The 60948-nt window shown below is 37.4% G+C and overlaps 1 protein-coding gene and 1 pseudogene across 1 annotated transcript; both read left to right on the top strand.

The window, feature by feature from the left end:
• Positions 1-1727: 1727 nt before the first annotated feature.
• Positions 1728-38748, top strand: LOC125271057 (NACHT, LRR and PYD domains-containing protein 12-like). The gene is given in 16 exon segments (XM_048194996.1): positions 1728-1849; positions 9554-9652; positions 9746-9915; positions 13393-13506; positions 13691-15559; positions 17003-17176; positions 17260-17381; positions 17384-17432; positions 17518-17691; positions 19189-19362; positions 19461-19628; positions 21927-21973; positions 25330-25906; positions 29705-30615; positions 35529-35696; positions 37827-38748. Coding segments are annotated over 14 exon segments (4701 nt in total). The 5' UTR covers positions 1728-1849; positions 9554-9652; positions 9746-9796; the 3' UTR covers positions 37862-38748.
• A 9949-nt stretch (positions 38749-48697) lies between these two features.
• Positions 48698-54397, top strand: LOC125271501 (annotated as a pseudogene).
• Positions 54398-60948: the final 6551 nt, after the last annotated feature.

The raw sequence follows: 60948 nt of genomic DNA, 5'->3' as shown, positions 1-60948 counted from the left end.
AGTAATGTTCGTCTGTGCAAAAGATATTGTTTATTGCTCATTGTTGAGTTGTGTTCTAAGTGATGTTTACTCAGTATAAGATGTCAATGTCTCAACACTTCGTTTTCATTGTTATCTCTTTGTTAAAAGGGGAGATGTGCAGGGGTTAAATTGGGGCGGGGCCGTCCGGCACATAGGCTTACCAGGGCTCGACATTCGCTTGTCCGGGACTGCGGGACAAGTGGATTTTTTGAAAAGTGAAAGAGAATTTTACTTGCCTGACCAGATATGTAGCTTGATTAAAATGTCAAAAACAACCAAAACGCGAGAATGATTAAATCTAGCTTAAGTGGCGATTGATAGTGGATAGTAATATATGTAATGTACATTGGTGGTGATATTGCGCTGTTGAGGCTCAACCTCTTGAGGAGAATTCAAAACAAATGAGCTCTGCTCACACAAAGAAACTCAGTTATCATGTTGCAATAAAATCCAATATGTGGGGTTTTTATAGTTAGCTATTTACGACATATGATAAAGTTAAGCATCACATGACCGAAAGTGCTGAATTGCTGAATATCACCTCGATTTAAATTTCATAGAACAGTTCAATAAACAAGTAGTTAATATTAAACACTTACGTTTTAGGTGCAATATGCCTGTTTTTTGTTCTATTGTAGCAGAGAAAATAGTTCCAAACAAAGCGGAACCAGCGCATCTCGCAGCCGCGCTCAGCCGTTTCGAATGATTCAGCGTTTCGAACAAATCGGTTGAGTGAAGATTCAATGGCCCAATCATAAACAACTGCTTCATTCTTGAATGATTCGGCTCTCTCATTAAGAAGGTCACTTGCTGCCATCTACTGGTGGTTTAATTTCATGTTTAAAAGTATACATTTCCCTTCAACATTTTTTATTTGTATATTTACAAATATTTAAAGAATCTCAAAACATTATTGAATGCAGTTGTACTTTTTCAGTGTAAATTATTTAATTTGGTAACAGCCCTATAGTGTCTTACTATTTTAATTTATCAAATGTAAGAATTTGAAATAAAAAATGAAATATAAATTTAATTTGAATTTAATTAGATTTCAAGCACAAAACAAGGCTTAATGTCGAACTCTATATTTTGTATTTATATTCTCTCCTTTAATGGTAGCATCCCTCTTATATTTGATACTGACACAAAGGAGAAGGCACAGGCCTACAGAAAGATTTTATTGTCATCAGATGTAGCTTTGCACACTACCAGCATCTATAGAATGATTTTGATCAGCATTTTAGTGTTCATAGCAGAGGGCTCTCTCAACTTGTTATATTTTACAGTTTGTCAAATGATACGATTTTGTAGTCTTTGCATACACATGCACCCCTGAAACCACAGAGCCCCCCCACATAACAAATCCCAATTTAACCCCTGGAGATGTGGGATATTCTATGTAGTAAAACTACATAATACATTACATGCTTTGAACACTGAATACTTTTCCTCCCATGAGGGGGCGTTGTCGGGGAGTAGAATAAATGCAAGGCTAGTGAAGAGTCCACAGGTGTTTGTGTGCTATTTACTCAATCTAAAAACTAGAACACACGACACTGTTGTGCTGATGCAGTGTATGGTAAGTGAAGTTCGCGTATTTCTTACACGCTTCTATATTATTCTTCTGCACTATTTCTGACGTGAAAGACAAATTCATTCATAAAGTTCGCTTTGACTCGCCGCTCAGCGGTGTAATAACTCGTCCGGGTCACGTGAGTTCCGCACGACTCTCTCCTTCAGGAAACACTCTGGATCGAACGCAAAAGTTTAAACTTCATGGATGAGAAGACGCCTTTTCAGAGACTCTCATAAATATTACCGCTTTACGGTCAGTTATTTGCTTCTGATTTCATGTCATATGATTATTATCGCATGTTGTTAGATCCATGGATCTTTGGCTCATTTGTTGGCTCGGGTTTGTTTGCAAAACAGAATGGCCACTAAACCACCTTTCTTTTTTAGTACACAAAGATAGTCAAAGGGTCCGTGTACGTTTTGATAGTTTGTTTTCCAATCTGAAATGAAATACGCAGAAACGAGAAAACGGTCGTTTCGTTTTCGTTTGTTAAAAAAAACCGGAAAAAGATTTTGACTCGATTTTCATTTTTTCGGGTCACGGATAGAAAACGGAAACACATAATTTAATCCTATTTTTTCCGTTCACAGAAGCGCTGCAGGTGCGTGATGATGATGAACCCTCATGTTCTGTTGTTTATTCTGCTATTTGTTCATGTAGGCTAAAACTAAACCTCTGGGATTTTTTTTTTTAATGATTCACAGACATTTATCAATTCTAATTTCGTTTAATTCTAATTTAATATAATCTTGTCGGTTAATGAAACGATGATCGCGTCAGTTGAAACTCAGGGGGAAAAAAACAGAAATGATATTGAAAAGGCAACAATAATTTTCGTTTAATTTAAGTTTTTCAAAACATTCACAGAACTGCATACAGTAAATTTCCCCACTGTTTAAGCCAAGAATATTTACAAAATAAAATAATTACAAAGATAATAAAAGTTCTATGTTTAATATACGGGTCATTCCTGTTATGCAGTGACTTTTACTGTCTCGATGATTTATTTACTCATATTATTTATATGAGTCACATATTTTTAAGAAATGGCTTAAATTGTATATTTAGGTCTTCTTTATCACTTAAACAGAGATAATAGATTTTTAAAAACTATTTTGTATTTTACACACCTTTTTATTTATGTATGCATTCAATTTTATCATGTCCTCAGTGCAAAGTAATCAACTTTCACAAGAAATATAAACCATGAAATGATAAAAACCTCAAAATATTTTTAAATTATGTTATAGACTAGGCTAAACTGCCTCTAATCATACATACACTGCGTTCCAAATTATTATGCAATTGACATATCAGTAAGATTTCAGTACAATAAACATTCAGATTTTAGTTTTTCTAAGAAAATGTTTGTTTGTTTATTTATCCATGTCTTTTTAGATAACTGGTATCAATCTCAGACAAAATAATTTGCCAGGTCTATGGAAACCCTACTTAGAGGTTGTTCCACATTATTAAGCAAGTCACAGTTCTCATGCAATATGGGGAGGAAGAAAGATCTTTCTGAAGATGAAAAGCATGAAATGGTGCAATGTTGTGCAAAAGGCATGAAAACAACTAATATTGTGTGAAACTGAATGGAGATTATCGAATTATCATAAGATTTGTGAGTGATTTAGAGCACGGCAGAACTCGGTCAGATAAAGGCTTATTAAGGAAAGTTCCTATCAAAAAAATTAATTGTATTAAAAGGGCAGCTATAAAAAGCCAGTGTTGAGCAGCAAACAGGTATTTGAAGCTGCTGGTGTCTCTGGAGACTCAAGAAGCTCTGCATGCAGGCTGGCAGTTGTGCGTAAAGATGCATTTCAGCCATCACTAACCAAACTTCACAAAGAGAAACATTTACAGTGGGTGTAGAAATACATTTTCAAACAGTTTTATTGCTGTGGTGTTTTTTTGCAGCATGGGATAGTGCATAGTGCATTGTACAAATAGTGCATTGTACTATGCACTATCCTCCTTTTTATACCATAGCTGAAAATGGCCAGTTATGAACTCCACATATCTTGCAAAATTCATTTTAATACCCTCCATCTCACTTCCCAGTATTCCAGCCCAAATCATCACCCACCAGCTCCTTGCTGACGTCGCAGTCTTGTTGGAACGTGGTGGCCATTCACCAACCATCCAGAAATCCATCCATTTAGACCATTCATTGTAGTACGGCATTAGTCAGTGAATAAAACTATTTAAAAATGAGTCTTCATGTATTTCTACACCCACCTCTTTGTGAGGTTTGGTTAGTGATGGCTGAAATGCATCTTTATGCACAACTGCCAGCCTGCATGGAGAGCTTCTCGAGACTCCAGAGACACCAGCAGCTTCAAATACCTGTTTGCTGCTCAACACTGGCTTTTTTATAGCTGCCCTTTTAATACAATTCATTTTTTTGACAGGAACTTTCCTCAATAAGCCTTTATCTGACCGAGTTCTGCTGTGCTCTAAATCACTCACAAATCTTATGATAATTCGATAATCTCCATTCAGTTTCACACAATATGAGTTGTTTTCATGCCTTTTGCACAACATTGCACCATTTCATGCTTTTCATCTTCAGAAAGATCTTTCTTCCTCCCCATATTGCACGAGAACTGTGACTTGCTTAATAATGTGGAACAACCTCTAAGTAGGGTTTCCATAGATCTGGCAAATTATTTTGTCTGAGATTGATCCCAGTTATCTAAAAAGACATGGATAAATAAACGAACAAACATTTTCTTAGAAAAACTAAAATCTGAATGTTTATTGTACAGAAATCTTACTGATTTGTCTCTTGCATAATAATTTGGAACGCAGTGTATAAATCATGTGAAAATATAGTTATTTTTTTAGAATTTTCCTCAATGAAATCATCTTCCACCCTGTTAGTATGTACTTTCTCGCCTTCCAAAACCGACAGCAATTTCATTGTGACCATTTTCAAGAAGTGACATCATTTCTTTTTCCTGCTGGAATTCAACTGTACAAGCTGAGGTTAGCTTCAACTCTCACTCCTAACTTTTTTTTAGTTTTTGAAATGTTATCCTACTTGTCCCACCCTTAAAGTTCCACCTTGTTAGGCTATATTATGGAGAATGTTTGTCCTATCGAAAAAAAGTAAAAACAAATCTTACATAGTTATAAAAGTTCTGTTTATCTGTAGAAGGTTAGCTATCTTAATGTTGATCACTCAAAGAGCTATGGTTAACTTAGCTCAAAATTTTCCACCCTGTTAGGTTTATAGACCTAACAGGGTGGAATGTGAAACTAACAGGGTGGAAATTCTAATAGAATAAATAGTATTTAATATATATATAGCAAATTCTATACATATGTATATATTATATAAATGATTTATTTCTTAAAAAGATAAATCATTTCTTTACCATTCAGATTGTAATAATAATATAAAGATACTGAATAATGAAAATAAACTGCACAGTTCTTTATAGAACCATATAAAAAGGGGCTCTATTCAGCACCAAAAAGGATTCTACTATTGTTACAAGCCAAAGACCCTAATTTGGTGTTTAGAACAATTTTTCTTAACTTAAAAGTTATTTTTAAAGTCTAATAAATGTTGAAATTGATCACAGTTATACTGTAATGTGAATGTATATAATGTAAAAAATATAAATTTCATTATTTTCATAGAAACATCAGTACCAGTATTAGTATCTGTGATACTGGCCTTCATTTATAAAAAAAGATGCAATTAAACAAGTATTTAAAATATACTGTTGTTATTCAAAAAAGGGCATTCTCTAGTCATCTGAGCAGAGAATTGTTTTGCCACCATGATTGATTGTGATAAGAAATCACATAGCTATTTTTTTTTGTCCCTCTCCCAAAGGAAATCTGGATTTTTTTTATTTTATTTTATTTGTTTATTGTTTTGAAACAATATTATATAGGTGCAGTTCCACACATTAAAGATGGCTAACCATGCAGGACAATGACGGAAAGCTCATCCACTGTTAGAACCTGTTAACACTGGTGTTCCACCCTGTTATGCTCCGTTCCACCCTGTTAGACAAGTAATTTTAAATAATAATTTGACAGCAACATTAAATATTTGGCATACCTTTGTCTTATTTTGTGAGGTGAGGAGCACTAACAGCATATATATGTTTTTGAGCAAAAAAAAAATATTTTCCATCCTATTGGCAAAAAAGGGCACAGAAAAGTACCTGTTCTTAATAATCAAGACATATTCTATTCATCAATAATTGTTTTGTTATTGTTTAAAGAATAAAGAAATACTAAGATGGCAAAAGGGACATATACTATCTAAGAAAAGCTCATTATTGTTTAACATTTACATTATTAACATGTTGTAATAACTATGTATATGTCCCTAACAGGGTGGAATATCTTCATGGCCAGTGTCTGAACAATCTACCTATAATTATTATTTTTTTGAGTCCCTGAGCTCGACCAATATGTATTCCTAATAAATAAACATGTCACTTTTTTGGCAGAATGCTAAAAACATGAAAATCGTGAACCTTTTTTTCCAACACTTATGAAGACAAAATGTTACCGCATACCAGGAATGACCCATACGAGAGTTTTGTTTTGCTGTTGTCCACTGAAGCAATTGACGCAGAATCGCCAATTGCAGTTAAATCGAAATTGAAAGTAAAATGTTCAGGGCCATTTATAGCTAATTCATTCAAAAGCGAAGGAAAGACAGAAAAAGTGAGGATAGCAAGTAAACTGTGACATATAATAATGTTCACTGTGTTCATAAAAGTTCTAGTGCTATGTTTAATTTAAGAGATAAAATATGCATGGCCATTTATAAGCTAAGGAAAACTAAAAAGCCCCCCGACGGTGATACCGTTATTAGGTGTTGTCACATGTCAAACAGGAAGTTTTATTAGCCTATATTTATTATATTTCATATTTGTCTTTTTGTCCATAGGCTACATATCGTGAAAACAAGTGTAACACACACACACACACACACACACACCACCAACTATTTTGTGTTAAGAAGCTGCTCTTAATTTTTTATCGATGACTTCACAGCGCATTAGTATTGCTGCATAGCTAAATAACACTGAAAATATGAAAATATCTACTGTGGGGCAAAGGATCGCCATCGCCTTTCGACGAAACCATAGACTGTAAAAAAGACGAAAACCCAGCACGGAGGTTATCGTGGCCATGGTGATAGTTGCCCCTGTGCGCCACCTAGTGGATAGCCTATTTTCTAATATGACTGCATAGTCTGCTATATAGCCTACTGCAAAGAATGCGTCTGCTAAATGATTGAATTTAAATGTATAAAATGTAAACAAAACATTAAAATAAGAAAAAAAATGAGTGCAGTGGCCACTGATCTATAATAGAGAATAGCCTGTATAGCCTATTGATCAGTGGTAGTAGCCCAAATGTCATGCGCTTGGTAACAGATGTAGAGGCATTTACATTTTACATTTTAAAAACACAATGACAGCTTAAAAACAGACTTAATTAAATTTACTGTAGGTTTTTTAAACTTTTTTTTTTATCTGTGCATACATATTTCTGTGAAATACGCATTAGGTTGCACAGAAGAAAGCCGATTTATGACATCTACTGATATAGCAGCAGAGGACTATTATTTTGTTGAACGAACTGAAGATGACGTCACTGGCTCAGATCTGATAGACCAATCGGCTGAAAGGAGCGTGTAATGACCACCCACATGTGAAAAACTAGTTTTGAAGTCGTGTTTCCGTTTTCTATCCGTGACCCGAAACAAACGTTTAACAAACGAAAAAACGGGAAACGACCGTTTTCTCGTTTCTGCGTATTTCATTTCAAATTGGAAAACAAGCTATCAAAACGTACACGGAACTCAAAGGCACTTCCTTTATATGAAATGAAGGTTTGTGGGTTGGATCAGATGGTATTAAATGTATTATTATCAATTATATTAATTTTTACAGCGTTAAAGTAGATCATATTGGCCTATTTATGGCGGCATTATAATGCCATTAATAACCGAGCACACAACTGATGCTTGGGCGCGCAGTAAATCACTTCCGCGAGAGGATAACAGATCTGCACGCAAGGAAACGGGAGCCCGCGAGCTCATTTTAAACCCGCGCGCGCGCATGACATCTCCTCTGCGCGCAAATCAATCTTCTATTTCGCTCGCGCGAGCGGCGCGAACACTTTTTTATTTTGACAGTCATGGGGCGGGACTTTACTTATTTCAGTGTAACCTCAAATGTCATTGGTCAATTCAGTTTTTCCAGTCTGTTGTGATTGGACGCCTGTTGTAAAACGATTAGACATGGCTTCATCACCAGATGCAAGTGAGTTAAACTTTATTCATTGACTGATTGATTGCATTATTATTATATGTCCTTACCAGATACTATATTAACTTGATTTATTATTATTTTTATGGAGCTGTAGCTGCTGGGGAAAAATGAGAACACACAGTTATATTTGCTGTAGTTCACCGCTATTACCACTTTACTTCCACTAAACAGTATCTATGTTTACCCAGCCAAAATTATTATCAGTTCTCAGAACTACAGAAATGTGAAAAGTGTGATTCTAAATCCAAAATTGCTTCATGTGGCTTTAGATGAAAGATAAATCACTTGTTCATATCAGTAAGCAAGAGTTGTTGTGCAAGCTTTTTGTTATCATTCTTTGTCAGTTTAATATATTGTCAGGTTAATATATTTTCCATTAAATACAGTATGAAAGGGTTTCAGCACTTTACCCCATTGAAAAGTTGCAGTTAAAGTTAAGATACAGTACACAGTATGAATGATCATACCCCTCTGAAACCCAATTTAGAAATTAATCTTTATATCTAAGACACATTTATTTATTTATTTATTTATTAGGGTTTTTTTTTAAATAACATTGTTCAGATGTGGTTAGTTCTACTCATTTATACTGTGCACTTTACTTACTTTTAAAGGGTTAGTTCACTCAAAAATGAAAATAATGTCATTAATTACTCACCCTCATGCCATTCCACACCCATAAGACCTTCGTTAATCTTCAGAACACAAATTAAGATATTTTTGTCAAAATCCGATGGCTCAGTGAGGCCTGCATAGCCAGCAATGACATTTCCTCTCTCAAGATTCATTAATGTACTAAAAACATATTTAAATCATTTCATGTGAGTACAGTGGTTCAATAATAATATTATAAAGCCACGAGAATATTTTTGGTGCGCCAAAAACACAAAACAGCGATTTATATAGTGATGGCCGATTTCAAAACACTGCTTCAGGAAGCTTCGAAGTGTTATGAATCTTGTGTTTCGAATCAGCGGTTCGGAGTGCCAAAGTCACGTGGCGCACCAAAAATATTCATAACTAAGAATTTTTATTATAAAATTGCATATAATTCCAAGTGAAAAAATGTGTCTTAAGACTTAAACTGTAAGTGACATGAGCAAAAAAGAATATTTAATCATCAGCAGGAAATTCATGATCATTATATATATATATATATATATATATATATATATATATATATATATATATATATATATATATATATATATACATACACAAACACACACACATATATACATATAAATATTTTTTACTTGGAAAGGAGTGTTTTTTTTTTTTTTTATTGTCTTCAATAACAGAAAGTTTTTCATTTAATCCCACAAAATATGCAGATCTTGTTTAAAATATTCCATTGCATAGATTTTGCTAATGGGTGAATGGCTGGAAGTTTTCAAGCCTGTTTTTTTTTTTTTTTTTTTTTTTGTTTTTTTTTTTGTTTTTGCAAAAAAAATAAAATAAATAAAAATAAAAATTGGATGTGGATTCTGCCCTCATGAGAAATAATCAATGGTGAAACATCGATGTCATGCATTATCAACCTAAGAATGTTTGTTCTTTACTGTGTAAATGTGGACGAGGGGAAGAACTCAAGCTACTGCAGTCTGAACTCACATAAACTCATCTCTTTATTTTTTAGTTTTACTAGCAAACCAACAGGAGTCATGTTTGCCTGACCATCACACACATTGTTTGACTAAATCAGAGGAATGTTTCACACTGCGGTTAAAGTGAAAAGGTAATTTATTTTACCCAGTGAAATTGTCTTTTTTGCATTTATAAAGAAGAGTTTATGGATCTATTGTCATGTTTTATGTATTTCTATATACAGGCCAGGTGTCAGTTCCTCAATATAAAGAAAATAGAGAACGTTGCATCTAAAATGATGCAGGAGACTCCGAGATCTTCATCTCCAGAACCCAACTGTGTGTCTCTGAAGAGTGACAAACCACTGCATCATCCTCCTGATCTCAGTGATGAAGCAGTGACCTCTGACCCCAGGTGAGACTCTATCCAGTATTACAGACAATGGCCTGATTTCACCTTCTATATTGAAATTCAAAATGAGGCTCAGGTGGGACAACGTCTGAAATAAAGCAAAGTTCAAGGTGAAACAGTAAAGTCTAGGAGATGCAGGAATGTCCTTTTCCAGCAAAGAAAGCTCTATACTCTAGCTGAGCCCCCACCGTGAGTTTTTTTTTTAGGCGACCATTATTTTAGAAATTATTAATTCAGTCTTTGGTGACATGTCATGCAGATGACAGTATTTTCCATTTTTATTCAAAATATTCATAAACTTATTAACTATATCATGAATTATATGATATATTCTGATTGTCAAATGTGTGGAAGTGTGTTTTGTTTTTTAAACACCTTTATAATGATCATGTTAGTCAATATAACATGCAATAAGTTTGCACCGCAATCCAAATCCAAAGTGTCTGTTGGATTTACATCAGTTGTCCCTGAAATACATAAAAGTAAGTGGCCTGTGAACTGGGAGAAGAATAGAGTACACTTTGTTTCATACACAATGTGTATCAGATATGAAAACAATTTGTCAAATTGTAACTGAAAGGATTGATAGCAGGTGAAATTTTTTTTAAACATAGTGTGGTGTGACACATAATGAGATGTGAGCATTATTGAGCACTAAAACCATGTTATGTATGTTTCAGAAAATTATACTCCGTTACAAACGTACTGCGTCAAAGACGCTACGGGGGAAACTCCTTTTTCTCATTTTCTGAAGCTTAAATTCAACAACACAAGCCAGAAGCCGAGCTGGGCTGTGCGTGAACTAATTGGCTAGGCAAGCTGCAACTGCATGAACCTATGGCGATGCAGCATAAGTATATGAACCAATGGGTGCACTTCCTGCCGTGGTGGGCATCTGCCTATAAAGCGACTCACTCCGCCATAGAAGTCAGGGCCCATATGTATAAAACTTATCAGAAATGCTCTTAAGAACAGTCTTAAGTTTTGACTTAAGTGTCAAAAAATTCTTAATAAAGAGTAGGAGTTTTCTAAGAGTAGGAGACTTTTATAAAGAAGCTAAAAGCAACTTTTAGTAAAGCATAAGACTGATTCTTAAGTGCTGACTTAAGTGTTGTGAACTAAGGACTACAATGATGTCAACTCAAAATGGCCACCCTCAGCCTCTGAATCAGCCAATAGCAAGCCTGCAAGGGTGAAGTCACAGAAAAAACAGGGGAAAAAGAAATGTTTTAATTAGGGCCTGAGCACCGATGCCCACCGATGGTGTGGGGACCCTATTGGAATTGCTCCATTTATTATTATTATTCCGCTTTTTCTTCTTCTCCCAAATGAATCGCATTTTTTAGGGCCTAAACATGCTCGAAAACTCATGAAACTTTGCATATGCGTCAGAAGTGAAAGTTACGTCTTATATGGGTTGCACAATTGGGCGTGGCAAAATAGCTCTATTGCACCACCTACAATATTTCAGTGAAGTTCCCCTCGTGTGAAATTCAGTAGACACATGTAACAGCCCAATACCTACAAAAAAGTCTCTGGAGCAAAATCTGAAAACCAACCGGAAGTGAGTTATTTTTCATTTTTGCCATTTCCAGACCTTGTACTTTAACAAACTCCTCCTAGAGCTTTAATCAGATCAACATCATATTTGGTCAGTCTAATCTAATGGCCTTAAATTAAATTGTGAAGATCTTGAGTTTTCATTGAAGGACGTGTCCGTGGCGGCCTGACAAAGTTCGATGTTTCGCCATGAAACAGGAAGTTGTTGTAACTCAGGCATATTATGTCCAATCTGCTCCAAACTTCATGTTTTAATTTAGTCATAGCGCCACCTGGCAACAGGAAATTGCATGCTTTTCACTGTAATTCACTCCCAGGAACACATTTCAATATGCCAAGAAGTACCAAACATACTAGAAACACATTAAATCTTGCAACACTTGGCTAAATGCTAATGTATGCGATTAACACCACGAAAAAGGAAGTTGTTGTAAGTCAGGTGTACAATATCCGATTTGCTCCAAACTTCACATGTTTGATAACTGTCCAGGCCTGATGACATCTACATGGCAATATTCAGTTACGGTCAATGTGCCACCTGTTGGCAGCAGGAAGCGCGGCACTTTGAAATGACTTTGTCATAATTTTTGGTCATAACAGAATATTTAATTGTCATTGTCAACTGTTATTGATAATAACAGATAAAGTTTAAATAGCCATTTATTAGGTTGTACAACTTTAAGAAGTCTACCCACAATGAACGCAGCTTGTGTGGGCAGAGCCGGCAAGTGACGTGCTCAGAATTTCGGCATTTTTAACAAACTCCAGTGAAAATATGCTCTTTCAGAGGGAAGTCATAAGGAAGAACATCATGTCATATTCGAGCGGAGCTGTAATCAGCTGAGCTCTGAAGGCGCCGCTGAGCTGCTCTTGTTGTGAGAGCACTCGTCCTCAATGAATGCTTCTTGTGGGGTGGGCCCAGCAAGCGACATGCTCAGATGTGCTGCGTTTTGAAACGAATGATGGCTAAAAGATGCTCTTTTAGAGAATTAAGCTCTGCTATACTAACCAGATACTAGCAGGAGCATATTCTCAGCCGCAGAGTCGGCGGAGAGCACAGAAAATCACTATAGTGATCACTGGATAGCCGCAGGGAAACAAGAGACCTCTGTGCAGCACTGAGACAGCTCAATGGGAGAGCTGATAAGCAGGCTGCTGGAGCCGGACTGCTTGCTTGCAGGAATCGCTCGTTCCACTGCAGGGCTCGTTCGACATTGAGAAGCTTCATCAAAGAGTGTCAAGTGAAGAAAGAAGATTGTCGCTGAAGGAGATGAAATCTGATTTCTATAGCAGATATAGCTGGAATATATGGTGGGAAGTGGGTGTGGGTGTTAAGCTTTCTAAAGACATATCTCTCATGTCTGTGTGGCAAGTATTCACTGAGTTTCAGTTTTAAACGTGTTTTAAACGTTTTAGAAAGTTCACAGAGACTGAGATGGCAGAAAGCTCACCCTGATTGTTTTCTTTATTTTAAAAAAGCACAAAGTTTTGTTGTTATTGTCAGTGTACACACATAAAAGTAGACCACTTACAGTTTCGAATGATGTATTACTTATTTCTGAATGACAAAAAATGAGTATTTTAATTTCTTTTCACCATTATCAGGAAAAAAATGCAAGTAATGGCGCTTCTGCTGATCCCAGGGGGTAAAAACTGCATCGTGTGCTGTCATATGCATCATTATCACTAATAATGCCAGCACCAACTCAAACTGATTTCTGAAATAGTTCAGTGCATGTGCCTGATGAGTTTCTGTTCATGTCTTTAAAGTCGAAAGGGTTTGAAAGGGTGATGTCCTCTGTACATTTAGTTCACAACATCAAGGACCTTTTTTTTCCTGCTACAACTGCATATCAAAGCACTCAACTGACTGCAGTGTTCTGGCTGAGTTACTGATGTATGTTTTCTTTGTATCTCCAGCAGAGGGAGTCAGAGAGCTTCATCTCCAGAGCCCAGCTGTGTGTTCCTGAAGAGTGACAAATCACTGCATCATTCTCCTGATCTCAGTGATGAACCAGTGACCTCTGACCCAATGTGAGTGTGAACATGTAGCTAGTGGATGATTAAATTATAGCTACCTCAAATCTATGGACAATTTCAATGATGAAAAATGAACTTTGATCTCTAAATCAAGATATAAGACATCAAATATATGAAAAATACAAAACTTCTATCTGTAATGATTTACATTTTTTTACCATCTGTTTTTTCCCCTCAGCACTGTGTATGGAGATGATCAGACTGGAGACCATGATTCTCCTCAATCAGTAATTGATGAACTACAGAGAGTCAAAGACCGACACAAAACCAGCATGAAGAACAAGTATGAGAGATTATTTGAGGGACTGAAACTCAAGGAGAATGAAACCCTCCTGAACAGGATCTACACACAGCTCTACATCATAGAGGGAGAGAGTGAAGGAGTGAATGAAGAACATGAGGTTTTACAGATGGAGAAAAAAGCCAGAACACAACACTCACAAGAAACTCCAATCTACTGCAATGACATCTTTAAAGCCTCACCTGAACCAGGATATGAGGAGAAAGACCAAATCAAGACTGTTCTAACTAAAGGCATCGCTGGAATTGGAAAAACCGTCTCTGTGCAGAAGTTCATTCTTGACTGGGCCGAGGGAAAAGACAATCAGGATGTAGATTTCATGTTTGTGCTTCCATTTCGAGAGCTGAACTTGATCCAAGATCATCAGTACAGTCTTCACAGACTTCTGCTGGACTTTCATCCTGAACTTCAAGATCTGGACTCAAAGATTTATGAGGAGAGTAAAGTTGTGTTCATCTTTGATGGTCTGGATGAAAGCAGAATCACAGAGTTTTCAGATGAATTTTCAGATGCTCAGAAAGTTTCTGGTGTGAATGAGACTTCATCAGTGGGTGTGTTGATGTCAAACCTCATGAAAGGAGATCTGCTTCCCAATGCTCTCATCTGGATCACCTCCAGACCAGCAGCAGCCAATCAGATCCCCTCCAAATACATCAACCGTCTGACAGAGATTCAGGGATTCAATGAGCCTCAGAAGGAGGAATATTTCAGGAAGAGAATCAGTGATGAGCATCAAGCCAGCAGAATCATCTCACACATCAGAAGAGCAAGAAGCCTCCACATCATGTGCCACATACCCGTCTTCTGCTGGATCTCATCCACTGTGCTTCAGAAGCTCCTGAAAGAAGATCTGAGTGCAGCAATCCCTCAAACTCTGACAGAAATGTACATCCACTTCCTGCTGATTCAGATCAACATGAGGAATCAGAAGTATGAAGAGAAAAAAACAAAAGAACTTCTCAAGTCCAATAGAGAAGTGATTGTGAAACTTGCTGAAGTGGCTTTCAAACAGCTGATGAAGGGCAATGTGATGTTCTATGAGGAGGACCTGAGAGAGAGTGGCATAGATGTCACTGACGCCTCAGTGTATTCTGGGATTTGCACTGAGATCTTTAAGGAGGAATCTTTGATTCTTCAGAGAAAAGTCTACAGCTTCATTCATCTGAGTGTCCAGGAGTTTCTTGCTGCTTTCTATGTGTTTTACTCACATGTGGTCAAGAACAAAGAGCCACTGCATGAATTCAGATATTATATATTGAATCAAGCCTCTCTGGATGATCTACTAAGATCAGCAGTAGATGAAGCCCTCTGGTGTAAGAATGGACACCTGGATCTGTTTCTGCGGTTCCTGCTGGGCGTCTCACTGGAGTCCAATCAGAGACTCTTACAGGATCTTCTGACACACACAGAGAACAGCTCAGAGAGCATCAGGAAAACCACACAATACATTAAAGGCAAGATCAAAGATAAATTGAATCGTTATCATCTATCAGCCGATACATCCATGAACCTGTCTCTCTGTCTGCTGGAAATGAAAGATCAGACTCTGTCCAGAGACATTCAGGAGTTTGTGAAATTAGACAAATATTCAGAGGAGAAACTCTCTCCTGCTCAGTGTTCAACAATCTCCTACATGATTCAGATGTCAGAGGAGGTTCTGGATGAACTGGACGCCACGAAATACAACACATCAGATGAGGGTAGAAGAAGACTGATACCAGCTCTGATCAACTGCAGAAAAGCTCTGTGAGTGTTAATTATTAACAACTGACAAATCATGATTAATATTGAATCTAATATCTTTTTCAATTATATATATATATATATATATATATATATATATATATATATATATATATATATATATATATATATATATATATATATATATATAATTTCTATCATGACAACTTTTAGTTGTATCCATGATAATGGATATAACAATGTTAATGTATTTGGTCTTGATGGAATAGATTCGCCACTCTGCTGCTGAATTGTTGCTGCTGTTGATTATTGCTGCTGCTGCTGTACAGGAACTTGGTTAATTGAACATTTTACCTCGATTACGATTAATGAATGATTATTTTGTTTCTTTCCTTTTTTTTCCCTCATAGTTCACTTACAGGATTTGTTCTGTAAATATGCTTGACTATTAAAGGTGGGATATTTTTTCCTACTGAAAGAGTAATATGACATAACAGCACACTTTCAGCTGTTATTTTATCTATGGTTCGTAACATTTCTTATGGATTTCTACTTATTGTAAATCAGATAATGATAAATTAGCACAGTACCAGTATGTAATGAGAGCGATTGCATGTGAGAATTAGTCATACCATCTCTCTATTAATTTTGAAGCTGTGGGTTGTAAATAGTTACTTCAAAAGTAGAAAAATATATGCTAAAATACCTTTTGAGTTTCTAAGCTACTTTAGTGATAAATCACAGGACAGTTTGACAACGAGTTTGTGCTCCTCTCAGTTAGGGCTGTGCCTATAAATGGTATAATATCGAATCACGATAAAATATGTTGATAATGATGATAAGCTCTAGGCATTTTTACTCGATATGGATTAATATAAGAGCCAATCATACAGCAGAAATATGCGACAACAGCCAATCAGCCTGCAGCTTTTAACGTTCACGTCAAAGAACAAACTCATTGGTTATTTGAAAAGCAACCAGGCGCAGATTAAAACAATCTGTAAAATATGTCACCGGACAGTGAAAAACAAGACTTGCAACACAACCAACCTATTCACAGTGTTTCCCACACATACCCTGCATCTCAATCTACTCCTAGCTTCCTAGGTTGTGAATCCTTTATCATGTAAATGAATGTACGATGGAATCTACGTTTGTTAGAGGTTCTGAATTTTGGTTTAGATTATTTTTCGATTAATTATCCAACCCTAATATAAGGCACTGTTGAGGAATTTAAGCATTTTAGAAGATTCAGTGTAGACAATTTTTGGAAAACACTAGTGTGGAGAGCATTTTTAAATGTAAGTGCTAAATTGTTGATTATATGCTATTTGACCACATATTTTCACAATATTTGACCATTTTATTTTTGTATTGTCAATTATTTACTCATCCAGTTTCTTTATAGTTTTTAAGGGGCCACTATTGCCACTTTAAGGAAAATAACCATTAACCCCAACTTGTGCTGTATTTAATCTCTGTTAGCCTTACTGGCTGTAATATCACTGGTCAGGATTGTGAAATTATGACATCAGCTCTTCAATCCTCAAACTGTGTCCTGAGAGAGCTGGATCTGAGTAACAATTACCTGGAGGATTCAGGAGTGAAGCTGCTCTCTGATGTACTGAAGAGTCCAAACTGTCAGCTGCAGATACTGAGGTATTAAAAATATGAGAGATTATTTACAGTCTGCCAGCCATAATGTTAATGTGTGTCTGTAGATGATCTGTGTGTGTCTGTAGGTTGTCTGGCTGTATGATGACAGAGGAAGGCTGTGGTTATGTGTCTTCAGCTCTGAGTTCAAATCCATCACGTCTGAGAGAGATTGATCTGAGTAACAATGATCTGCAGGATTCAGGAGTGAAGATATTTCTGATGGACTGACAAGCCCAAACTGTCGGCTGCACACACTGAGGTATTAAGAACATATGAGAGATTATTTATAGTCTGTCGATTATAATGTGGATGTGTGTCTGTAAATGATCTGTGTGTGTCTGTAGGTTGTCTGGCTGTATGATGACAGAGAAAGGCTGTGGTTTTGTGTCTTCAGTTTTGATTTCAAACCCCTCATACCTGAGAGAACTGGATCTGAGTAACAATGACCTGCAGGATTTAGGAGTGAAGATTATTTCTAATGGACTGATAAGCCCAAACTGTCAGCTGCACATACTAAGGTATTAACGCACCAACAAACGCACCAGCACATTTCTGCTGCTTTAAGTTTTATATATGTTTTGTGTTGTTTTTATCAACCCTTTTAAAAAAATGCAGACTCTGAAATATGCAGAACGGTAGCTGTCCAGGAGCAGGGTTAGACACCCCTGCTCTACATGTTAGGCAGGCCCAAACACTTTGTTTTTAAAGCAAATCTTAAAACCTACTTTTAAACTCTGGCGTTTAACTAAGAATGAGAGCTGCTTTTATGTTTTATGATTTGGTTATTGTTTAATGTTTTTATTTTTATGTGTAAATTATTTTATTCTGATTATGCTTGTACAGCACTTTGGTAAACAATTGTTGTTTTTATGAAGTGCTCTACACACAGTCTTTGATTTGATTTGATACTATTGTTAAACCCTACAAAACATTAAAAAGCACCATAAAGATGTTGTGCACTAGTTTTCTGAAGGTTCACGCAAATGCTTCCCTCCGCTGTTTCTGTCAGTGATTCTCCATTAAGCATTCAAACTGCATGTCATGTTCAGTTACAACAGTCAACATGGTGAAACTCTCTATCTAAGATGATTCAGTTTTGTTATACTTGTAACGGCCAATACTGAAACCAGTGATGTAGTCTATGTGATACACATGTATATGCCGTATATCCACTAGGAATGTTCAAGGATTTCCGTAGACCCACTTAAAGCACAAGGATACATAACCATCCAATAATATCCAAGTCTCAAGTTTCATATTTTACCCATTTTACTTAACATAAATACTGTTTTGGCACTCTTTAATTGCTGTAGTTCAAGAGAAGCAGCAGCCGGAAATGCATAACTATGATGGTAGACTTTTCAACCCAACTTGGGTTGTTTTTAACCAAGCATTTTTTTAGAGGGTAAAAATAGTTGCAACGTTCACTCTTAAATGTGCATTGAATCTTGCCAGCTGATAAAATATGTTCCAGGGACCATATTCAAATGACATCTAAGGCTATCTTAAGTGGCTGAGTTAGATGGTGATTGATACTAAACAGTAGAAAACCAATCTCTTCAGCTGTAAATGTCATTGGCTATTAAAGACTTTCAAGTCTCTCAATTACATATAGCCTAGATCAGATTAGTGAGTGCGGAGGTGCTTATGGGGTGTCGCTCTGGGACAGGTAAGTATGAGGCTGGGAGGGAAAAGTCACAGTATACTCACTACAAAAAACTAGACTACATCACTGACTGAAACCCAGGTATCGGTATCGGAGACAAAAAATCGGAGCGTTCCTAACATAACATTTTTTTTCTCCTAAATACAAACATGTACATACATGTTGCTCACATAATATTGTAGCCCAGTTTGTGCTGAATACAGTGTAATCTTTTTGCCATAAAAACAATGAAAAAAGCACAATGGGTATGTCAAATCTTTGCCAGGGCCCCAAACGTATGACAGATAATTTACAGTCTGCAGGTCTTAATGTTGATGTCTGTCTCTAGATGATCTGTTTGTGTCTGTAGGTTGTCTGGCTGTATGATGACAGAGGGAGGCTGTGGTTATATGTCTTCAGCTTTGAGCTCAAACCCCTCACACCTGAGAGAGCTAGACCTGAGCAGCAATGACCTGCAGGATTCAGGAGTGAAGATTATTTCTGAAGGACTGAAGAGTCCAAACTGTCAGCTGCAGAAACTGAAGTATTAAGAACACATGAGAAATTATTTACAGTCTGCAGATTATAATGTTGATATCGTTTGTTGGTGATCTGTGTGTGTGTGTTGGTGTGTGTCTGTAGGTTGTCTGGCTGTATGGTGACAGAGGAAGGCTGTGGTTTTGTGTCTTCAGCTCTGAGTTCAAACCCCTCACACCTGAGAGAGCTGGATCTAAGCTACAATCACCCAGGAGATTCAGGAGTGAAGCTGCTCTCTGACAAATTGAAGGATTGCTCACTGCAGATACTCAAGTATGTGGGTCAATAAGAGGGCTGGTTATTAACACCTGGTATTAAGATCTGCCTCAGGTGATCTGATCATATGTTGGTTACTCCCATTTGAATGTAGTCATTCAAAAATTCTGTTTATGTAGTCTGAATAAAAAAGAGATTGATTAAAGTCATTTGCGAGTCAGCTCATTATCCACTGATACGGCCATGCCCACGGAGCTCATGCACTATTCAGACACAAATTCTGAGGCAATACATGTATACATAATTGCAATCGTGTATTTGTTATCTTCAAAAGTGTCTATCTGCATGTTATAGCCATGGTTATAGCGATCTTTGGAAGCCTCTGTTAGTTTCTGGAATGTCAAATGGTATGCCTGTTCTTCATTACGAGTCATTTGTGGACTAAATGTGCACAGAGTGCCCTCTGGCTGCAAGTATGAATTGAAAACGCAGTACATCAGAGTGTCCACCGCTCATAGTGATGACAATAAATATTACTCCTCTGTATAGAAAATATATGAGACAAACATATGACAAACATATGAGAATCCATCAATATTTCTCCAAATGAGCATGCTTTTAAACTCAAAACCCAGATGGATGTTGTTTTGTCAAAAGTAATGACTCCTGATGCATATTAACAAATTACGGTCACTATAAGATTTTAAGAGTAAAAAAGAGGTCAAAATGTGAAGCTTGAGTCTTAGATCTTTTTAATGATGTATATGAAATGCCATAGAGGTAACATGAATGTTTAGACACTTTGCATATCACAGAAATACATTATATTTTAATGTATATTAAAATAGAAAACCATTATTTTAAACTGTAATAATATTTCACAGTATTGCTGTTTTTTTTCATTATGTTTGAGCAACCAGTAACTCTGACCAGAACACAATGACAAAAGCTGAGGTGCAGAGGAGAAAGCAAAACAAAACACCGGTCAGAAATTAGAAGTCTAAAGGGAGAAATTTTAAAGAGAAATGTCATAGGATTTTAATATAAGAGAAGAGGAGCTTGAGTTTGTTGCTCAGCCCTATTTCTTTGAACCATGAGAGGCATCTAAGCTTATGATACTCCTAGTTATTTGAATTTATAAAGTTTTAAAAATTGATTTTTTTAAACAAAAATACATCGCTTCATATCAAAAGGCCTTTATTAACCCCCTAAGCACGAAGTGTACCGCGGGCATGACACCCCTCCCCCCTCCCCGCTAAAAAAATTCATAATCAAATTACTAAGCAACCATTGACAGTGGGTATCATTTTAAACTTAAACCTTAGCTTTTGATGCATCCAACATCATTACTTACAGTGGATGCTCACAATTTAAATGATTCCAAAATCAATTTTTGCGCAAATATAGCCATTGTTCAAAACAATCTTCTTACCTTAGCCCGATTCACAACTGTAAGCTTGTAATAATGTTTTATATTAAAATTGATACTGGTGGGTTTCTGTGGGGAATTCGAGCATGCAGCCGTTCATCTTTGCATCACTATGTCACATCTGTAAACAGAAACAGAAAGTATGCGTCCCAGCTAGTAGGCTATATGGCATGTGAGGATGCTGCTGGTAGCAGATCATTTATAGCCTTTTCTCACAGCAGCTGGAATAATTAAACATCATTTTGATGCCGGATTGTAAACCACAATGTTCCAAATGACAATGATCAGTGACAACTGAGATTCACCCGTAGTCAAAAGCAAAAGACCTCAGACTGCGGAGTGGCTACAGAAATTGACATCCACAGGTAGCGCTAATATACACTAAACAGTCACACAATGCTGATGTTGTATATATATAGGCCAGCATGGTTTGACAAACGGTATTATATAAGTGTACATGTTTGTCAGATTACATGTAACAAGTTGCGCCTGTGTCGACCCACACATGATGAGAGCATCAGCTCTGCTTATTTGTGGCCCAACTCTCATTTGTGCTGCTCTTATTAGATTGCGTTGGTCATAATGTAAATGATTCGACTGCGACTGTGTTCTATCATTTGCATGTCAACAGTAGATCACGCGCAAAACTTGCCACTCCCATCGGCGCATCGGGACAAGTGTCGCTGGTATTGATGTTGAAAGAAATTGTCCATGACATTTTAACTGCAGTGTGCCATGTTAAATTTGGTTTTTAATTTTTTTTGGTCTTATATGTTCCACAAAAAAGTCAAACAGTTTTGGAACAACATCAGACTAAATGATTGATAATTTTTTGTGAACAAAGTTTGTGTCATAATAGATTTTGTATGTGTTTCTTTGTTTGACTGATCTTTAGAAAATTAATATGAATCTTGTTTCTTTTATAGTGTGGATCATTGTGGCGAGTTCAGAATTACAGCAGGACCACAAAAATGTAGGTCTACACTCGCAATCATATAGTGTTTTGTTGTTGATTTGTCTCATTTAATGAAATATTTCTTGTCGTCTTGTGTTCAGGGGCCTGTGATCTCACACTGGATCCAAACACAGCACACACTGAACTCATTCTCTCTGATGAGAACAAAGCAGCCATATCCTGATCATCCAGAGAGATTTGATGAGTATTTTCAGGTTCTGTGTGGAGAGAGTCTGCCTGGACGCTGTTACTGGGAGGTTGAATGGAGCAGAGGTGCTGTTATATCAGTGTCATATAAAGGAATCAGCAGGAAAGGATTGATTGAAGATTGTATGTTTGGATACAATGACAAATCCTGGAGTCTGGAGTGCTTTAATACTAATTTCTATGTCCGTCACAATACAAACGGCACTTATATACCTGTCGACCGTTCATCTTCTACTAGAGTAGGAGTGTATGTGGACGTGTCGGCCAGGACTCTGTCCTTCTACACCGTCTCTGACACACACACACTCACACACTTACACACATTCAACACCACATTCACTGAACCCCTCTATGCTGGATTTAGAGTTGATTATTATAAATCCTCAGTGTGTCTGTGTGACATTAAACAGCCTCCTGTGAGAAACAACAGTGATACACACACAACCGGGTAAGTGAAATATACTGTGTCTTAGTGAAGGACTAATAGTTCAATTCTCTGTTCTTCATTCATCACTAAACACTAGGGATGCATGATATTGGATTTTTGCTGATACCTGATATGCCCATATACACAATATTGGCAAAAGTTTTGGGACGACTGCCTGTATGTGCACATTAATTTGAATGACATCACATTCTTAATCCTTAGGGTTTAATATGGTGTTGGCCCACCTTTTGCAGTTATAACAGCCTCAACTCTTCTGGGAAGGCTTTCCACAAGGTTTAGGAGTGTGTTTATGGGAATTTTTCGACATTCTTCTAGAGGCGCATTTGTGAGGTCAGGCAGTGATGTTGATGAGAAGGCCTGGCTCACAGTCTCCGCTCTAATTCATCCCAAAGGTGTACTATCAGGTCTGTAGCTACTATCGGGTCTATTGCCTAAGCATGCGCTCACCCCGCTCTGTGATTTTTACGTCAAGTCAAGTCAAGTCAAGTCACCTTTATTTATATAGCGCTTTTTACAATGCAGATTGTGTCAAAGCAGCTTTACATTGATAACTGGTACATAATTTGGCTGCACAGCAGCTCTTAAATAATAGTGTCAATGCAGGCAGATCAAAGCACTGTTGAATAAATGTCAAAAATACTATTGAATATCAAATGTCAAGTCAAATGTCAAGTGTCCCCAACTAAGCAAGCCAAAGGCAACAGCGGCAAGGAACCCAAACTCCATCAGGTGACATCAGGTGGCAAACAAGTGGCAAATAGGTGTTAAGATGGAGAAAAAAAAAACCTTGGGAGAAACCAGGCTCAGTCGGGGGGCCAGTTCTCCTCTGGCGAACAGTGCTTTGTTACAATCAGGTTGCTATCATAAGTCTGATAGGATCGCAGCAATCAAAGTATTTATTTCAGTTCCATCCAGTTGAGGATCGTATTCATCACGCCAGTATGGACGGTCTGTTGAGGAACTGTGCTACTGGCTGTCGTGTCGATGAGGCCTTCACAATGGATGATCCAGTTGACTCGCTCTCTGCTGATACTTCAGGGCTGCGTTGTGGTCGTGTCCAGTTGAGGATCGTATTCATCACGCCGGGATGGGCGGTCAGTTGAGGAACTGTGGCACTGGCTGTCGTGTTGATGAAGTCTTCACAATCGATGATCTAGTTGACTCGATCTCTGCTGATACCTCAGGGCTGCGTTGTGGTCGTGTTATGGCACCGGTCCTTGGTCTCAGCTGGATACGGCCCGGATCCGGTTGACTACGGTAAACCTCGGGATAAACAGAAAGACTAATATTAGCGTAGATGCCATTCTTTTTCTGATGTAACGAGTACATCTGGTGTTATAGGAAGTGTTCCTACCACTTCATGGTTGAGTTGCTGTTGTTCCCAATTGCTTCCACTTTTTTGTGATACCACTAACAGTTGACCGTGGAATATTTAGTAGTGAGGAAATTTCACGAATGGACTTATTGCACAGGTAGCAACCTGTCACGGTACCACGCTTGAATTCACTGAGCTCCTGAGAGCGACCCATTCTTTCACAAATGTTTGTAGAAGCAGTATGCATGCCTAGGTGCTTGATTTTATACACCTGTGGCCATGGAAGAGATTGGAACTCCTGAATTCAATGATTTGGAGGGGTGTCCCAATACTTTTGGCAATATAGTGTATTTCAACACATTTTGGCCAATAGCAGATGCCGATACCAATATATATTTTTTTTCCTTTATTTGAAAACAACACCAAGTCTCTCTTGTGCAGTTATTATAAACAAATCCTTTTTAATTTTATTTAGTTTTGAGCAAAAACAATTTTTTCGTTCAGTTTAGAGAGATTGAACACTGGCTGGTTATGTACTTGCTCAAAAAATTGATTTTGGATCATTTTTAACCAAAAAAAAGTTACAGACTGCAGCTGCTTAAATATATGACATTTTTGATATTACATGTGATAAAGCTTTCAATATTTATATCATTTTTTTTTTATAGATGGGATGTTCAGAATGTTTAATATTTTTCGTATATTGGCAATTATTGCCACATTTATAATTCCCAATAGGGATTGTTCCTGCGAGAGTCTAGGTTATAGACTTCTTTGGGGAACAGGCTCTAACTAGTTTGTCCCTGATATTTCTGACACTTTTGTAAGCAATAATTGGAGAATCTTGTTACCACATATGCACCAAAAACGTTCAATATAAATAAGGTGGGGAGAAATACTGGCATATTTTGCAGGATGATCCGTCTTTAAAAGATACATATACAAGACTTGATTTTCTCTGCTCCATTTTCTGACTATTTTGATCTCTCCATTTCACAAATGTTGCTGGTATTGTCCCAAAATTATTTAAAAGAAATTGTCCATGACATTTTAACTGTAGTGTCCCAAGTTATATTTTGTTTTGAAAACTTTGTTTTTTTTGTCTTTTATGTTTCACAGAAGAAACTTATACAGGTTTGAAACAACATCAGACTAAATGATTGATCATTTTTGTGTGAACTAAGTTTGTGTCACAGAACAGTTTGTGTGTGTGTTTCTTTTTCATTTTTGTCTGACTTTTAGAAAATGAATGTGAATTATGTTTGTGTTTTATAGTGTGGATCATTGTGGAGAGTTCAGAATTACAGCAGAACTACACAAATGTAGGTCTCCACACACAATCATTCCGTGATTTGATGTTGATTTGTCTCATTTATTGAAATGTTTCTCTCTTATTGTGTTCAGATGCCTGTGATCTCACACTGGATCCAAACACAGCAAACACTCGTCTCATTCTGTCTGAGGAGAACAGGAAGGTGACTCGTGTGTTTCAGGATCAGTCGTATCCTGATCATCCTGAGAGATTTGATGTTACTCCTCAGGTTCTGTGTGGAGAGAGTCTGACTGGACGCTGTTACTGGGAGGCTGAATGGAGCAGAGGTGCTGAAATATCAGTGACATATAAAAGAATCAGCAGGAAAGGAGAGAGTGAAGACTGTGTGTTTGGATACAATGACAAATCCTGGAGTCTGGAGTGCTCTAATAAAAGTTTCTCTGCCCATCACAATAAGAACAGCACTAAGATACCTGTAATCAGTTCATCCTCTAAGAGAGTAGGAGTGTATGTGGACGTGTTGGCCGGCACTCTGTCCTTCTACAGCGTCTCTGACACACACACACTCACACACTTACACACATTCAACACCACATTCACTGAACCCCTCTATGCTGGATTTGGGGTTCATTATTATAAATCCTCAGTGTATCTGTGTGACATTAAACAACATCCTTTGAGAAACGACAGTGATACACACACAACCAGGTGAGTGAAATATACTGTCTTAGTGAAGGATTTTTCCAGACTGTGATAGCTGATAGCAGATGCCGATACCAATAATAAAAATGTTTTCCTTTATTTGGAAACAACATCAAGTCTCTCCTGTGCAGGGGCTATAAACAAATTCATTTTCATTTTAGTTAGTTTTGAGCAAAAGCTATTTTTTCAATTTCAGAGATTGGAGGTCTCTGATTTACCAGTATTTCTCACAAGCTAAACTTTAATTTGCTATTAATTTTCTGTAATTTTCTAGCTGTAGTGTGATCTTATGTTCTATTAATATGCCTGCAGGTGAGGAATAAGACAAAAATAATCAAATTCACGCAGTATTACTTGTTCTATTCCAGCACTCCCTCAATTACAATCAAGCACAATTAACTGTAGACAGTTGTGTTGTAAGAACTAAAACAGTCCAGTTCTTTATAGTCAAACTCATTTATTATGTTTGGATAATGAACATTTCTGTCCACCCCAGACTGCTTGCTGGCCTTTATCTGTCCACCTCTGTGAAAATATCCTGCTTCACCACAGTTAAAAACACTGATTTATAGAATACTTGAGACAATTTTCAACTTGAGCTCATTGATGGATATAACACAGTTCATATATACGGGAAGAAGGAGGCGGGAACCGGCAAACATTCAACAAAACTTTAATATATAAAAAAACAAAGAACAAAACGAAAGTAATGCCGGCAGACCCTCGTGGACGTCTGCCGGCCACACAAAAATAAAATAAAGTCCAGGCCTGGTCCTCTCTCATCCTTCACTGTTGTCGCTCCTCCTTTTATGCTCCCGGAGCTCCTCCGTGAGAGACTCGAGGCCGGTGCGTCCCCCTCGCATCGTTCCCTCACGGCTCTCGCCCGCCCTGGTCGCCACATACCCCCATCGCCCCTCGCAGGCCGGGGGGTACTCCCGCGACTGCGCTTACTCCCCCCCGGGGCCTGACTCGGTGGCCGCAGCACCTGGGGGTAAGGACAGACGAGACGAGAGAAAGGAGACGGAAGCAAGGGGAGCAACAGGACGAGAGAGGGAAGAGAGGAAAAAGAAAAAAAAAAATTCTGTGTCCGGTTCCACGACACACTGCCGCTCCTCAGCCTGCCAAGAGGCTCTTCCTCGCGGTGCCATGCGATGGCACTGGACGCTCGGTGGACGGCCCGATCCTCGAACGCCTCCTGGCGGCCAGCAATGGCTCCTCCGGTTGAGGGCAGCTGGCAGCGAGTCCGCCGTCCCCTGCTCCTTCCCTTCATGGCGGACGGTAGCAGGCTCCAGCCCACGGCAGACAACGGCCTTCACTCCCGTGCTGCCCGAACTCCGCAGCACCGCGATCCCCCTCAGCAGCGAGGGCTCTTTGACAGCATGTCCCTCCTTCCTCCCGGGTTTCGGCACCAATGTAACACAGTTCGTATATACGGGAAGAAGGAGGCGGGAACCGGCGAACATTCAACAAAACTTTAATGTATAAAACAAACAAAGAACAAAACGAAAGTAATGCCGGCAGACCCTTGCGGACGTCTGCCGGCCACACAAACATAATAAAACATAAAATAAAGTCCAGGCCTGGTCCTCTCTCGTCCTTCACTGTTGTCGCTCCTCCTTTTATGCTCCCGGAGCTCCTCCGTGAGAGACTCGAGGCTGGTGCGTCCCAGGTGGAGCTCATTAACTCTCGCGCCGTTCCCTCACGGCTCTCGCCCGCCCTGGTCGCCACAATGGAGAATATAGATTTCATGTAGACTAGTTAAACAGAGCCTACATAAAAATAACTTGTCAATGAAGTTTAGGCAAGGCAAAGCAAGGCAATTTTATTTGTATAGCACATTTCATACACAATGGTAATTCAAAGTGCTTTACATAAAGAAGAATAATAAAAATAGAGCATAAGGAATAGAAATAACAGTAAAAACAGAGAATTTTGTTATCTGGATGGATGAGCTAGGAAGTCTTAGGGTTGTTGTTGTTGTTGTTGTTGTCCATCAGAGTGGATCTAAATGGATCTATCCATCAGAGCAGATCTAAATGGATTTTCCTCACGCGACAGGACTGCTACCAGTTAAGGCACTTCAAACTGATAAACACAATTTCAATCTCCCCTTTTGCCAAGACACCTCAAACTTCACCACACAGCCCTAATCCCCCTTCCGGAGATATCTTATCTATGCAACGCAGTTCAAATTTCCCCGTTGGAAATTTCCCCCTTTGGAAAGTGTCCTGACTGTAATCCAGAGATATCTCAACCATGCACCACAGCTCAAATTTCCCCATGGTTTGTCCCCTTATCCAAATTTACCAAATTTTAACCTAATCACAAATGCTTTCTTCCTAATTCTCCCAGCTCTTTCAACCAGACAGCAATATTTAAAATGCATTAAAAGTCAGAAATAACAAGATGATACATAAAAAAGATAAAATACATTAAAAATGAAACAAAAACAGGAAAAGGAATTAAAAGAATAAACAGATAATAGGTATAAAATAAAATGCAAACAGTTCGGACATAGCACAGTGCTCAATTAGCAAATGGATAGATAAAAAGATATGTTTTAAGTCTGGATTTGAATCTGGCTACTGCTGGAGCACACCTGATCTCTTCTGGAAGCTGGTTCCAGCTGCGGCTGGCGTAACAGCTAAAAGCAGACTCTCCTTGCTTTGAGTGAACCCTTGGCACTTCTAAGTGACTTGTTCCTGATGGTCTGAGTGATCTGTTAGGTTTATATTCTATGAGCATATCTGCAATGTATTGAGATCCTAGGCCATTGAGTGATTTATAAACAAGTAACAGTACTTTAAAATCAATTCTAAATCAATTCTAAATGGAAGCCAGTGTAAGGACCTGAGGACTGGTGTGATGTGTTCATGTTTTCGGGTTCTGCTCAGAATCCTGGCAGCAGCGTTCTGTACGAGCTGCAGCTGTCTTATGGTCTTTTTGGGAAGACCAGTGAGGAGCCCATTACAATAATCCACCCTGCTGGTGATGAAAGCATGAACAAGTTTCTCTAAGTCTTGACTGGAGACAAAGCATCTAATTCTTGCAATATTTTTGAGATGATAATATGCTGATTTAGTTTTTTTTTTAGTCTTTACATGGCTACTGAAACTCAGGTCTGACTCCAAAATCACACCAAGATTCCTGACTTGATTTGTAGTTGTTTGACCCCTAGAGTGAAGGTACATGTTCACTTTGAGAACTTCATCTTTGTTTCCAAATGCAATGACTTCAGTTTTGTCTTTGTTTAACTGAAGGAAGTTTAGGTACATCCAATTTTTTAATTTCATCAATGCGTTGGCATAGGGAGTCAATGGGGCTGTAGTCGTTAGGTGATAGGGCTAGGTAAATCTGTGACAGATTTACTCTTTAGGTTTTTATAGTAGACTGTTAGTATGTTGTTGATTTTGAATTGTTGATAACACTTTACAGTAAGATCCCATTAGTTAACATTCACTAATGTAGTAACTAACAATGAGCAATACCAATACACTTGTTGAGGCATTAATCTTTGTTAACATTAGTAAATAAAAAAATTGTTTATTGTTAGTACATGTTAGTTCAGGTCCATTAAATAATATTGACAGATACAACTTTTGATTTTAATAATGATTTAATAAATGCTGAAATTAACATTAATTGAGATTAATAAACACTTTAGTATTTTTCATTGTTATTTCATGCTAACTAATGTAGTTAAAGTTACCATCACTTATTAGTTTATTATTAATTTTGTACCTTGGTTGTGCATAAAAAAACCTCTCACTCTTTTTTTTTTCTCCTTCATCTGGTTCTTCACAGGTTCTCTGACTCCAAACCTTCTGGGCTCAATATTCACCCACTGCTGAACTGCCAGTCTTGTGTCCATATTGCTGATTCTGATCAGTGGGTTCAGATTGAGCCGTCGGCCTGTACAGATGGAGGGTCAAAGTTCAGGGTCAGCACTGACCCAGGCCGATACGAGTGTGTCAGGACCAGAATGCGATGGGTCTGTGACTGTGACGTCACCCTTCAGTACTGTACTGTAGACGGACACTTCCTCAACAAAGAGCTGGAGAGGCTGCAGTGTAACCGGATCGGTCCAGTGATTGACGTGACGGTGATCTCAGGGAAACTGGAGGAAGTTCATCTGCCCCATTACGCCTGTTTAGGAGAGTCTGACCCCTCTCTCAAAGATGCTGTGAAAGTCCTCAGCGTAAAAGACGAAGGAATAACCACAGAACCTGTGCAGTTGACCCGATTCCATGCTAAGATTGTCCAACCATCCTTCTCTCTTAAAACATTAATAATAAGTTGGATAATGCAAGTAGATGAACACTGTGATCTTCTTCTCTACATGCATTCTAAAGTTCCTCTCATTCTACATGTCTACTTTTTCCCATTTGATGATTGTGCAAAAGAAAAAGTTGAGAAGGAGGAAAAGTCAAGTTGTCCAATCCTGCATCCCAGACCTGACAGGCCATTTCGGATGAAAACGCCACACATTCTTGACATTTCTGGTGCCTTGACTATCCATCCCAAAGAAGGGATCACACTCAGAAGAGAAACTCCTCCAAACTACTTCAAGGTCACAACACGTCTGGAGAATGATCTTCAAATGACTCTTATCAGAGAAGAGGATAAGGAGGAGGTCTGGACTGCAACAATTTTGAAAGATGAACTTGATCTGATAAATCCAAAGAGAGATGAGCCAAATTTGAATAGCGAAGCAGGTAAAGCACAATTTACTACTGGCCAGATCTCATTCAGGGGGTTAAAAATGTCCAGATAATTGCAGATAAACTGTGTCAGTTGAAACTATTTCATCAGGAACATTCATTTTTAGGTCTTAAGCCCTATTCAGATGGGATTAGTTTTACATGCACTCTAAAAAATGCTGGGTTAAAAACAACCCAAGCTGGGTAAAATATGGACAAACCCAGCAGGTTGGGTTAAAAGGCACCTATTATGCCCTCTTTCACATGATGTAATATAAGTCTCTGGTATGGTCAAGTTTCAGCTTAAAATACCCCCCAAATTTTCCCCTATTTGGGGGTGAGCAAAAACATGCCTTTTACTATATTATTATATTGCTGGCAAAAAAAAAAATCCCAAATTGGTTGAAAAACATGGCTGGGTGAAAACAACCCAATCCCTGGTTTTGTCCATATTTAACCCAGCAGTTTTTAGAGGGTGGGGTTGTGGAGTAAAGTAATTTTACCTCAGGACATCTGTAATATTAATTGGCCAATTCGCACGGGACAAGACATCTCAGTAAAACTAGCAGAAGTGGGAGGGGTAATGTGATTTACGCACCGCCGTCACCTCACTGTCATCATGTGGGTATGCGTTGCTTCCTGATACCATGTGCACAAACACATATAATCTAAATATATAAACTATATATAACAGTTGGGTCCGATCAAATGATTTATTAATTAAATTCTGATTGTATTATGATGTAATATGCACTTTAGTTTTGTGCCTCTGACAATTGCTTCGATCTTCTTTTTGCTCTGAATGGTATGTAGAAAATATTTGAGCATTGCCACAGACTTGTCCCACAACCTACAACACAAATGAATGTTTCTTCAAGCGCTTTCATTCTTGAAAAAGTCAGTAAAGATTACGGCGACTTTTACCTTCTGTAAAAAGGTCCGGAAAAATTACCTCAGGTAATACTAATCCCGTTCGAATAGACCCGCTGTAAATATGTAAGGTAAATTCCGTCATTTCCTGTTTAAATGTAGTTTTCTGCGCATTTTTCAAGCATGGAAGCACTTAAAGAAACATTTATTTGTGTTGTAGGTGGCGGGACAAGTCTGTGGCAAACCTCAAGTATTTTCCACATACTATTCAGAGCAAAAAGAAGATCGAAAGCACTTGTCAGAGGCACAAAACTAATTTTATCTTTAGCTAAGTGCCTATTACCATCATATTCCAATCAGAATTTAATTAATAAATCGGACCCAACTGTTATAATTAGTTTATATATTTAGATTATATGTGTTTGTGCACACTATCAGGAAGCAACGTATACCCACATGACGATGGAGAGGTGACGGCAGTGTGTAAATCGAGTTACCCCTCCCACTTCTGCTAGTTTTACTGAGATGTCTTATCCCGTGCGAATTGGCCAATTAATATTACAGATGTCCTGAGGTAAAATTACTTTACTCCACCTCCCCATGTAAAACTAATCCAGTCCGAATATGGGTCTAGTCTGTAATGATTACTGAGATGGCACATTTGGATGGGACTAAAATCACTGAGAAGCTCTGGTAATAATTACTTAACCCCCACCTCCCCATGTAAAACTAATCCTGTCCGAATAGGGCTATAGAGTCTCTTCTAATAAGCTGATGAGTTGATTCAGGTGTGTTTGATCAGGAATAGTTTGAAAATGTGGTGTTGGTGTGCCTCCAGGAACAGGCATGGGAAACACTGCTTTTGTGTGTGTGTGTGTGTGTGTGTGTAACAATATAGTTTAAAAAATTAAAGTTAGACAAGTACATGATATGAACAACCACAGCGCTAAACGTAGTTACTGAGTGTGAGTCACAATCATGTAAATGGAAATCATACTGCATTTAGAAAAAGCCCGCTCAAGTGAAGACCATACACTGTTGAAGCCTCTGATCTGACTCTTGAATGTTTAATGGTATCATGCTACTACTTTGGGTGAAAATGATTGGTTTCCAAAAGCTTTTAGAGCAAACAGTGTGGAACTTTGTTTTTTTGTTATTTTTTAAATGAATTCCAAAAAAAATCTGTTTTTAAAGGATTAGTTCACTTTCAAATGAAAAATTAGCCCAACCTATACTCACCTTCAAGCCATCCTAGGTGTATATGACTCTCTTCTTTCTGATAAACACAGAGATATATTAATAAATATCCTGACACATCCGAGCTTTATAATGGTAGTGAACAGGGGTCACGAGTATGAATCTGAAGAAAGTGTCTCCATCAGGGGCGTTTCCTCCGAGTAGGCAAGGGAGGCAGTGTCTCCTCAAAAAAAATAGGATGGGAAAATAATCCATATTACATATAAAACAACACAAATATTACAAATTATGACATTAAAAAGAGCGCAAGTCACACGTTTTTCTTAAGGAACACTGCCCAACAGCGACACCCGCAGGTGAAGTTACACAGAGGAGTCATGCTTTACAGTCTATGGAGTCATGTCTCCCTTTCCTCTCATAGAAAATCATAGAAAACCATTTGATCCCTGGCGTGCGGTGGGTTTTGTGGGGGGTGATTGAGAATGAATGGGGGAAAGTCACGTGAGAGGAGGCAATGTCTTCATCGCGCTATGATTGGATGTAATTGGTTATGATTGGATATGATTTTATGCTTATGATTTTATGGATATGTTTGTGCGATAAATCCCGCCTCTTGTTGACGTGCACGTTCCGCACGTCAATTTGACTGAACAAATAATGGCGTCAATCAGAAGACTAATTGTTTACTTACTTTTCAGAGTTAGATATCACTTCTTTGTCATGTCAAAATCAAACTTGAAATGGACTGAAAGCTTGATGACACTGTAAACAATGCTGTTCTTACTTAGAATTTTTGTCTTGTTTCCAGTCCAAATATCTAAAAATTCTTAGATTAAGAAGCATTTTCTTGACAAGTAAAAATTATTTTCTTGTTTTTAGGAAAAATAACTCAAAATTAATTGAGTTTTTCCTTAAAACAAGCAAAATAATCTGCCAGTGGGTTAAGTAAAATAATCTTATATCAAACCAAAAATAAGCTATATAATCTTGTTTTCAGTTTGGATTAAAATTATTTTACTTACCCCACTGGCAGATTATTTTGCTTGTTTTAAGGAAAAACTCACTTAATTTTGAGTTATTTTTCCTAAAAACAAGAAAATAATTTTTACTTGTCAAAAAATGCTTCTTGATTTAAGAACTTTAACATATTTTGACTAGAAACAAGACAAAAACTCAAAGTAAGAACAGCATTTTTTGCAGTGTGCGTTTTTTTTTTTTTTTTTTTTTTTTTTTAGTGCAATCAGCTTGATGAAATTAAAAATACAATTCGTGTCTGTGACAGACGGTGTTTACGGAACATGACTGATGATCCAAAATAGCCTAAGTTGACAATTAAAAAGAAAAACTGCAATACACAAAATAAAATATATTGTTTAAATTATTATTGCCTTTAGTTATTATTTTGGAATGAATGTAGAAATGCTTAAAACACTAACTTGATGAGATTGACTTGGTTTTGATAAATAGAACATTACATTGTTACTGTCACAGACACGTCAGGTTCCACCTCACTGCCTTACCCACGCACGCAATCACCTGAGTACTGATCACCGTCACCTGCACCTCATTATCACTGCAATCATCAGCACTATAAAGCACCCACACTCACACACAGCATTTGTCCGGTCTCGTTTGCACTACAGCATCTGTATGCTTACCTCAAGGACTCCTAAAAGCTATACTTACCTGCTCCAGTCGTCTCCTTCAGCTCCTTCGTCTCCTGGTCCCCTCGTGTACCTACCTGCTTGTGTGTGTGAGTGTCTCCGCCGTCATCCCTCTACTCATCCCTCCATCGGCATCTGTAAGACATCAAAGGACAGTATCACATTCCTTCATCCATTCAAGAACTGCCATATACTCGTTGTTTCATCATCTGCTCTACTGTTCCACAAATAAACTTACCAGCATTGCTTTTATTCCTGCCTCCGTGTCTCTGTTATAACAGTTACATTGTTCTTTTTTGATGTACTGTAAAGTAATGTTCATTTAACAAGGAAGATGTCAACGTTAAGAGTAATGCACATGAATTTACATTGATTCATAAAAAAAATGTGCCTCCTCATTTCAGAACACCACTGCATGCCACTGGTCTCCATCCACATCCATCCATCATAAACGTACTCCACACGGCTCCAGGGTGTTAATAAATGCCTTCTGAAGCGAAGCGATGCGATGCCTTATTGTAAAAAAAAATATCCATATTTAACAAGTTATAAAGTAAAACTCTCGCAGTTCAAAATGCTTACGCTACATCCTACACCTTTCCCATTCAACTCACGGAAAAAGATTAACTGACTGAAGTTGAATAGGGTAGGTGGTCTGGTGGAAACTAGATATTTAACTTCATAACTTGTTAAATATGGTTTTTTTTTTTTTTTTACACAAACTCATTGCTTTGCTTCAGAACGCCTTTATTAACCCCCGGAGCCATGTGCAGTATGTTTATTATGGATGGATGTGGATGGAGACACTTTCTTCAGCTCATACTCGTGACCTCTGTTCACTGCCATTATAAAGCTTGGATGTGCCAGGATATTTATTAATGTATCTCCGATTGTGTTTATCAGAAAGAAGAGAGTCATATAAACCTAGGATGGCTTGAGGGTGAGTAAAGGTTGGGCAAATTTTTTATTTGAAAGTGAAGTAATTCTTTAAGACACTAAAATAGATGTAGATTAACACGGCTGTAAAAAATCCTGATCGGAGCATAAAAGCAGAGTGTGGTGAGACACTCAACGTTCTGAGGAAGATGAACTAGAACAATATTCCTGAACAGTCAGCAAACAAACACAAGGATGGTAATAAAGATGTCATGAAATCACTTTAAGAAGCTTATATATGTGCCTTTGTCTCTATTTCAGTGCAGATGAGCAGTAACACTCCCACTGGAGACAGTGTTGATGTAACAGCTGACACGGGTGCAAGTGTAAACGCTCCTGTACTCACAAGAAACACTATCACGGGCCCAGTACACATCAACTACATCTTAAACCCTGCAGTACACAATGCGGCAACAAGGATCAATGAAGGTACTGTATAATTTAAATAGGAACTTTAAATAACTGACTTTTAGCAGAATGTTTGTTTACAGCTGTCAGTATTTAAACAGGGATTCTCAGAAAGTTCTCCAGTGCTGCTCATTTTGTATGTCTCTCATCTAACACACCTGATTCAACTCCTCATCAAATTAGTAGAGACTGCAAGAGCTGAATTGGTTGTGTTAGATAAAGAAGACAAGCAGAATGTTCAGTGCTGTTGATTCACAGCTCAGCTCCAGGACAGGTTTGAGAAGCACTGCTTTAGAGAATAACTTAAGCTGCTTTTCCACCATCGAGCCAAACAGTTCTAAGGACAGTAAGGAACGGCTCCAGTTATATTAACACTTCAGCTTAGTTCTCAGCCCAGAATTCTCAGCACACTTAGCCAACTGGTAGAATGCATGTAATGACGTTCAGGATTGGTCACATGTCTGTTGCCTGGCTACCAGTTTCTCTGTAGCTGGTCAAGTATGTTATATGAGTGAAGTAAACTCAAATTATTAATAATATAAAAATAAAAAAATCTGATCATTCGCCATAATATGGTTGCTATTTACACCTTATACTACGGGCTGTTGAATGCTTGAATTTGATGAATGTTCTAAGGTGTGCAATTATTTACAGCTACAGTAGTTCCAGGCAGGTCTTGACCGCATTACAGTTCCATATCACTTCGCCAAATTATTTCAGTTCTTTCAAAGGTCCTTACAGCCGACAATAGAGTGCCTCAGGGATGACGCATTTTTGTAGGCAAAACCCGGAAGCGAGTTAGCATTTTAGGACTTCGGGTTCCAACGCCATCAAGTCTATGGGTTTTTTTCACGTTTTGATCTATGACATAAAACACACCAGTTATAACCCACTTGTGATTTTTTTTTAAACTTTTACTGTGTCTTAAAATTGGCGGTTGCTAACAAATTGCTAAAAGGGACTACTTCCTTTGGCGGGGACTTTTGACGTCATCATTAAAAATGGGACATTTGGCCAGCAATTCTCATGAAAAAGTGGATAAGTATTCGTAAACAGCGCAGATCATAATCAGCGAGCATGTTTATAAATAAAGTTGTTTTCTAAATAAAGTTTGAGGAAGCTTGGTGGTGACGACGTTGATCCGCGACCTTGGTGTGCTGTAGTCCGTTTATAGCCTACTGTTAGCCTTTTATATCTGACGATTTTATATAGGCTTCAAAATCTATAAATGTTGTGTTAACTTGTAAAGATTATCTTGATAGACAAAACGTGTAAATGTCATAACCCTTTGTTAAACACAGAGCTTATTTTCTGCGATTTTCCAAAAGTCTATGGGAAAAATGCATAGGCTTTCAACCAAGGGAACCCGTGCGCCGCTAACTTCCGGGTTGGCCTACAAAAACACGTCATCCCTGGGGCACTCTATAGCAAAAGAAACAAAACTCACAATGACACTGATCAAGCTAATAAATATAGTAAACAATATGATAAAAACAAATTATTTCCATGTTTTTTACCACAAAATTATGTTTTACTATATGGAAAGCACATACTGTCTTTCTCTCACTGAAACGCACACACTCGTACAGTACGGACACACACTCATACAGACTCGTGTTGACCACGTTGCTCTGACAAATTCATCAGTAAAATAGTTTGGCAACTTTAAAGATAGATGACATTTCTCACTAGTGAGGTAAAAACACTGCTGTTTTTGAAGCAGATAAGCTTACAGTTTCACTATTAGAGAGGCTGCTGTCGAACACTGTTGAGAGACACACAGACTGAGGTCATTCACACATGCCTCTCTCCAATAACTGTACTAATAACTGCATTAGTCTTCTATCAGTGGCTCAAGCCTCTGTTACTAGCTCTGACATTTTGTAATTAGCAACGGAAGGCATTAGTCCTACACACAAGAGAGCTTTAAGGACAAAAACCTGACAAATGTCTTGAAATACAACATCAGAACAATGTCTTGTGGTGTGGGTAGCATAGAATAAGTGGAAAAATTGACTCTGGTCCATCAGTAAATAATGCACACCTGAGATGTAACGGCATTTCAGTCCAAACACAGTTCGTAGTTCTGAATCCAGAATCCGTGAGATCTCTTACTCTTTGACCTATTATCGCTTTTCCTCTTTCTCAAAGACTCGGCTACAGAGGACAGTAAATCTGAAAACTGAAACCATCATCCGTCACATCAGGAAATCCAGGAGTACATCATGTGTCACATCCCCATCTTCTGCTGGATCTCTCACTGTTCTTCAGCCTCTGCTGGCTTGAGAGACCAACAACTCTCACAGAGATGTACACAAACTTCTTGTGTCCAGTGGCACAACACTTTTTAGAATTAAGACATTTGACTTTGCAGTACGTTGGTGTTGAAGATGTTAAACTTCCTCGATGTGGGGGTGATATATATAAAAAAAGATTTTAAAACGTGAAGCATATTGGATTTACACTTTGAATCCATTATAATCTAATGGTCTCAATGAAGAATTTGATATTCAGCCTTTTCTTTAATTATGTTATTGATCTGTATGTGTGGATTTATTGCATTATGTTCGTTATGTTGTTGGTATTTTTTTTGTTTTCTTGCAGTCATTTTCTGATTGAAATTTTTTGATTGATTCATATTTTCAGGTATTTCTTGATATGTATATGTTTGTTTTCAGCTAATTGATGTTTTCACTTTTATTCTAGTTATGTGATTTGTTTGTTGCCCTTTTTTTTTGTCATGTGGGATTATGTGATACGGGTTTGTGTGTATAAGGGCATATATTCATATATCCTCTCCCATGGCCTCATGGGATAGGAAAGTGTCCATCATTTGCAAACTTCAGAATCTCGCCAGATGTAGCAGGTCATCCGTGTACGTTTTGATATTGTTTTATGAGTACTGTGAATTCAGACACACTTCTTTTGTCTCAGTGTTTTTCACCTACTCAATAGTAGGGAAGCATGTGATTTTAGATGCAGCTCTTGTGTTCATTGACTGATGAAGAGCCATTAGGCTCGAAGCATCACCTGTGGTGAGAACATAAAATAAATATTTTTCTATTTTTGGTGAGCCAACTTTTCTGTTTCATTTTGTACATAAATTATGAAATTAAGAATTTTACTATAAAGTATAGTTGTGGCAAATATAATCCAGCTTTTTTTTCTCATATAATAATGTTCCTCTGCAAACACACAGAGTTTGATGAAATACAATGTTCTGTCATGAAACTCTAATGGGCAGGCTAATAGGTCCTTTAACTCAACCTGCTTGTAATCAAATCATTATCTATAGGACACAGATGATTGGTTCCTGCTGTATTAGTAGCCAATGAGCTTGCATGCTCAAACTTCGAATACATGAGTAGCATTTGCCTTAGCAGTGCAGCACGCTTCAGAATACCTCCCTTCCCCAGCTCCACCTGTATAGAGTCGCATGTCTTGCAAGTCCTATACTTGCTCTGCAGCAACAACAGCAATAATCAAGAGCAGCAGCAGCGTAGCAGATCTGTTCTGCCAAGACCAAACATATCAACATTGTCATACCCATTACCATGCCAAAAACTCAGAGAGTTGTGACAGAACTGCAATGAGGGAACATTTAATATATTCTTTATCAAATGAAAGTTCTTTTTTGTAAACTTTATTTTGTTGTCTCAGTATTTAATTTTAGAATAATTTAGATATTTCGCTGCATGGCAAATATTCTGAATGGTAGACATTCTGAATAATGTGCTGTAAAGTAAGACTGTCATGGGATAATGCACAAAAACTAATATTCTATATATTTTAAATTCAAATTCCCCATACATACTTTAGCCTTAAAGGATTAGTCAACTTTCAAATAAAATTTTCCTGATAATTTACTCATCCCCATGTCATCCAAGATGTTCATGTCTTTCTTTCTTCAGTCGAAAAGAAATGAAGGTTTTTGATGAAATCATTCCAAGATTTTTCTCCTTATAGTGGACTTCAATGGCCTCCAAACGGTTGAAGGTCAAAATTACAGTTTCAGTGCAGATATAAAATAGAAGTTTTGTATGAAAGAAATAAAGTCATACTGGTTTGTAATAAGTGAAGATGCTGTGCTCTAGAGAGATCTGGTAGTGTTTAATGTTTTGTTTCTGTTATCTGTGTTTTGTGGGTCACCGTTGTTCTGAAGTGTAGAGTCTACTTCAGTCAATGATGAGCTGAGAAACACTGATGTTGATTTATTTAAAGGCAGTAACTGTGTAACTGCTGATTAACTCATGCATGTGTGCTGTAAAGACTTGATTGCAAGAGATTGGCATTTCACAGACAATGTTTCACAATAATAATCCTGATTAATATCTGTAAAGTAATTGTTTTTGTAAAAACATTTAAATAAAAAAATAAAAAAAAACTTAATTTTTAAATTACCTTAATTTTACAGTTTGGGAGATGCTTCTGCCAGTCATTGACTGTTTATTTTTTAACGATCATTAACCATTATTTTCATTAAACAATTAAACATTAGGCTCCATGTGCTGCCATGCATTTCACTGTTTTCACTGAGACTCTTATGGTTCTACATAGCACCATTTGACAACGGTACTGTATAGAAACTTTAAAGATAGGTGCTATATAGCACTTAAAGTGGTTCCCCTATGATTACAAGCCAATGAACCACTTTTAGTGCTATTTAGCACCATTTTTGTTTAAAGTGTACATGTTGTTGAAATTGAATTTTTCCTCAGGACACTACAATCCACTATCTGACACGATACCATACCCTTGAGCAAGGCATCTGAACCCCCAATCACTCCCCAGACACCGCATCACATTGGCTCTGGGAGTGTGTGGGCACACGAGACAAGAAACCATTAAACTTGAATCATGCAACACATGCAAAGAGAGTCTGACAGGAGCTTTTCTGAGGTCATTTAATCATAAAATCTGTTAAATTATAAAACATAAGATAGTAATGTCCTCACTTTTAGCTGTATAAGACTGATAAAATATGACCTATTCAACCTATTGGTAAAGATTGAGATTTATTAAGTGCAGAGTGGACCGTCCTGTTTAACACACAATACATGTCTGTCTATGTAATTGAATATATACAGGACGAGGACATTCAGTCTGTCTGTGGAAAGTGAACTGTGAAACATTGTTTGTCAAGTGGTGTGATTGCTGGATAAACTCCTCTAGTTAATCATTTTAACTGTTTAAACCTATATTGATGAGAAGACATCATTCAGAGACTGAACTGTCAAGGTAAGTTCAGATAGTCTTCTAAAGTCTTCTCATAGTATTGTATAATATTTTGTCATATGCATTGTTATGAAGTCTAACTTGATAAATTTAAACTGCATTGTAATGATATTAAATGTTGAATTTTATGACTCCCATGATCGTTCTATTTTCATTTCTAACACATTATAGCCTCTCATCTACTGGAAAAGGGAAGATTAGTAGAAGCTCAGGTTTAATGATGAGGTGAATTATGATCCACAGATTTGTTATGAATATGCCTTACCCTCTAAGTTTGAAACTTGTGAAAAAAAAACATTTGAACTGAAGATCACTGAGATCATGTGACACTGGGTGTGTTATCTGGCTCAAACCTAAAGTCCGTGTATCAACACTCAGTACAATAAAACAGTTCACTACAGTTCATCTATCTGCTGCACTATGAGGCGAAAACTAAATTGTAATATCAACTGTAGGACTTGAATTTATATTTCACAAATAATTCAGCCCTGCTAGTTTTGCATTTTGATTTCATCACTTCATCAGTGTCACTGCTGTGATAATCTTTCACAAAATACATTGGCTTGTCAGGAAATATAGCCTACTAGGCTTGATGTCAGATTGAGATTAAAGTCCATTAAGTGCAGTGAAACTTGATGAGACACATTTGTGCATTTAATTATTGTCTTTTTTCATTTGTGTAGTTAGTGTTATTCATTGTCATTTTGTCTTATGTGTGTTTAATTAACCAATTCAAAATAGTTCATATAGATGTGTTTTATTTATAGTTGAATTTCTTGTCTGATCATTGTGTTAAATGTTGGAAATGATGGTTGATCTGGAGCTTTAATGAGGGGTAAAGACTCTCATTAGGAACAGTTGAGTTGGACTGAACAGTGGCTACTGTAAATGCTGTAAATTAATGTTTAATAAAGATATTTGTAGTATAAACCGCACTGTAACTCATTATTATTTTTCTCATGCCAGACAAAGACTGAGACGCAATTAAGCCATCGGTTAGCTTCACTTTGTGTTTAACCTTTAGCTGTTGTTCCTCACACTTTATTCTAGGAAACACATTGTTCATTGACACTCCTGAAACAATAACAATCATCACTGTTTACAAATAATAATAAATCTGTTGGACTCATATGCTGACAGTTAAATCTGATTTGATGCGATTCATAGTTGTTGTTTTTTCATCTGATTGTTTAACTGCATCACTTGAATACATTGAGACTCGTTATTTTGGATGGAGAACCACTATTAAGCATTAGAAACAGACTCTGCGTCGAAGCGTTCAGAGAGTTATTAATCAAATGTGATTATCAGTTAGTTTGATGTGAGGGCTGGCACAGAGAATCTGTCAGTGAGTCATTTTACAGCAGCAGAAACACATGAACCTCTGAACAGTGAGAGATTCAGGCTGTTGAAGTACTTTATGGACTTCAGAAAAAAGGATCCTCCACAAACTGCTGCAACTACAAAATCTGAAGCACATAAATCTCAAGAATGTTTTGTGTGTGTGTGTGTGTTTTACTGTACTTACTGGAATAATCAAAATGTTATGTATGTTTTGTTCTCAGTGTTTCCATATGCAGGTCTGAAGTTAATTTCTCATTATGGGGAACATATGGAGCAGGGAGAGATCTTCATCTCCAGAACCCTGCTGTATGTCAATGGAGAGTCACAGATCATTGCCTGATCATCCTAAATTCAGGGATGAAGAAGTGACCTCTGACTCCAGTGATGAAGCAGTGACCTCTGACCCCAGTGATGTAGTGTTTAGGTGGTGAGATAAAAATTCAGTATTAGAGACAACAGACCGACTCATTATAAATGTAAAACATTATTTCTATGTTCTGTATTTCTGTCTGGATAGAGTGATATCTTCATCTGTAGACTCCAATGTGACTCTAATGAGGTTAAAATCACTGCCTGATCTTCCTAAATTCAAAGATGAAGCAGTGACCTTTGACACCAGGTGAGTAGGGATGTCACTAAACATTATTTTGATAATCGAGTAATCACTTGGTTATTTCTACAGTTATTCGAGTATTTGAAATCAAATCCTTTAATATTCAATATTGGCCAACCAACATTTAATTAAAATGTTAACTTAATCTTTAATATTTGGCCACTTCTTTACGAAAGAAATGATACAGCTACTGAAATATGTTGGCACAGGTTTTATAAATAATTTACCTTACGAATCTGATTAAATGGTGCACATAGTGTTCCCAGATGAACGTCATAAGCGACACAAACTCACAGTATGTGCAGAGATGCAGTTTGAGACACTCCACTCACGTAAACGATAAAAGTTAATGTGGAGAAGCAGTTACTGTGAATGAGCCACTCGGAGATGCACATAACTAATATTGAAAAAATATTGATTTAATTGAATCACAGCCTTTGTGAATTCACAATACCATTATACTATAATATAGTTTTTAAATGCTTTTAATATATTGTGCAGCCTCAGAAAAGTGTTTAATAATGCTGTTCATGGATTCTAGTCCTTGGAATGTGCCACTTACGTTTTATTGATTAATTTCCATTGTAAAAATCATTAGTTTAACTTAACTTACATGACACCTTATTCAGCTAAAAACAGAAAACTTTTTTGAGAAAACTTTTAATGAGTTCTGGCCGTCACAAACTTTGAAATAGGGTCCAATGTGCAAGCTTTTGAAAAGATTTGAAAACAAATCAAAAAGATTTGTAATCATCTCTGTGTAAAGTTTAATAAAGTTAATCTGCGATAATAGTGACAGCATGCACATTCATAATACCTGTTTAGTCTATAGGTATGCACGTTTGAATACATATGTGCGCAAGCATATTTCTTTACAAAGTGACATTGCCAAATGTCTAGTATACACAATCTCTGCTAACACTTTAGTGTTGTGTTGTCATCATGATTATGCACAGGTCCTACATCTGATATGGATTCGATCTTTATGCGGCAGACTATGATAATCCTCGGGATAAACAGAGAGAGACTAATATTAGCATATAAATATTCCATCTCTTCTTCTGATACTGGTAGAGAGAGACTAATATTAGCATAGACGCCATTCTTCTTATGATGTAGCGAGTACATCAGGTGTTATGGGAAGTGTTCTTGGTTCCGGGTGACAATTTATGCAGCCTAACAATTTACATTATTTGAATTATAGAGGTAGATAATGTGTTATGTGTATGTCTTATGTGTATGTGTATGTGTATATCTGCTTGGTTACTTCAATATTCATGGCGATACTGTTTGCTCTAATACTAATCAATTAATGTCTGTTTTTGAATGTTTTAATCTGACTCAGCATGTTCATTTTCCTACCCATACTCGTGGTCATATCCTTGATCTGATATATGTACATCAAGGGTTGATATCTGTTCCATCTCTTCTTCCGGCACTGGTATCTCTGATCACAAACTTCTTGATTTTAGCTTAAGTCTGCCTATGCGTAAGAAAGGTCTTAAAACTTATTTCATACCGCAATCTGAAAGCTATTGATACTGCATCATTCTGTAGCTATATTGTTTATTCGAACCTCTCAGATGTCTTTGATATTTCTTCTCCCTCCATGATATTATCTAACTATCACTCCATAATTTCTGAAATCTTACAGCAGCACGCTCCTATTAAGACCAGAAGTGTCCCTTCCACACACTCTTCTCCTTGGTATACCCCTGAGCTCCATATTCTTAAGGCTACTGGTAGAGCGTCTCTATAGAAAAACTGGTCTTACTGTACATTATTTAGCTTTTCTTGATCATCTTGAGATAATCATCTTATCTCAGCTCGCTCTAGTTTTGTCTCTGCCACAATTAATAAATTAAGTAACAGGCCAAAAGCATTATTCAATACAATAAATAAGCTTACTAAACCTACACCTCAAGACTCCATAGCTTCTAATGAGCTTTGCTGTTTTTTTCTGGATTATTTGCTTGAAAAGACCGATGCCGTCCACCAGTGCTTCTCTACTGATACAAAGCTCAACTATCCACCAACTCTATCTAGTCAAACTCTGTCTTGTTTTTCTTTGACAAGCCCATCTTCTGTCTCTAAGTTAATCTTGAAATCCAACTCTTCTTCCTGTCAACTTGATCCTGCTCCTACGTCTCTCCTGAAACTTTGCCATTCTTCCATCTCTGCACCTATCTTTCACTTCATCAATACATCTCTTAACTCTGCTTCATTTCCTCTGCCAATCAAAACTGCTGCAGTTACCCCTGTTCTCAAGAAACTCAACCTCGACCCCTCAGTTCTATCTAATTACCCTAATTAGTCCTATTTCAAATTTACCCTTCATAGCTAAATTACTGGAAAGCACTGTTGCCTCCCAACTCCAGTCTTTTCTAGTTGAAAATAACCTCTTCGATCCCTTTCATTCTGGTTTTCGCCCCCTCCATAGTACTGAAACTGCACTTGTAAAGGTAGTGAATGATCTACTGCTTTCTGCTGATTCTGGTTCTCTGTCTATACTTCTCCTACTTGACCTCAGCTCTGCCTTCGATACCGCCTCCCATAAATTACTTGTTTCTCGTCTCTCTGATTTGGGTATTTCTGATACTGCTCTTTTCTTGGTTTTCTTCCTATCTCTCTGACAGACAATTTTACATCTCAGTTAAGGATTTTCGATCACCTACTCTCCACCTGAAGTGAGGTGTTCCCCAGGGATCTGTTCTCGGGCCTTTATTATTCATAATTTACATCATACCACTTGGTCAGATTTTACAACGTCATGGTCTCATCTATCATTTCTACGCTGATGACATTCAATTATACTCAATCTGCACACCTACTCTACCTCCCCAAACAGACAAAATCTCTGCTTGTGTGAAAGACATACAAGATTGGAGTTCATTGGAACTCCCTTACTTACCAGCAATATTTCTACCATTTTCATCTGTGAAGTTGCTGGTTCTCACATTAAAACCTCCGATACTGTTAAAAATTTATGTGTAATCATTGACTCTACCCTTTCCTTTCAGTCTCATATTACCTCTATTACCAAATCTGCATTCTTTCATCTATGTCGAATTGCCCAACTCTGTCGAATTGCCCGACCCTTCATCAGTACCAAAGACGCTGAAACTGTCATCCATGCATTTGTCTCATCACGCCTTAATTATTGTAATGCCCTTTTCATTGGTCTACCTGCCAGCTCCATTTCCAGATTACAATACATTCAAAACTCTGCTGCTAGAATACCCATACCAAGCGTTCTGCTCACATCACCCCAATTTTGTATGATCTCTACTGGCTTCCAGTTGCCTTCCGTATTAAATTCAAAATTCTCCTGCTCGCTTTTAAATCTTTGCATGGCTTGGCTCCCCCTTATCTCTGTAATATGCTCATCCCCTACACTCTGACTCGCTCATTACGTTCCTCTGACTCTGGCCTTCTCGTTGTCCCTCGACATCGCCTCTTTTCAATTGGGGGCAGATCATTTAGTACTATCACTCCCAAACTTTGGAATTTTCTCCCCCGCTCACTCTTTTGTGTTAATAATATCTCTGAATTTAAACTCAAACTCAAACTTTTTACTCAAAACTCACCTGTTTTCTGAATGTTATACCTCTGATTTGATTAATTGATTGCTCTGCATCATTACTAATAGTTCTCTGATTGTTGTTATGTCTCTTAAGTCCTGTTTTGTATTTTTGTACTTGACTCTATTTTTCTGTATACTTCCCTCTCCATTATTGTTTCTCACCATTGTCTACTTGTATTATCTCTTCCTTGTTAATTGTATCCTGTAAAGCATCCTTGAGCTCTGGAAAGGCGCTATATAAATAAAACATTTTTACAAGATTAATATATGAATTTCCTGTCCTAATACTGAGGAGTCCCGTCTCCTGCTCCCACAAACCCCACAATGTCACCAGTTGAGTCAGAGAGGAAGTTTGTTTATTTCTTAAAGAAAATAAAAGGATGGCTTTAAGTCCGTGGGTAGGCCAAAACAACAAACAAAAGATGGGGATCTACCTACTTTTAAAGATCTTCCCTGGAAAAGAGATAACAAAAGAAAAACACAAGTCTTACCTCCCTGCTAACAGGATAAAAAGGAGAAAAATAGTAATTAAACAAAAAAGGGCCTCCCACTAACAAACGGTCTGCATAGGAAAGGGCAATTGAACATTTACCGGCCTATACCGCTAACAATTTGTACTCCACACCAGGATTTACTTTAAAGGCTAATCCAGCAGCGTCACACACACACTCGGCTGGTACAACAACAGGAAGCAGGAGAGGGAACTCATCGAGCAGTCTTCCCTCCAAGCTTTTATTCACTGAATGATTCCCGGCTCCACCCACATAAACAGCTGCACCTGTGTTCACAACAATTAGCACGGAGCAACAGGGGGAGAGCAAGAGAGAAAGAGAGAGCACTTCATACACAACTTTTGCTCCACACAACGTTACACGATACAAGTAAACACTCAGCGACGTTCAGACACATAACACAGTCCAAACTGAAGGTGAGATGATGAACCCAAGTGCAGTTTATTGAATCAAAAGTGAGCAAACAAACAAAGCAACCTACTTGACCTGAGCAGACTTGACCTGACATGACCTGCCCAGACTTGCCCTGACCAGACTTGACTTGAACAGACTTGACCAGAACAAACTGAACAAACAGACTTTTATACATTTAAATCATTTATTTCAATTTTAAATCTGTTTGTTGTTTTTTCAGCAGAGTGGATCGAGGCTTAAGCATCTCAGGAGGAGACTCCTCAGTCTTCTGTCAGGACAACATGACCATTTCAGCATCCCTGAATAGACATAATCAACAATTGAATGAGGAACTACAGAAAGTCAAAAACCAGCACAAAAGCAGCATGAAGAACAAGTTTGAGAGATTACTTGAGGGTATGAAACTCCAAGAGAATGAAACCCTCCTCCTCCAATGCTCACAAGACACTCCTATTGACTTCAATGACATCTTTAAAGCCTCACCTGAATCAGGATGTGAGGAGAAAGACCAAATCAAGACTGTTCTTACTAAAGGCATCGCTGGTATTGGAAAAACGTCTTCTGTGCAGAAGTTCATTCTGGACTGGGCTGAGGGAAAAGCCAATCGAGATGTAGATTTCATATTTGTGCTTCCATTTCGAGAGCTGAACTTGATCCGAGATCATCAGTACAGTCTTCACAGGCTTCTGCTGGACTTTCATCCTGAACTTCAAGATCTGGACTCAAAGATTTATAAGGAATGTAAAGTTGTGTTCATCTTTGATGGTCTGGATGAAAGCAGAATCACACTGATGTTTTCAGATGCTCAGAAATTTTCTGATGTGACTGAGACTTCATCAGTGGGTGTGTTGATGTCAAACCTCATGAAAGGAAAGCTACTTCCCTCTGCTCTCATCTGGATCAGCTCCAGACCAGCAGCAGCCAATCAGATCCCCTCCAAATACATCAACCGTCTGACAGAAATTCAGGGATTAAGTGAGCTTCAGAAGGAGGAATATATCAGGAAGAGAATCAGTAACAAGCATCAAGCCAGCAGAATCATCTCACACATCAGAAGAGCAAGAAGCCTCCACATCATGTGCCACATACCCGTCTTCTGCTGGATCTCATCCACTGTGCTTCAAAAGCTCCTGAAAGAAGATCTGAGTGTAGAAATCCCTCAAACTCTGACTGAAATGTACATCCACTTCCTGCTGATTCAGATCAACACAAGGAATCATGAGTATGAAGAGAGAGATCCAGAGAAACTGCTGCAGTCCAACAGAAAAGTGATTGTGAAACTTGCTGAAGTGGTTTCAGGCAGCTGATAAACGGCAATGTGATGTTCTATGAGGAGGACCTGAGAGAGAGCGGCATAGACATAACTGATGCCTCAGTGTTTGCTGGGATTTGCACTGAGATCTTTAAGGAGGAATCTTTGATTCATCAGAGGAAAGTCTACAGCTTCATTCATCTGAGCGTTCAGGAGTTTCTTGCTGCTTTCTATGTGTTTTACTGCTATTTAACAAAGAACAAGGAACCACTGCAGTTGTTTTTGTATAAATTCAGATTATACAGATATGAGAATGTCTCTCTGTATGATCTACTTGCATCAGCAGTAGATAAAGCCCTTGAGAGTGAGAATGGACAGCTGGATCTTTTTCTGCAGTTCCTGCTGGGCATCTCATTGGAGTCCAATCAGAGACTCTTACAGGATCTACTGACACACAGAGAGAACAGCTCAGAGAGTGTCAGAGAAACCACACATTACATTAAAGAGAAGATCAAAGATGGACATGGACTCTACACTGAAAGATCTATCAATCTGTTCCTCTGTCTGCTGGAAGTGAAAGATCAGACTCTGTCCAGAGACATTCAGGAGTTTGTGAAATCAGACAAACACTCAGAGGAAAAACTCTCTCCTGTTTACTGCTCAACAATTGCCTACATGCTTCAGATATCAAAGGAGTCGCTGGATGAGCTGGACCTCAAGAAATACAACACATCAGATGAGGGTAGAAGAAGACTGATACCAGCTGTGATCAACTGCAGGAAATCTCTGTGAGTGTTTAATCATTAATAGTTAAGAATCCTGATAAGAAAAAAAGCAAAAAAGGTGTCAACGTCTTTACTGACCCGTGAGTGTTAAACTCTGTTGCAGTTCAGCTAAAGGAACTAGATTGCATTTAGTGTGCAGAAACTGCAATTGTATTTGTTGCACTCATATTGCATTGAATTGTAACTGTTGCTATGGTAACTGCGTGTCTGTTTCCTGCACCATTTTTCTCGATTGCTGCTGCCACAACAAGAGAGATCATATTTTTGGAACTGATCACTGCTTTAACAACTTTGTTTTTGTAGTCAAACCAACACCTCAGAGTGGAAGACTTGTTTACTCAATTTTAAGTGGCGACCATATTTGTATAAATTTCAAAACCTTTTCTTTACAAGTTTTCCTTCCATCCAAACTGAGACAGTAGCTATGTTTCCTTTTAGTGAGTTGAACAGAAAAAAAGTATCTTCCTGAATAACTTGAAGAAAAATTTAAGAAATGAAAGAAAAACATAAGTTGCTGCTGTATAAGCTTTCCTGTATCTCAGTGGTTAGAGTGTGACACTAGCAATGCCAAGGTCATGGGTTCGATCCCAGGGATTGCATTTCAGATGCTGTTCAACAAGATCAGTCCACTAGATAATCCATGTCTTTTTTGATGCGTATTAAGGAATTTATTATGTAAAAGTGTTTCCATAATAGTTTATACTCATGTTTTCATATTGCATAAAAAATCATCTAATCATCTAACATACAATTTTTAAGTGCAGTTTTTAGAATTTATGCGCATCTTGGCGTTTTCATCCAGGCTTTTTTTATGTGATATCCCAAAATGCACATAAAAATAGGTGGATGGAAACAGCTAATGTAATTGTCCAAGTGAAGAAACACATTTACACTTTTAAAAATATATTGTAAGGCAATGTGCACCCTTTTTTATTATTTCTTGATAGCTGGAAAATCCCAGGAAATATGGTAATAATTTGCTTTTTTGCATCTTATTGAGCCTTTATGATGCTCTACTCTGGCACTGTGAAGGGATTTAAGTATTTCAGATGATATAGTGTAGACAAACAATTTTTGGAAAACAGTGTGGACTGAAAGCATTTTAAAATGTTAATGCTGTTTACAAATTGTGGATTATATTCAGTTTGACCAAATATTTCACATTATTTTACTTTTTTATTGAATTATTTTGTATTGCCAATTATTTACTCATTAAATTTTTCTAGTTGTTAAGGAGCTGCCCCTTTAAAGAAAACCACATTGAATCCCAATTTATTGTGCTGTATTTACTCTATTTTAGTCTTGCTGGCTGTAATCTCACTGGTCAGGATTGTGAGAGTTTGTCATCAGCTCTACAATCCCAAAATTGTGTCCTGAGAGAGCTGGACCTGAGTAACAATGACCTGCAGGATTCAGGAGTGAAGCTGCTCTCTGATGGACTGAAGAGTCCAAACTGTCAGCTGCAGATACTGAAGTACTAAGGACATATGAGAGATTATTTACAGTCTGTCGGTCATAATGTTGATGTTTGTCTGTATATCATCTAACTGTATGTATCTGTAGGTTGTCTGGCTGTATGGTGACAGAGGAAGGCTGTTGTTATGTGTCTTCAGCTTTGAGTTCTAACCCATCACACCTGAGAGAACTGTATTTTAGCTACAATCACCCAGGAGATTCAGGAGTCAAGCTGCTCTCTGACAAACTAAAGGATCCAAACTGCTCACTGCAGATCCTAAAGTAATGTGAGGAAATAAGAGTCCCGGTTTACATCTGGTATTAATATCTGCCTTAGTGATCTGATCAAAAGTTGGTTACTCTATTTTGGATACAGTTCAACTTTTATTTATTTTCATCGCACATTTAAAAACACGTTGCCCAAAATGCTTCTAAATTAGCTTAGAAGATGAGTATTTAAAGAGTAAATAATAAAAGGTAAAAGGCATATAATAAAACTATACCAAATATCAATTAACAATTAACATGCCTACACACAAATAGCCAATAACATATATTGTGCCTAGACACACAGAGAAAATTACTCAAGATCCCTACCTTCAAAATCTAAGTTAAAAAGATACGTCTGAGACCTAAAAACCTCTATAAATGAAGTCTGTAGTGATGGGACAGTATCAAATTTTCATGTTGCAATAATTGCTGAAGCTTTAATCACAGTGTACGGTATTATCACTTGAAATAAGTTGCAAACGTGTTGTCATAGTATAAGAGGTTTAAGAACTCTTTATTTCTTATAATTTATCTCTTTCTTACGACAAAAAGAACTCTGTTTAAATACAATAATGCAAAACACACACAAAAAAAATAAAGGAACATTTTTCATTGTAAAGAACAACACTTTACAATAAGGTCTCGTTTTTAGCATTAGTTAATGCATTAACTAAGATTGAGCAATAGCTAAATTTGTCACAGAAGGTTTTTTTTTGTTAATATTAAGAAATACAACTGATCATTGTTACATTTTTTATGTTGATTGAATAAGTTCTCAAAAGACAGCTGAAAACTCATCTCTTTCGTGAGCACTTAACCTCATCTTAGAAAAAAAAAACTTCTTATACCTATCCTTTCACTTCCTCTAATCCTTCTCTATTGTAGTTTATGATACTCTGAGCACTGCCTAAAACTTGTATTGTGAGCACTTCTTGTGTCTATTTGCCTCGTCATGACGACTCGCTTGTTGTATTCCTCACTTGTAAGTCACTTTGGATAAAAGCGTCTGCCAAATAAATAAATGTAAATGTAAATGATCCGTCTCATTCACTTGTTCCACCCTGTGCTTCTCATGCACATTGGGCTTGGTTACATCTGAGTGCACATGTCCCTTTTACTCAGCATACAGCAGTGTTGTGCATTTTATAAGGCTGGTGGGGAAATTATACTTAAAATGCATTATAAAAATTTTAATAATTTGTAAAACAAAATTATTTATGGTATTTTGAAGTGCTCACGATAACAATATCGTGCATATTCATTATCATAGTGCACTATATTGCCAAAAGTTTTGGGACGCCTTCCTGTATGTGCACAACTTTAATGATATCCCATTCTTATTCTGTAAGGTTTAATATGGAGTTGGCCCACCCTTTGCAGGGTGGATAAGAAAACAGCAAGCATTTTTTATAGAAAGCATGAGACAAGCGTTTAATCATAACAACATTGGTATGTTAGCACAAACTCTGTAAATTAACCTAAATTAAGGGCAAGTTTTGACATGCCCTGACATTTGTGCTTTTTTCAGTTGTTCATAAACATATTAATGGGAAAAGTGTCATTACACTGTATTCAGCACGAAATACATGTTTGTATTTTTGAAGGAAAAACGTTTATGCCTGGTTATTGAAAAACAAAAAAACACTGAAAAGTCACTGAAATAAGGCCAAAAAACAAATATTAAATCTGTGTTTACAAGACTTCTGGGTATTGGAGGTTGTAGACTAGAATTTTTGCTTCAAAATGATTGATATATTGATTGACACTTTTTGTCAAGACACAAAGTATGCGTGGAGGTGTGAATCTTCATGAGTAATGCTGTGATTCACACCTGAGAAAACAAAGACCCGCATAATGACCTGCATAATGACCCATATAATGAACCCTTTCAGTCAGGTAGGCTATGTGAAAAAACCCTCTGATAACAGGATCATATCAGCTGTAGTAACATTAATATAATGTCCACTCTTGACAAAAAAAAACATGATTTTTGTGATCTCATGCATGCACGCATTATTGCACATCATGTGAAGAAAATTTTGTATAGGCGTATTATAGTTTAAATTACATTACCAATCAAAAGATTGGACGCGTTACTATTATGTTTTTAAAAGAAGTCTCATGCTCATCATGCTGTATATCAAAATTACAAAAAAAAAAAACAGCAATACTGTTGAATATTATTACAATTTAAAATAATGGTTTTCTATTTTAATATACTTTAAAATATATCAGCGCACACCTCCTATTATGTTATCGTCATAGACCAATGGTAGTATGTTTTGCTGTAGTAGTGTTTTGCAGCTGAAGCAAACTTTTCCTGAGAGTTTGCTTTGGCAAGCCATTTCAAACTCCCAATATGAACCCAAACTTAATTTTTGCCTGATTTTGTCCGAAATTGTGCTACATCAGTTTGTTTTTCGATTTCATTTGAAATATATTTGGAGCCTTTACTCACCCTCATGGAATAGAAAACCTGTATGTCTTTAGTTTTCACAAAAGGATGTTTTGAAATGTCTAAATGGGGCTAAATGATCTATCATTTTTGGGTGAACTAAGTTTGTATCACAGAACAGATTGTATGTGTTTATTTTTTGTCTTGACTTTAGAATACGAATATGAATCATGTTTGTGTTTTATAGTGTGGATCATTGTGGAGAGTTCAGAATTACAGCAGCACTACACTAATGTAGGTCTACACAACATTTTGGTCTTTTGTTGTAGATTTGCCTCATTTAGTGAAATGTTTCTTTTTTTTCTTGTGTTCAGACGCCTGTGATCTCACACTGGATCCAAACACAGCACACAGCAAACTCATTCTGTCTGATAAGAACAAGAAGATCACATATGTGAGAAAGAAGCAGCCATATCCTGATCATCCAGAGAGATTTGATGATGTTCCTCAGGTTTTGTGTGGAGAGAGTCTGACTGGACGCTGTTACTGGGAGGCTGAATGGAGCAAAGACACTGAAATATCAGTGGCATATAAAGGAATCAGCAGGAAAGGATTGATTGACTGTATGTTTGGATCTAATGACAAATCCTGGAGTCTGGACTGCTATAATAACAGATTCACTGCCTGTCACAATAAGAACAGGACTGATATAACTGTCATCAGTTCATCCTCTAAGAGAGTAGGAGTGTATGTGGACGTGTCGGCCGGCACTCTGTCCTTCTACAGCGTCTCTGACACACACACACACACACACTCACACACTTACACACACTCAACACCACATTCACTGAACCCCTCTATGCTGGATTTAGGGTTTATTTTTATGATTCCTCAGTGTGTCTGTGTGACATTAAACAACCTCCTGTGAGAAACAACAGTGATACACACACAACCGGGTGAGTGAAATATACTGTGTCTTAGTGAAGGATTTTTCCAGACTGTGATTAATAGTTCAATCCTCTGTTCTTCATTCATCACTAAACACTAGGGGTGCACTATTTTGGATTTTTGCTGTTACCCGATATACCCATAATTTTCAACATATTTTCGGCAATAACAAATGCTTTTACCAATACATTAGTGCTGTCAATCGATGAATAAAAAGAACTAGATGCTTAATCGTGTTTAATTGCAATTAAAAGTTGCTTACGTTTTTATAAGCTTTAAATAAATTTTATAATGTCATATTTTCACAGTTACTCTCCAAATTAATGAAGAAACAACATAAAGACAGTATATATTAAATACTTGTTTAATGGCATCTCTTTATGAATGAAGGCCAGTTTCACTTATACCAATACAGTTACTGATGTCTCAATGAAAATGATTTTCCCACCCAATTTTAAACATTAATTATAGCCACACAACCATAAAGTATAATTGAAAGCTATCATTTTTTTTTAAATATATTTATTAGTCTTCAAAAAATAAAATAACTTTTAATTTAAAATAATCCTCACATAAACCCATAAATCTCATATTAACCACCTCTTTTGGTTTAAAAGCATTTGCATGACTAAGAACATGATCATATAATGTAACACTAGCCAAAGGATGACAAAAAATGGATGCTGCATTAATTGCGTTAAAGAACGCATTAAAGTGAAAAAAAAGTTGAATGCATTAACGTGTTAATGCTGAAAGCACTACAATAAATATATATTTTCCCCTTTGTTTGGTAACAACACATGTTACCATGATTAGCATGTTGCTAGCATGATACTAACACCATTAGCATGCTGCTAGTGTGTTTTTAACAAATATGCTAACATGATTAGCATGTTGCTAGCATGCTGTTAGCATGATTACCATGTTGCTAGCATGTTTTTAACAAGATGATAACACGATTAGCATGTTTGCTAGCATAATGCTAACATGATTAGCATGCTACTAGCATGATGCTAACACAATTAGCATGCTACTAGCATGATGCTAACACATTAGTTGCTAAGGTGTTGTTAGGCGGTTCCTATGGTAACCTGGGTGGTTGCTAAGGTGTTGCTAGGCAGTTGATAAGGTACTTGGAGTGGTTGCTAAGGTGTTGCTAGGCGGTTGCTAAGGTGTTCTGGGTGGTTGTTAGGCGGTTGCTATGATAACCTGGGTGGTTGCTAGGGTGTTGTTAGGCAGTTGCTAAGGTACCTGGGGTGGTCACTACGGTGTTGCTAGGTGGTTGCTAGGGTGTTCTGGATGGTTGCTAGGCGGTTGCTATGCTAACCTGGGTGGTTGCTATGGTGTTACTAGGTGGTTGGTAGTTGTCACAGATAGTTACTATGAAGTTTCTATAGAGTTCTTAGCATGTTCTTAGCCCACTTCAACACTTAGCTAATCACTATTAGCATGTAGCTATTCACTACTAGCATGTGTAGCATGTTGGAAGTCCAGTTTACTAGCATGAGTCAAAAGAGCCAACCGCCATGTCTCTATGATGCTCTGATGCAGAGATATAGATCTTGCTAAACGGTTGCTAGGGTACTCTGTTTGGTTGCTAGGGAGTGGCTTGGCAGCTACCAATGATGATACTCCAAAGGCTGCTTGACAATATAAACCAACCCCCATGTCTTTACGATGTTCTTATGCAGAGATATAGATCTTGATAAACGGTTGCTAGGGTACTCTGTTTGGTTGCTAGGGAGTGGCTTGGCAGCTGCCAGTAATGATAAACCAAAGGCTGCTTGCCAGTATGAATGATATAAACCAACCCCCATGCCTCTATGATATTCAGATTTGAAGGTATCCCTCTTTGCTTTGCTAGGGTGCTCTAAATGGTTGCTAGGGCGTGGCTATGAAGTGTTTAAGGTGATTCGTGATTGGCCGTTTGCTGCCCCGAGTCAAATGAGCCCACCCTCATGTTTCTATGACACTCCTATCCAAAGATATTAATTTGATCTTTTTCAATGGAAGTCTATGGAACTTGTTGCTATGGTGCTCTATATGGTTGCTAGGGCGTGGCTTGATAGCTTCACAATGATCCTGAGAGACTGATTGGTTGCCTGAGTAAAATGAGCCCACCCCCTTGTCTGTATGTCATTGTGATTCAGAGTTATGTTCAATACAAAATCCCTATGTAATTTCCCATAGTAGGAAAAACACAGTACTTCCTGGTTCATGGGCACGGCTTCACCATAACATGTCTATGGGGCAACTTTGGGCAGCTCTTGCGCCCCAGGGGTACAACTTACACCCCATTTTGAGGTATGATCTGACAGAGCCTGCCAGCCTCTTCAATTGTGGTGACCCACATGTTTCTATGAAATTCTCTCTAGGAGCTATGACTCGTCAAAGTTCGTCGCAATGTTAAGTCTATGGGATTTTTCGGCTCCGCTGCACCTGACCCGCCATGGTTCATGGATCCGCCCTGGAGACCTCCGTTCCTGTCCGCTCCTCTCCCTGCACCTGCATGAGGTCTCCAGTATCTGTATCAAATCCGTATCTGCCTCATCTCTGCACCAGCATACCTGTAACAGCTAAAGTGTTGGAATTAGAAGCTCGGTCAAGAAGACTTTACTTTATTTGCGCTTGCACCAATTCATCAAAAAAATAATAATAACTTTCAAAATAATTACGTACATTAAACATTCAGTGCAAACTGTAGGGAGTAGGATGAAGAACAAATTCTTATTTAACCTACCCCACTCTTATTTCATAGAAAAAGTAACAAAAATACAGATGGCAAAAATTACAATAGCCTAATATACACAATCATATACACAATCATTTTCTAAACATTTTCATAAAATGTAACCATTTTTTGTTTGCATTTTTTGTTTGCATTTATAACAATTTTTTAAATCTCCTTCCAAGGAGTTTTACATCTGCAACAGAAATACAGATTTGTTTTAAAGTAGTTCTAACTAAAGGTTGTTTGAAATCATGTTCTCTCCTACTGCTTTCGCTCTTAACAAAAAGGCTTTGCAGGCCACATAGTAACAGGCTATGTCTTGCTTTATACATTATTAATAACGTTTGCAGAACAACCAAATCTTTCGATTTTAATACTCCTGACTTCAGAAACAGTTCAGAGGTGCGTTCTTTTGGAGCAACTCTATGTATAATTCTTATGGCTCTTTTTTGTAGAATAATTAGAGGCATTAAATTTGTGACATATGAGTTACCCCACACTTCCAAACAGTACATAAAATATGGTAAAATTAGTGAACAATACAAAGTTCGCATTGCAGTGTAGTTTAACATATACTTCATTTTGCTCAAGACAAAAAGGTTTTTACAAACTTTCTTTTTTACATAGGAGATATGTGGCTTCCATTTTAATTTCTCATCTATGAGAAGCCCCAAAAACCTAAATTCATAAACTCTTTCAATATTAGTTCCGTTTAAACACAAATTGATTTTTTGGGTACATTTATTTTTTGTAAACAGCATGAACTTTGTTTTACTTAAATTTAATAAAAGTTTATTATTCTTGAACCATTTCTGAAGTAGGACCATTTCTCTTTGAATTGTGGTCAGAAGTATTTTTAAATGTCTTCCAGAACTAAAAAAATTTGTGTCATCTGAAAAAGAACAAAACGTAATATTTTTGACACTTCACAAAGATCATTGATGTATAAAATAAAAAGTCTTGGCCCTAATACAGAACCTTGTGGGACTCCACATAGAATCTTTTTTACATTTTGATAATGAACATACTGTTCCCTGTTTTCTAAATAACTAGTCAACCATTTTAATACTATACCCCTGATTCCATGTGCCTGTAACTTAGATATTAAAATACCATGGTCAATGGTATTAAAGGACTTTTTAATGTCAATAAAGACACCGACAGTAATATTTTTATTTTCCAATTCTGTTGTAATGTCCTCTGTAATTTTCATCAAAGCTAAGGCTGTTGAACGGTTGTTCCGGAAACTATACTGACTATCGGATAACAATGAATGTTTCTCAAGGAAAAAATCTAATCTTTTAACAAAAATTTTCTCCAGTATTTTGGAAAATTGAGAAAGCAAAGATATAGGCCTATAGTTAGTGAGACTATACCTGTCTCCAGACTTAAACAGTGGAATGACCTTAGCCACCTTCATTTTATCAGGAAAGACACCAGTATTAAATGAGAGATTAATTATATATGTTAATGGTTTGCTAATACAGTCTATGGTTTTCTTGACAATAAACATGTCTAGACTGTCATTATCACACGATTTTTTACTTTTTATCTTAGACACAATGCTAATTACTTCTGTCTCACTAACTTCTCTAAGATACAAGGACTGTACAACTTTGCTTTCACCTTTAGAATTTATCTCTCCATATTGTGAATGGGTAGATTTGACAAGATTTGGCCCAATATTAACAAAAAAGAGTTAAATTCATCTGCCATTTCTTCTGCTCGGATTTCTTTGTTCTGTTCATTTATTAAATACTGCGGGCAACTACTAATCACTTTATTCCCCATAACATCCCGCAACACTTTCCACATTCCTTTATTATTATTTTTGTTTTCTTGTAACATGTTGGTATAATAATAATTATATTATAATATTAAGATCGTGGGGATACAAGAGGACGAGGAGGACGGTAAACCCACTGAATTTGTCTCCAGGTTGATTCCCCAACTGCTCGGAGAAGAGTATTTTCCTCACCCGGTTAAAGTGGATCGAGCGCATCATTCTCTTCAGCCGAAACCACTCGAATACAAAGGCAAAAATGTCCTTATTTTTCCCAGGTTGGGGGTTGTTGTTCTTGTTGTCTTGGACCAGTTTGTCATTTTCTTATTTGTTATTTCCTCACTTGTTTGTATCTCCTGCTGTTTTGTTCAGTTTCATGCTGCTGACCATTTAATGCTAGCAAAGGTGTATGTCCATTTTAATAACCTTTTTTCTCTTTCCATATGCAGAGGTCTTTCTGGTAGAGTACTGATTGGGGGTAGGAATGTGACATTAGTCTCTTGGAGTGTTAAGGGGCTAGGACATGCTATAAAGAGAGAAAAAGTATTTAGGAACCTTAAATCATTATCGGCGGATGTGATTTTTCTACAGGAGACCCATATTAAAGCTACTGAGCAGCGTAGATTGTGTTGCAGTTGGATATCTCAAGTTTATCAATCACCATTCACTTCTCATGCCCGCGGTGTGGCCATTCTCTTTCGAAAAAATATTTCATTCCAATTCTCTTCAATGATTACTGATCCTTATAGCAGATGCATTATTGTTTCTGGTAACCATAAATTCTTTCCCACTGACTTTCTTAAATATCTACGGTCCAAACACTGATGAATCCTAATTTTTACAAAAAGGTCTTTAACTTACTTCCTGATGGTAATAATTCCAATATAATAATCAGGGGAGATTTAAATTTGAGTTATCTAGACCCTTATTTAAACACTGTCCACTCGTCCACCCCCTGGAATTGCATCAGTGCAAGTTTTAAATAATCTGCTTAATTGCAGAAATCTAGTGGATATTTGGTGAATTCAGCACCCCGTAGACAGACATTATTCTTACTATTCACATGTCCACAAATATTATTTATCTCAGTTAATTTCACATGTTATTGATACCAGGTACCACAGCATATTGATCTCCGATCACAGTCCCCTTACCATGTCCATTGACCTATTTCTCCCAAAGCGGTCTTATTCCTGGCATTTCAATAATCTCTGCTTACTGACAGTAAATTCATAGAATACATTACCATCAAGTTGAAAGAGTTTTTGGAGTTCAACGACAACAGGGAGGTGTCAGACTCTATACTTTGGGAGACGTTAAAGGTGGTTATGCGTGGGTATATTATTTCTTACGAATCTGCTGCCAAGAAAAACAGAGAAAAAAAGACTTTGAGATACAAAGTGTTCTTCCTACCCTTGAACTGGCATATCAGGTGTAATCATCTAACGACTACAATAAGATAAAGAAGCTTAAGTATGAGTACAGTTGAAGCAGAGGCATTTCAAACGGGGGATAAGCCTGATAAGCTCTTGGCACAACAACTTAAAGGGGCTCAAGCTTCCAAGGTCAATTTATTGCATCAAATCTAAGGATGGCACACTGTTAACTAACCCCAAGGACATGAATGCCGGTTTTAAAGATTTTTTATAATGAACTCTATACTTCCAACAGTACAGCCACTCTGATTTAACACATTTGACTCTTGAAATACCTAAACTTGGTGATGTCTCTAGGGCTGACCTGGACTCTGATTTTACTTTGGAGGAGATTTACTTTTCTCTGCCATTAAGTCATTTCCAGCTGGGAAGGTGGCAGGGTTGGCCAGCGATATTCTCACCCCGCTTCTCCTCAGAATGATAATTAATTCTAAAAAAGATAGCGTTTTACCTAATACATTGTGTTACGTCCCACATAGGTCTAGGGGTAAATGTGGACGCAACAAAAGTAAAATAT

The sequence above is a fragment of the Megalobrama amblycephala genome, linkage group LG7 (genome assembly GCF_018812025.1).
Source record: "Megalobrama amblycephala isolate DHTTF-2021 linkage group LG7, ASM1881202v1, whole genome shotgun sequence".
Taxonomy (NCBI): Eukaryota; Metazoa; Chordata; class Actinopteri; order Cypriniformes; family Xenocyprididae; genus Megalobrama; species Megalobrama amblycephala.
This window is presented reverse-complemented; position numbering and strand designations above follow the sequence as displayed.